The sequence below is a fragment of the Oncorhynchus nerka genome, linkage group LG28 (assembly GCF_034236695.1).
Source record: "Oncorhynchus nerka isolate Pitt River linkage group LG28, Oner_Uvic_2.0, whole genome shotgun sequence".
Taxonomy (NCBI): Eukaryota; Metazoa; Chordata; class Actinopteri; order Salmoniformes; family Salmonidae; genus Oncorhynchus; species Oncorhynchus nerka.
Genome location: NC_088423.1, coordinates 8439468 through 8511556, shown reverse-complemented (window position 1 = coordinate 8511556; position 72089 = coordinate 8439468).

Here is a 72089-nt window from a genome sequence, read left to right as displayed (position 1 = left end):
AAAACAGGAACATTCTACATTTGGCCAGAAATTCAAAAGGAAATTATCCTAACAGAGAAAAATGTCCTCCTGTGTGCTACCTATATGCCCCCACTAGAATCCCCATACTTTAATGAAGACAGCTTCTCCATCCTGGAGGGGGAAATCAATCATTTCCAGGCCCAGGGACATGTACTAGTCTGTGGCGACCTAAATGCCAGAACCGGACAAGAACCTGACACCCACAGCACACAGGGGGAAAAACACCTGCCTGGAGGTGACAGCATTCCCTCCCCCATATGCCCCCCTAGGCACAACTATGACAACATAACCAACAAAAACAGGTCACAACTGCAGCTCTGTCGCACGCTGGGTATGTACATAGTCAATGGTAGGCTTCGAGGGGACTCCTATGGTAGGTACACATATAGCTCATCTCTTGGCAGTAGTACTTTAGACTACCTTATCACTGACCTCAACCCAGAGTGTCTCAGAGTGTTCACAGTCAGTCCACTGACACCGCTATCAGACCACAGCAAAATCACAGTCTACTTAAACAGAGCAATACTCAATCATGAGGCCTCAAAGCCAAAGGAACTGAGTAACATTAAGAAATGCTATAGATGGAAGGAATGCAGTTTGGAAACCTACCAAAAAACAATTAGGCAACAACAAATTCAATCCCTTTTAGACAATTTCCTGGGTAAAACATTCCACTGTAATAGTGAATCAAATCTAAACATCTCAAATAGAAAACCGAAGAAAATTAACAACAATGACAAATAGTTTGATGAAGAATGCAAAAATCTAAGAAAGAAATTGAGAAAGAGAGTCTACATCTTCACTATGGTGAATCACTAAAACAATACAGAAATACACTACGGAAAAAGAAGGAACAGCATGTCAGAAATCAGCTCAATGTAATTGAAGAATCCATAGACTCTAACCACTTCTGGGAAAATTGGAAAACACTAAACAAACAACAACACGAAGAATTATCTATCCAAATTGGAGATGTATGGGTAAACCACTTCTCCAATCTTTTTGGCTCTATAACAAAGAATAAAGAGCAAAAACATATACATGATCAAATAAAGATCTTAGAATCAACAATTAAAGACTACCAGAACCCACTGGATTTTCCAATTACATTGAATGAGTTACAGGACAAAATAAAAACGCTCCAACCCAAAAAGGCCTGTGGTGTTGATGGTATCCTCAATGAAATGATAAAATATACAGACAACAAATTCCAATTGGCTATACTAAAACTCTTTAACATCATCCTTAGCTCTGGCATCTTCCCCAATATTTGAAACCAAGGACTGATCACCCCAATCCACAAAAGTGGAGACAAATTTGACCCCAGTAACTACCATGGAATATGCGTCGACCGTAACCTTGGGAAAATCCTCTGCATTATCATTAACAGCAGACTCGTACATTTCCTCAATGAAAACAATGTACTGAGCAAATGTCAAATTGGCTGTTTACCAAATTACCGTACAACAGACCATGTATTCACCCTGCACACCCTAATTGACAACCAAACAAACCAAAACAAAGGCAAAGTCTTCTCATGCTTTGTTGATTTCAAAAAAGCCTTCGACTCAATTTGGCATGAGGGTCTGCTTTACAAACTGATGGAAAGTGGTGTTGGGGGTAAAACATACGACATTATAAAATCCATGTACACAAACAACAAGTGTGCGGTTAAAATTGGCAAAACACACACACATTTCTTCACACAGGGTCGTGGGGTGAGACAGGGATGCAGCTTAAGCCCCACCCTCTTCAACATATATATCAACGAATTGGCGCGGGAACTAGAAAAGTCTGCAGCACCCGGCCTCACCCTACTAGAATCCGAAGTCAAATGTCTGCTGTTTGTTGATGATCTGGTGCTTCTGTCACCAACCAAGGAGGGACTACAGCAGCACCTAGATCTTATGCACAGATTCTGTCAGATTTGGGCCCTGACAGTACATCTCAGTAAGACCAAAATAATGGTGTTCCAAAAAAGGTCCAGTCACCAGGACCACAAATACAAATTCCATCTAGACACTGTTGCCCTAGAGCACACAAAAAACTATACATACCTCGGCCTAAACATCAGCGCCACAGGTAACTTCCACAAAGCTGTGAACAATCTGAGAGACAAGGCAAGAAGGGCATTCTATGCCATCAAAAGGAACATCAATTTCAACATACCAATTAGGATTTGGCTAAAAATACTTGAATCAGTCATAGAGCACATTGCCCTTTATGGTTGTGAGGTCTGGGGTCCGCTCACCAACCAAGACTTCACAAAATGGGACAAACACCAAATTGAGACTCTGCACACGGAATTCTGCAAAAATATCCTCTGTGTACAACGTAGAACACCAAATAATGCATGCAGAGCAGAATTAGGCCACTAATTATCAAAATCCAGAAAAGAGCCGTTAAATTCTATAACCACCTAAAAGGAAGCGATTCCCAAACCTTCCATAACAAAGCCATCACCTACAGAGAGATGAACCTGGAGAAGAGTCCCCTAAGCAAGCTGGTCCTGGGGCTCTGTTCACAAACACACCCTACAGAGCCCCAGGACAGCAGCACAATTAGACCCAACCAAATCATGAGAAAACAAAAAGATAATTACTTGACACATTGGAAAGAATTAACAAAAAAACAGAGCAAACTAGAATGCTATTTGGCCCTAAACAGAGAGTACACTGCGGCAGAATACCTGACCACTGTGACTGACCCAAAATTAAGGAAAGCTTTGACTATGTACACACTCAGTGCGCATAGCCTTGCTATTGAGAAAGGCCGCCGTAGGCAGACATGGCTCTCAAGAGAATACAGGCTATGTGCTCACTGCCCACAAAATGAGGTGGAAACTGAGCTGCACTTCCTAACCTCCTGCCCAATGTATGACCATATTAGAGAGACATATTTCCCTCAGATTACACAGATCCACAAAGAATTCGAAAACAAATCCAATTTTGATAAACTCCCATATCTACTGGGTGAAATTCCACAGTGTGCCATCACAGCAGCAAGATTTGTGACCTGTTGCCGCAAGAAAAGGGCAACCAGTGAAGAACAAACACCATTGTAAATACAACCAATATTTATGCTTATTTATTTTATCTTGTGTCCTTTAACCATTTGTACATTGTTAAAACACTGTATGTATATATATAATATGACATTTGTAATGTCTTTATTGTTTTGAAACTTCTGTATGTGTAATGTTTACTGTTAATTTGTATTGTTTATTTCACTTTTGGATATTATCTACCTCACTTGCTTTGGCAATGTTAACACATGTTTCCCATGCCAATAAAGCCCCTGAATTGAATTGAATTGACAGAGACAGAGAGAGAGAGAGAAAGAGAGAGACAGAGAGAGAGACAGAGACAGCAACAGAGACAGACAAAGAGAGAGACAAAGAGAGAGAGAGACAGAGAGAGAGAGAGCAAGACAGAAAGAGACAGAGAGCGAGAGAGAAAGAGACAGAGAGAGAGACAGAGAGACATAGAAAGAGACAGAGGGGATTTGGTGCACAGAGTAGTGTAACACACCCAGTAGTGTAACTACTTACCTTGACCAGTGTGGCTCAGGTAGGGGTGGTTCTCTAGACTGGGTGAGTGGGGGTCTGCCAGGTCCTCATTCCCTCCATCTGCAGACGAGGAGTGAGAAAAAGAGGAGAGAAAGAGGGAGAGAGAGAGAGAGAGAGAGAGAGAGAAAGAAAGAAAGAAAGAAAGAAAGAGAGTGAGTGAGTGAGTGAGTGAGTGAGTGAGTGAGTGAGTGAGTGAGTGAGTGAGTGAGTGAGTGAGTGAGTGAGTGAGTGAGTGAGTGAGTGAGTGAGTGAGTGAGTGAGTGAGTGAGTGAGCATGGGGATGCCAGGAAGAGGAAAGAGAGTGAGGATGCCAGGAAGAGGAGAAAGTGAGGATGCCAGAAATAGGAAAGACCGTGAGGATGCCAGGAAGAAGAAAGAGTGAGGATGCCAATAAGAGAAGAGAGAGTGAGGATGCCAAGAAGAGAAGAGCGAGTGAGGATGCCAAGAAGAGAAGAGCGAGTGAGGATGCCAAGAAGAGGAGAGAGAGTGAGGATGCCAGGACGAGGAGAGAGAGTTGGGATGCCAGGATGAGGAGAGAGTGAGGAAGCCAGGAAGAGGAGAGAGTGAGGATGCCAGGCAGAGGAGAGACTGAGGATGCCAGGAAGAAGAAAGAGTGAGGATGCCAAGAAGAGAAGAGAGAGTGAGGATGCCAGGAAGAGGAAAGAGAGTGAGGATGCCAGGAAGAGGAGAGAGTGAGGAAGCCAGGAAGAGGAGAGAGTGAGGATGCCAGGAAGAGGAGAGAGTGAGGATGCCAGGCAGAAGAAATAGTGAGGATGCCAAGAAGAGAAGAGAGAGTGAGGGTGCCAGGAAGAGGAAAGAGAGTGAGGATGCCAGGCAGAGGAGAGAGTGAGGATGCCAGGCAGAGGAGAGAGTGGGGATGCCAGGAAGAGGAGAGAGAGTGAGGATGCCAGGAAGAGGAGAGAGAGTGAAGATGCCAGGAAGAGGAGAGAGAGTGAAGATGCCAGGAAGAGGAGAGAGAGTGAGGATGCCAAGAAGAGGAGAGAGAGTGAGGATGCCAGGAAGAAGAAAGAGTGAGGATGCCAATAAGAGGAGAGAGTGAGCATGCCAGGAAGAGGAGAGAGTGATGATGCCAGGACGAGGAGAGAGTGAGGATGCCAGGGAGAGGAGAGAGTGAGGATGCCAGGATGAGAAGAGAGAGTGACGATGCCAGAAAGAGGAGAGAGAGTGAGGATGCCAGGAAGAGAAGAGAGATTGAGGATGCCAGGAAGAGGAAAGAGAGTGAGGATGCCAGGAAGAGGAGAGAGAGTGAGTGCGGGCATGCAGGTGGTGTTCCAGCAGGTAGGTGAACTCATCCTCCACCAACCAGGATTGGGACCTCAGGAGGCTACTGACAACACAGCCCCTCCACACCCCCTCCAGGGTCCCAGACAGTCCCGCACACTGGCAAAGTGGACCCAATTGTTCTTGTTCATCGTGGTCTGCTGGGATGTAAAGCAGAAACACCAGCCAGGCCCTTGTCCAGAGCCCAGGGCCAGCCCCTGAGAGGGCAGCCTACAGCAGAACTGTTACAATACTGAGAGGAGTGTTGGTCCACAGAGCTAGTCCCTCTGGATAAGTGTGAGATTTGTCAGCGTAGGACTGGTGGTACAGTGCAGTACAGTTTACTGACAGAGCTACAGACAGTCGGGTTAACTAATGATATGAGGATCAATACAGTGGGACCAGACAACTGAGAGATTGGCTCAGGGATGGCTTTTTGGGGACATATTAATCACAGTGGATGGAGCAGGGCTTGGTTAGGGGCTTGATGCAATGGCCAGCGCCCGCTTTGCCTCTCCACTACAGTCTGTTTGACAAGCCCCTCTCCAATGCACAGTAATCAACAGTAGAGCCATACAACTAAGCCTGCGGCCCAAACGGCACCTTATTTCCTATAAATTGCACTACTGTTGACCAGAGCCCATAGGGTAGTGCACTACTGTTGACCAGGGCCCATAGGGTAGTGCACTACTGTTGACCAGAGCCCTATGAGCTTGATCTGCGGCCAAAAGTAGTGCATTAAATAGGGAATAGGGTGGCATGTGGGAAGCAGCCTAAAACTACAAGGGGCTTAGTGGCATATCATGATTCATTCTGAAATCACACAACCCACTCAAATTAAGCCAACCCATTTATAAACAAGCTGTTGTTTGAAAGTTATCTAAGCCAATGGATTTCTCTGTCTGTAGTACTCAGCTTGCCACTAAAGTACAAAGCGGTGTGGGTCTTTACAGCAAAGGGTCGTGTAATCTGGCCATGGCGGATACGCCACGTTTCCATCAACGGGTCCTGTGTGTGTGTGTGTGTGTGTGTGTGTGTGTGTGTGTGTATATTCACCCAAACAAACACTTGTGTATATGTTCTGATCATCAACGCACAATTCACAGACTGGACATCAGTACACAATCTGCTGTTGTGCCCATATAAGGTAGATTGGGCTGCTGATGGAAAGATATAGCTTGTAGACAAACCAATAGAATTACACAGAGGGCCTGAGCGTTAGTGTGAGAACTGGGGCAGTAGTTCCTGACTGCCAACACCCCCCTCACCACTTTGACTAAGTTCTGTTCTCTTTGAACAACCCAATGAGAAACATCCTACACAGTGGAGCTGAAAGCATCACCATGAAATCACATCAAATCAGTAAAGTAAAATCTGTCACGCAACACGAATCCCTCAACCGACAGTGCAGACCAGAGGAGGCTGGTGGGAGGAGCTATAGGAGGACTGGCTCATTGTAAAAGCTGGAATGGAATAAATGGAGCTGTATCAAACAGATCAAACACAGATCAAACACATGGAAACCATATTCTACTCTATTCCATTTTATTCTATTCCAGACATTACAATGAGCCCATCCTCCTATAGTTCCTCCCACCAGCCTCCAATGGTGCAGATAAATGTCACACTATCTCACATAAGACAGTGGGCCTAGAGATTAAAGTTAGCCCAACCATCTCTCTGTGTCGCTAGTACAGTAGAGAGAGGTCATGTTGTACTGTATCACTGTGTGTCGCTAGTACAGTAGAGAGAGGTCATGTTGTAATGTATCACTGTGTGTCGCTAGTAGAGTAGAGAGAGGTCATGTTGTACTGTATCACTGTGTGTCGCTAGTACAGTAGAGAGAGGTCATGTTGTACTGTATCACTGTGTGTCGCTAGTACAGTAGAGAGAAGTCATGTTGTACTGTATCACTGTGTGTCGCTAGTACAGTAGAGAGAGGTCATGTTGTACTGTATCACTGTGTGTCGCTAGTACAGTAGACAGAGGTCATGTTGTACTGTATCACTGTGTGTCACTAGTACGGTAGACAGAGGTCATGTTGTACTGTATCACTGTATGTCGCTAGTACAGTAGATAGAGGTCAACGTTGTGTTGGGGGGGCTAAATCAAGGCTACAGGGGCAATAGAAGGGAATGACCCACAATACAGACTGCTGTGTGCGCGCGCGCGTGTGAGAGAGCGGCGGCAAGCGGGGCAGTTTGTCACCCGCTGTATTATCCAGCCTGACAGACCAAAGACTCTGTCAGCACTTACGTAATGTTACTTTGAGAATGGACCTGAGTGCTGAACCAGCTGGAATAGCTGCTCCCACCAGGAACAGAGAGACAGATTGAAACTTCTGTATGTGTAATGTTTACTGTTCATTTTTATTGTTTATTTCACTTTATACATTCACTTCATATATTATCTACCTCACTTGCTTTGGCAATGTTAACACATGTTTCCCATGCCAATAAAGCCCTTGAATTGAATTGAAATTGAGAGAGAGAGAGAGAGAGAGAGAGAGAGAGAGAGAGAGAGAGAGAGAGATGAAGGAAGGAAGGAAGGAAGGAAGGAAGGAAGGAAGGAAGGAAGGAAGGAAGGAAGGAAGGAAGGAAGGAAGGAAGGAAGGAAGGAAGGAAGGAAGGAAGGAAGGAAGGAAGGAAGGAAGGAAGGAAGGAAGGAAGGAAGGGCTGACAGAGACAGGTAAAGGGAAAGAGTGGAGCAGCAGTTTTACCAACTCAGATCTGTTACGTCATTAATGCAATTTAGACAAATCCTTGATGGAATCTCAGTTTAAGTACATGTTTCTTTAGCCTAAGTGCCCTGAGCAAACATTCAAATTAATGGCGTATTCCAATTTGCAAAGCAGCCGATGCCTCATGTTTTCAATTAAAGAGTTAAAGAAAAGGGCAGCGGTCTAAGGCGTGACTACAGACCCGGGTTTGATCCCAGGCTGTGTCACAGCCGGCCGTGACTGGGAGACCCATGAGGCGACGCACAATTGGCCAAGCATAGTCCGGTTTAGGGAAGGGTTTGGCCGGCCGGTATGTCCTTGTCCCATCACGGTAAAGCGACTCCTGTGGCGGGCCGGGCGCATTGCACGCTGATATGGTCACCAGGTGTACAGTGTTTCATCCGACACATTGGTGCGGCCGGCTTCCAGGTTAAGCGAGCATTGTGTTTAAGTATAACAGTGCAGCTTGGTTGGGTTGTTTTTCGGAGGACGCATGGCTCTCGACCTTCGCCTCTCCAGAGTCCGTAAGGGATTTGCAGCGATGGGACAAGACTGTAACTACCAACTGGATTTCACAAAACTGTGGAGAAAAAGGGGTAAAAGTACAAGAAGAAAAAAGAGTAAAAGAGAAGAGCGAAACAATGCAGACTACAATACGGTTTCCTTTGTTTCCATGTTGTCATATTCTGCTGAGCTTGCGGCTACAATAATGTAATGTCATTCATTTGAGCTTCTGCTTCCCTTCTCTCCCCCTGAGCCCTCCCAGGTCCTGCCTGTATTCCACTAGATATTCTACAGTAATGAACAGACAACACAGCACCAAGGGGAAACATACTTGGAAATCATTTAAATCATACACTTCGGGTGCTGCAGCATAGTAGAAACGGCATACTACACTATACACAGCCTGGTTAACAAAAGCAGTTCAAATACTACAAAATCATGAACAAAAACCTAAACCATTATCAAGGGCAAATCCACAGTAACTGAATTACGCCGAGACGATTTTTCACATTAAAGTCAAACTAAAAACATTGATTTAAAAGTTTAACCAACCATACAACTCTACGAACAATGACATTTCTCAACAATTTACATAGTAAATAAATAAAAAATGGAATTAACTGGAAAAAATGTGAAATCTCCCTCAGTTTTATTCTGCTACCGAACTCTGCCCTCCACAGTTCTTCCTGTAAACGTGTTTTTGTCAAATGTTCAGTGGACATTTTTAAAGTAGTCCTTCTACATATTGGTTTGTAAAATTTTGAAATCTGTGGTTCTACCATGGAAATGCCCTCAGACCATTCTGCTGATCCCAATAATGTCCTCCTTGTACACTCATCCTTCTCTCTGAGCATTAATTAATTCATCTATGAATGAATGTATGTAACTGTGAGACAGGGAGGCTGTGAGGCAGGGAGGCTGTGAGACAGGGAGGCTGTGAGACAGGGAGGCTGTGAGACAGGGAGGCTGCGGGGCAGGGAGGCTGTGAGACAGGGAGGCTGTGAGACAGGGTGGCTGTGGGGCAGGGTGGCTGTGAGGCAGGGAGGCTGTGAGACAGGGAGGCTGTGAGACAGGGAGGCTCTGAGACAGGGAGGCTGCGGGGCAGGGAGGCTGTGAGACAGGGAGGCTGTGAGACAGGGAGGCTGCGAGGCAGGGAGGCTTTGAGACCGGGAGGCTGTGAGACAGGGTAGCTGTGGGGCAGGGTGGCTGTGAGGCAGGGAGGCTGTGAGACAGGGAGGCTGTGAGACAGGGAGGTTGCGAGACAGGGTGGCTGTGAGACAGGGAGGCTGTGAGACAGGGAAGCTATGAGACAGGGAGGCTGTGAGACAGGGAGGCTGTACTGTACAATTATTCAGACAGCGCCAGGGCCAAAGCGATGAATGGTGACGCATGAGAGGGGCTGATCTGCGTCAAGCGCTGGCCGCCAGCTCTACCACACTACAGGGTCCTGGAAGGAGGTGTTAGTGGAACAGGAAGTACAGAGGGAGGGTGAGAGAGAAGAGGGAGAAAGGGATAAGAGAGCGTGAGAGAGGAGTAAAATAGGAGAGAGGAAAGAGGGAAGAGAGACGAGAAAGAGAGACATCCAGAAAAGAGCAGATAAATTCTACAACCACATAAAAGGAAGCGATTCCCAAACCTTTCATAACAAAGCCCTAACCTACAGAGAGATGAACCTGGAGAAGAGTCCCCTCAGCCAGCTGGCACTGGGGCTCTGTTCACAAACACAAACAGACCCCACAGAGCCCCATGACAGCAACACAATTAGACTCAACCAAATAATGAGAAAACTAAAGATAATTGCTGGCCACATTGGAAAGAATTAACAAAATAACAGAGCAAACTGGAATGCTATTTGGCCCTAAACAGAGAGTACACAGTGACTGACCCAAACTTAAGGAAAGCTTTGACTATGTACAGACTCAGTAAGCATTGCTATTGAGAGAGGCCGCCATTGGCTGACCTGGCTCTAAAGAGAAGACAGGCTATGTGCACCATATTAGAGACACATTATCCCTCAGATTACACAGAACCACAATCTTGATAAACTCCCATATCTATTGGATGAAATACCTCAGTGTGCCATCAAAGCAGCAATATTTATGACCTGTTGCCCAAGATAAGAGCAACCAGTGAAGAACAAACACCATTGTAAATTGAGTCTGTAATACCAACATGTTTCAGGCAGACCACCATAGTACCTGTGCCCAAGAACACAAAGATAACCTGCCCAAATAACTACAGAGCCGTAGCACTCATGTCCGTAGCCATGAAGTGCTTTAAAAGGCTGGCAATGGCTCATATTAACACCATTATCCCAGAAACCCTAGACCCACTCCAATTTGCATACCGCTCAAACAACTACACAGATGATGCAAACTCTATTGCACTCCACATTGTCCTTTCCCACCTGGACAAAAGGAACACCTATGTGAGAATGCTATTCATTGACTACAGATCAGCGTTCAACACCATAGTGTCGTCAAAGCTCATCACTAAGCTAAGGATCCTGGGACAAAACACCCCCCTCTGCAACTGGATCCTGGACTTCCTGACAGGCCGGCCCCAGGTGGTAAGGGTAGGTAACAACACAACTGCCACGCTGATCCTCAACACTGGAGCCCCTCAGGGGTGCGTACTCAGTCCCCTCCTGTACTGTACTCCCTGTTCACCCACGACTGCATGGTCAGGCATGACACCAACACCATCATTACGTTTTCAGACGACAGAACAGTGGCCTGATCACTGACAACGACGAGAAAGCCTATAGGGAGGAGGTCAGAGACCTGGCCGGGTGGTGCCAGAATAACAACCTATCCCTCAACATGATCAAGACAAAGGAGATGATTGTGGACTACAGGAAAAGGAGGACCGAGCATGCCCCCATTCTCATCGACAAGGCTATAGTGGAGCAGGCTGAGAGCTTAGAGTTCCTTGGTATCCACATCACCAACAAACTAGAATGGTCCAAACACACCAAGACAGTCGTGAAGAGGGCATGAAAGAGCCTATTCCCCCTCAGGAAACAAACAAATATTTGGCATGGGTCCGTAGATCCTCAAAAGGGTCTACAGCTCCACCATCGAGAGTATCCTGACTGGTTCGGCAACTTCTCAGCCTCTGACTGCAAATCAAATCAAAGTGTATTTGTCACGTGCACCGAATATAACAGGTGTAGAGCTTACATTGAAATGCTTACTTACAGACTCTAACCAGTAGCACAAAAAAGGTGTTAGGTGAACAATAGGTAAGTAAAGAAATAAAACAACAGTAAAAAGACAGGCTATATACAGTAGCGAGGCTATAAAAGTAGCGAGGCTACATACAGACACCGGTTAGTCAGGCTGATTGAGGTAGTATGTACATGTAGATATGGTTAAAGTGACTATGCATATACGATGAACAGAGAGTAGCAGTAGTGTAAAAGAGGGGTTGGCGGGTGGTGGATGGCGGGTCACAATGCAAATAGCCCGGTTAGCCAATGTGCAGGATCACTGGTTGGTCAGCCCAATTGAGGTAGTATGTACATGAATGTATAGTTAAAGTGACTATGTACAGGGCACTACAGCGGGTAGTGCGTAGAGGTCTACCGATTAATCGGAATGGCCGATTAATTAGGGCCGATTTCTAGTTCAGAACAATCAGAAATCTGTATTTTTGGACACCGATTTGGCCGATTTAAAAAATAATAATAATAAAATCTTTATTTAACTAGGCAAGTCAGTTAATTAAGAACACATTCTTATTTTCAATGACGGCCTAGGAACGGTGGGTTAACTGCCTCGTTCAGGGGAAGAACTACAAATTTTTACCTTGTCAGCTCGGGGGATTCAATCTTGCAACCTTACAGTTAACTAGTCCAACGCTAAAACCACCTGCCTCTCATTGCACTCCACGAGGAGCCTGCCTGTTACGCGAATGCAGTAGAAGCCAAGGTAAGTGGCTAGCTAGCATTAAACACATGGTTGATGATATTACTAGTTTATCTAGCGTGTCCTGCGTTGCATATAATCGATGCGGTGCGTATCGTTGCTCCAATGTGTACCTAACCATAAACATCAATGCCTTTCTTAAAATCAATACACAGAAGTATATATTGAAGTATATATTTTTAAACCTGCATATTTAGCTAAAAGAAATCCAGGTTAGTAGGTAATATTAACCTGGCGAAATTGTCACTTCTCTTGCGTTCATTGCACGCAGAGTCAGTGTAAATGCAACAGTTTGGGCCACCTAATTTGCCAGAATTTTACGTAATTATGACATAACATTGAAGGTTGTGCAATGTAACAGGAATATTTAGACTAATGGATGCCACCTGTTAGATAAAATACGGAACGGTTCCGTATTTCACTGAAAGAATAACCATCTTATTTTCGAGGTGATAGTTTCCGGATTCGACCATATTAATGACCTAAGGCTCGTATTTCTGTGTGTTATTATGTTATAACTAAGTCTATGATTTGATAGAGCAGTCTGACTGAGCGATGGTAGGCAGCAGCAGGCTCGTAAGCATTTATTCAAACAGCACTTTCGTGCATTTTGCCAGCAGCTCTTTGCAAGCACAGCGCTGTTTATGACTTCAGGTCTATCAACTCCCGAGATAATGGCTGGTGTAACCAATGTGAAATGGCTAGCTAGTTAGCGGGGTGCGCGCTAATAGCGTTTCAAACGTTACTCGCTCTGAGACTTGGAGTAGTTATTCCCCTTGCTCTGCATGGGCAACGCTGCTTCGAGGGTGGCTGTTGTCGATGTGTTCCTGGTTCGAGCCCAGGTAGGAGCGAGGAGAGGGACGGAAGCTATACTGTTACACTGGCAATACTAAAGTGCCTATAAGAACATCCAATAGTCAAAGGTTAATGAAATACAAATGGTATAAAGAGAAATAGTCCTATAATTCCTATAATAACCACAACCTAAAACGTCTTACCTGGGAATATTGAAGACTGTGTTAAAAGGAACCACCAGCTTTCATATGTTCTCATGTTCTGAGCAAGGAACTTAAACATTAGCTTTCTTACATGGCACATATTGCACTTTTACTTTCTTCTCCAACACTTTGTTTTTGCATTATTTAAACCAAATTGAACATGTTTCATTATTTATTTCAGGCTAAATTGATTTTATTGATGTATTATATTAAGTTAAAATAAGTGTTCATTCAGTATTGTTGTAATTGTCATTATTATAAATACATTTTTAAAAATTGTCCGATTAATCGGTATCAGCTTTTTTTGGTCCCCCAATAATCGGTATCGGCGTTGAAAAATCATAATTGGTCGACCTCTAGTATCAAATCAAATCAAATCAAATTGTATTTGTCACATACACATGGTTAGCAATGTTAATGCGAGTGTAGCGAAATGCTTGTGCTTCTAGTTCCGACAATGCAGTGATAACCAACAAGTAATCTAACTAACAATTCCAAAACTACTGTCTTATACACAGTGTAAGGGGATAAGGAATATGTACATAAGGATATATGAATGAGTGATGGTACAGAGCAGCATACAGTAGATGGTATCGAGTACAGTATATATATATGAGATGAGTATGTAGACAAAGTAAACAAAGTGGCATAGTTAAAGTGGCTAGTGACATAAGAATGCAGTCGATGATCTAGAGTACAGTATATACATATGCATATGAGATGAATAATGTAGGGTAAGTAACATTATATAAGGTAGCATTGTTTAAAGTGGCTAGTGATATATTTACATCATTTCCCATTATTAAAGTGGCTGGAGTTGGGTCAGTGTCAATGACAGTGTGTTGGCAGCAGCCACTCAATGTTAGTGGTGGCTGTTTAACAGTCTGATGGCCTTGAGATAGAAGCTGTTTTTCAGTCTCTCGGTCCCAGCTTTGATGCACCTGTACTGACCTCGCCTTCTGGATGATAGCGGGGTGAACAGGCAGTGGTTCGGGTGGTTGATGTCCTTGATGATCTTTATGGCCTTCCTGTAACATCGGGTGGTGTAGGTGTCCTGGAGGGCAGGTAGTTTGCCCCCGGTGATGCGTTGTGCAGACCTCACTACCCTCTGGAGAGCCTTACGGTTGAGGGCGGAGCAGTTGCCGTACCAGGCGGTGATACAGCCCGCCAGGATGCTCTCGATTGTGCATCTGTAGAAGTTTGTGAGTGCTTTTGGTGACAAGCCGAATTTCTTCAGCCTCCTGAGGTTGAAGAGGCGCTGCTGCGCCTTCTTCACGACGCTGTCAGTGTGAGTGGACCAATTCAGTTTGTCTGTGATGTGTATGCCGAGGAACTTAAAACTTGCTACCCTCTCCACTACTGATCCATCGATGTGGATAGGGGGGTGTTCCCTCTGCTGTTTCCTGAAGTCCACAATCATCTCCTTAGTTTTGTTGACGTTGAGTGTGAGGTTATTTTCCTGACACCACACTCCGAGGGCCCTCACCTCCTCCCTGTAGGCCGTCTCGTCGTTGTTGGTAATCAAGCCTACCACTGTTGTGTCGTCCGCAAACTTGATGATTGAGTTGGAGGCGTGCATGGCCACGCAGTCGTGGGTGAACAGGGAGTACAGGAGAGGGCTCAGAACGCACCCTTGTGGGGCCCCCGTGTTGAGGATCAGCAGGGAGGAGATGTTGTTGCCTACCCTCACCACCTGGGGGCGGCCCGTCAGGAAGTCCAGAACCCAGTTGCACAGGGCGGGGTCAAGACCCAGGGTCTCGAGCTTGATGACGAGCTTGGAGGGTACTATGGTGTTGAATGCCGAGCTGTAGTCGATGAACAGCATTCTCACATAGGTATTCCTCTTGTCCAGGTGGGTTAGGGCAGTGTGCAGTGTGGTTGAGATTGCATCGTCTGTGGACCTATTTGGGCGGTAAGCAAATTGGAGTGGGTCTAGGGTGTCAGGAAGGGTGGAGGTGATATGGTCCTTGACTAGTCTCTCAAAGCACTTCATGATGACGGAAGTGAGTGCTACGGGGCGGTAGTCGTTTAGCTCAGTTACCTTAGCTTTCTTGGGAACAGGAACAATGGTGGCCCTCTTGAAGCATGTGGGAACAGCAGACTGGTATAGGGATTGATTGAATATGTCCGTAAACACACCGGCCAGCTGGTCTGCGCATGCTCTGAGGGCGCGGCTGGGGATGCCGTCTGGGCCTGCAGCCTTGCGAGGGTTAACACGTTTAAATGTCTTACTCACCTCGGCTGCAGTGAAGGAGAGACCGCATGTTTTCGTTGCAGGCCGTGTCAGTGGCAATGTATTGTCCTCAAAGCGGGCAAAAAGTGATTTAGTCTGCCTGGGAGCAAGACATCCTGGTCCGTGACTGGGCTGGGTTTCTTCTTGTAGTCCGTGATTGACTGTAGACCCTGCCACATGCCTCTTGTGTCTGAGCCATTGAATTGAGATTCCACTTTGTCTCTGTACTGACGCTTAGCTTGTTTAATAGCCTTGCGGAGGGAATAGCTGCATTGTTTATATTCGGACATATTACCAGACACCTTGCCCTGATTAAAAGCAGTGGTTCGCGCTTTCAGTTTCACGAATGCTGCCATCAATCCACGGTTTCTGGTTTGGGAATGTTTTTATCGTTGCTATGGGAACGACATCTTCGACGCACGTTCTAATGAACTCGCACACCGAATCAGCGTATTCGTCAATATTTCCATCTGACGCAATACGAAACATGTCCCAGTCCACGTGATGGAAGCAGTCTTGGAGTGTGGAGTCAGCTTGGTCTGACCAGCGTTGGACAGACCTCAGCGTGGGAGCCTCTTGTTTTAGTTTCTGCCTGTAGGCAGGGATCAGCAAAATGGAGTCGTGGTCAGCTTTTCCGAAAGGGGGGCGGGGCAGGGCCTTATATGCGTCGCGGAAGAGTAACAATGATCCAAGGTTTTACCACCCCTGGTTGCGCAATCGATATGCTGGTAAAATTTAGGGAGTCTTGTTTTCAGATTAGCTTTGTTAAAATCCCCAGCTACAATGAATGCAGCCTCCGGATAAATGGTTTCCAGTTTGCAAAGAGTTAAATAAAGTTCGTTCAGAGCCATCGATGTGTCTGCTTGGGGGGGATATATACGGCTGTGATTATAATCGAGGAGAATTCTCTTGGAAGATAATGCGGTCTACATTTGATTGTGAGGAATTCTAAATCAGGTGAACAGAAGGATTTGAGTTCCTGTATGTTTCCTTCATCACACCATGTCTCGTTAGTCATGAGGCATACGCCCCCGCCACTCTTCTTACCAGAAAGATGTTTGTTTCTGTCCGCGCGATGCGTGGAGAAACCCGTTGGCTGCACCGCGTCGGATAGCGTCTTCCCAGTAAGCCATGTTTCTGTGAAGCAGAGAACGTTGCAGTCTCTGATGTCCCTCTGGAATGCTACCCTTGCTCGGATTTCGTCAACCTTGTTGTCAAGAGACTGGACATTGGCAAGAAGAATGCTGGGGAGTGGTGCGCGATGTGCCCTTTTTCGGAGTCTGACCAGAACACCGCCTCGTTTCCCTCTTTTTCGGAGTCGTTTCCTTGGGTCGCTGCATGCTGCATGCTGTATAGTAGTGCTTGCGGCCCAGTACATCACTGGAGCTCAGCTGCCTGCCATGCAGGACCTCGATACCAGGCGGTGTCAGATGAAGGCCCAAAAAATTGTTAAAGACTCCAGCCACCCCAGTCATAGACTGTTCTCTCTGCTACCACATGGCAAGTTGTAACGTAATGGAGCGCCAAGTCTAGGACCAAAAGGCTTCTCAACAGCTTTTACCCCCAAGCCATAAGACTCCTGAACAGCTAATCAAATGGCTACCCGGACTATGCATTGTGTCCCACTCCTCAACCCCTACCCCTTCCACCAACCCCTATTTTAAGCTGCTGCTACTCTATGTTTATCATCTATGCATAGTCACTTTAAATAATCCGACATGTACATATTACCTCAAATAGCCCGACTAACCGGTGCACCCGCACATTGACTCTGTAATGGTACCACCGGTATATAGCCTCACTACTGTTATTTTTACTGTTTTTTATTTCTTTACTTATCTATTGTTTGCCTAATAACTATGTTTTACTTAAAAACTGCACTGTTGGTTAAGGGCTTGTAAGTAAGCATTTCACTGTTGTGTTCGGGGCAAGTGACAAATAAACTTTGATTTGATTTGAAATACAACCAATATTCATGTTTATTTATTTTCGCTTTTGTACTGTACATAGCCAATAATATGATATTTAAAATGTTTATATTATTTTAAAACTTTTGTGAGCGGGGGCCTAACAGCAGTCTAAAGCACTGGATCGCAATGCTTGAGGCATCACTACAGACCCGGATTTGATCCGGGCTGTGACACAGCCGGCCACAACCGGGAGACCCATGAGGCGGCGCACAATTGGCCCAGATTCGTCCGGGTTAAGAGAGGGTTTGGCCAGCCGGGATGTCCTTGTCCCATCTCACTCTAGCGACTGCTGTGGCGAGCCGGGCGCATGCATGCTGACACGGTCGCCAGGTGTATGGTGTTTCATCTGACACATTGGAGTGGCTGGCTTCCGGGTTAAGTGTGTCAAGAAGCAGTGCGGTTTGGCAGGGTTCTGTTTCAGAGTATGCATGGCTCTCGACCTTCACCTCTCCCGAATCCGTACGGGAGTTGCAGTGATGGGACAAGACTGTAACTACCAATTGGATATCACAAAATTGGGGGTAAAAGTTAACTAAATAAAAAATGATTGTGAGCGTAATGTTTACCGTTCATTTCTACTGGTTTATTACCCCTGTTAATTTCAATTTTTTATTTCCGTTTTGTTTATTGTCTATTCCACTTGCTTCGGCAAGGTAAACATGTTTCCCATGCCAATAAAGCCCTTTGAAATGAATTTAGAGAGAGATGAGAGACGAGACAAAGATATAAATACTTTTTTTTAAAAGAGCAGTTAAATTCTACAACCACCTAAAAGTAAGAGATGCCCACACATTTCACCACAAAGCCCTCACCTACAGAGAGATTAACCTAGAGAAGTAATTGGGGTATGCCCCAGGCCAGCAACACAATTAGACTCAACCAAATTATGAGAAAACAAAAAGATAACTATTTGACACACTGGAAAGAATCAACCAAAAAACAGAGCAATCTGGAATGTGATCTGGCCCTTAACAGAGAGTAGACAGTGGAAGAATACCTGACCACTTAACTGAGAAAACTGGAATGATATTCGGCCCTAAACAGAGAGTACACAGTGGAAGAATACCTGACCACTGTGACTGACCCAAAATTAAGAAAAGCATTGACTCAGTGAGCATAGCCTTGCTATTGAGAAATGTCTATATTCTTTTAAAACTTTTGTGAGTTTACTGTTAATTTCTGATTGTTTATTTACGTTTTGTTTATTGTCTATTTCACTTGCTTTGGCAATGTAAACATGTTTCCCATGCCAATAAAGCCCTTTGAATAAAGAGAGAGGAGGGGGGAGAGGGGCATCCCTCCCACACTATGAACCTCTGAGGCAGTATTGAGTGGGTGGGTTTTGCCAGAGAGACACACAACCAATCATCAGCCTGAGGTATTAGAGTATTATATAATGCAAAGACACTCAAGTGACTGACTACTGGCTAGGCTTGGGCGGTATACCATATATACCCTATACCTGGGTATTTGGAAAAAGACACGGAATGGCTTTTCGATACCGTCAATACCTTCACATCTATTTATTATATGTTTTTCAATCAATTTAAATATTTCTAGCAACTTTACACAGACAGAGCATGTACACATGCTGCTCCAGAGCCAGTACTGTTCTTCCTTCAGACAAACATGCGTCGAAACTTTGCTCCTTTTCACAATATCTCATATTTGCTTGTAGATGTCACCAAAAAAACTCACCAAAAATGACATTCAGTTGCTCCCACCTTATACAATATGTATCACTTCATGAGCTGGGTTGCCCGTCTTTGCAATGACTTTGTTGTTTGTGCTCGTAAGACTATTTAACTAGCAGCCTTTGTTGAATTGTTTTTATTTAGTTAGCATTATGTTAATAGACACCCAATGGGCTGAGAGAGAGAGAGACAAGGTTCTATTGATCAGGCCCATGGAGAAACTGCCTTTTTTAGACCCCATACTCTACACATCAAGAAGTAGCACTAAACCAACTGAGCAGAACAGAGTAAAGACAACATCTCTCATCAAGAAGCAGAACCAAACCAACTGAGCAGAACAGTATGAAGACAACATCTCTCATCAAGAAGCAGAACCAAACCAACTGAGCAGAACAGAGTAAAGGCAACATCTCTCATCAAGAAGCAGAACCAAACCAACTGAGCAGAACAGAGTAAAGGCAACATCTCTCATCAAGAAGCAGCACTAAACCAACTGAGCAGAACAGTATAAAGACAACATCTCTCAACAAGAAGCAGAACCAAACCAACTGAGCAGAACAGAGTAAAGACAACATCTCTCATCAAGAAGCAGAACCAAACCAACTGAGCAGAACAGTATAAAGACAACATCTCTCATCAAGAAGCAGAACCAAACCAACTGAGCAGAACAGAGTAAAGACAACATCTCTCATCAAGAAGCAGAACCAAACCAACTGAGCAGAACAGTATAAAGACAACATCTCTCATCAAGAAGCAGAAACAAACCAACTGAGCAGAACAGAGTAAAGGCAACATCTCTCATCAAGAAGCAGAACCAAACCAACTGAGCAGAACAGAGTAAAGGCAACATCTCTCATCAAGACGCAGCACTAAACCAACTGAGCAGAACAGTATAAAGACAACATCTCTCAACAAGAAGCAGAACCAAACCAACTGAGCAGAACAGAGTAAAGGCAACATCTCTCATCAAGAAGCAGAACCAAACCAACTGAGCAGAACAGAGTAAAGGCAACATCTCTCATCAAGAAGCAGAACCAAACCAACTGAGCAGAACAGAGTAAAGGCAACATCTCTCATCAAGAAGCAGAACCAAACCAACTGAGCAGAACAGAGTAAAGACAACATCTCTCCAGTACCTGCATTCCCCCCGTTTCCATTTCTCTCTCTACCTCCATAATAATAATGATAGTGAATGTTATTTATAAAGTGCATTTCTGGCACTCAAGGCTAGCTACCATCACACAAATCACTACCATCACCCTCTTCTGCCTCTCTCTTCCCTCTGTCTCCCCCTGCCTCTCTCTTCCCTCTGTCTCCCTCTGCCTCTCTCTTCCCTCTGTCTCCCTCTGCCTCTCTCTTCCCTCTGTCTCCCCCTGCCTCTCTCTTCCCTCTGTCTCCCTCTGCCTCTCTCTTCCCTCTGTCTCCCTCTGCCTCTCTCTTCCCTCTGTCTCCCCCTGCCTCTCTCTTCCCTCTGTCTCCCCCTGCCTCTCTCTTCCCCCTGCCTCTATCTTCCCTCTGCCTCTCTCTTCCCTCTGTCTCCCTCAGCCTTGCTCTTCCCTCTGTCTCCCTCAGCCTCGCTCTTCCCTCTGTCTCCCTCAGCCTCGCTCTTCCCTCTTCCCTCTGTCTCCCTCTGCCTCGCTCTTCCTCCCCTGTTTCTCCAAGCACAGTGATAACGCACAGTCACCTCTGCCTCACTCTGACCTCCAGTGTACTGTAGGAGATGTGAGTCCCCTGCTATGGAGCCATATGTCTGACTCTACTGATCACTGCACCAACTATACCAGGGAAATACATGCCAAAAGGTCCCGACTCTGACAAACAAAGCATTTCTAGAGGAAGACTAAGAGCCTGTCCAAAATGACACATTATTCCCTTTACAGAGCCCTTTAAGCCCTGGTCAGAAGTAGTGCACTTAGGGAATAGGGTGTAATTTGGGATGCAGAGGACCATTTCAGTGTAGTGCAATCAATAATAAACCATGTGAGTCATCCATGGATGTCCACAGATGGCATTTGAAAGGACATGGTTTCTAAACAGGAGAATCAAGGATGAGCATTAGGGTAATGAGGGCAACAGTATGTTTCGTTACATCAAAGTGTCATAGCGATAAATAGCCATAACAACAACAGTACAATAATAGTACAAAGACCACACGAACAACATAGCTTTGGATTGGAGAAGAAAAAAAACGAAATCCGAGAGGAGAGACATCATTTGATGTCAGATATGAAAGGTGTCATTTGGGTGTTCTTTTATTTCAATCTGAGTGCAGAGTTTTCAAACAGCAGGGGGCAACCATTAGTCCAGAGAGAAGAGATACAGGAGAAGATAGAAATAGAGATGAGGGGGGACCTAACTCACGCTATTAAATTAATGAAAACAGGAACATTTTACATTTGGCTTGAAATTCAAAAGGAAATGATCTCAACAGAGACAAATGTCCTCCTGTGTGCTACCTATATCCCCCCACTAGAATCCCCATACCTTAATGAAGACAGTTTCTACATCCTGGAGGAGGAAATCAATCCTTTCCAGGCCCAGGGACATGTACTAGTCTGTGGCGACCTAAATGCCAGAACTGGACAAGAACCTGACACCCTCAGCACACAGGGGGACAAACACCTACCTGGAGGTGACAGCATTCCCTCCCCCATAGTCCCCCCTAGACACAACTACAACAGCATAATCAACAAAAACGGGTCACAACTGCTGCACCTCTGTTGCACCCTGGGTATGCACGTATCCAATGGTATGCGTTGACGGGACTCCTATATTAGGTATACCTATAACTCATCTCTTGGTAGTAGTACTGTACACTACTTTATCACTGACCTCACTTTATCACTGACCTCAGTCTCTCAGAGCATTCAGTCAGCCCACTGACAACCCTATCAGATCACAGCAAAATCACAGTCTACTTGAACAGAGCAAAACTCAATTGTGAGGCATCAAAGACAAAGGAACTGAATAATATTAAGAAATGCTATAGAAGGAAGGAAAGTAGTGTGGAAACCTACCAAAAACAATTACGCAACAAATTCAATCCCTTTTAGACAACTTCCTGGACAAAATGTTCCATTGTAACAGTGAAGGTATAAAACCTAAACAGTATATTTGACCTCTCAGCTTCCCTATCAAATCTAAAAAATTTCAAACCGAATTCCAAAGAAAATTAACAACAATGACAAATGGTTTAATGAAGAATGCAAAAACCTAAGAAACAAATTGAGAAAACTATCAAACCAAAAACATAGAGCCAGAAAACCTGAGCCTACGCCTTCACTATGGTGAATCACTAAAACAATACACTACAGATAAATAAGGAACAGCACATCAGAAAATCTGTCATGTTATGTCTTGTCCCTGTGCTTTCTCTTCTCTTCGTTTCCCCCTGCTGGTCGTATTAGGTTACTATCTCTCTCTCTCTCTATCGTTCCGTTCCTGCTCCCAGCTGTTCCCCATTCTCCTAACGACCTCGTTTACTCTCTCACACCTGTCTCCTCTTTTGCCCTCTGATTAAGTCTCTATTTCTCTCTCTGTTTCTGCTTCTGTCCTTGTCGGATTCTTGTTTGCTTTGCCCTTGTCCCGTCCTGTCGTAATCTGCCTCTTCATCAGATGCTGCGTGTGAGCAGGTGTCTCTGTCCTCTACGGCCCGCGCCTACCCAGAGGGACCTGCAGTCTGTTGCCGCTAGCCCTGCAATTCTCCTCTACTACTAGAAGGAGGACTCTCCCGCAAAGATAGAGGATTTATGTTTTCCCTGTTTGGACATCTCCTGTAAAGATTGAGGATTTATGTTTTCCCTGTTTGGACATTAAAAGAATCTGTTTCTGTTGAATCACTGTTGGGTCCTCACTCACCTGCATGACAAAATCAGTCTACTGTAATTGAAGAACCAATATACTCTAACCACTCCTGGGAAATTTGGAAAACACTAAACAAACAGAGTTATCCATCCAAATCGGAGATGTATGGGTAAACTACTTGTAACGACTGTCTGTTGAAGAAGGTGTGGACCAAAGGGCAGCGTGGTAAGTGTTCATTCTGTAACGACTGTCTGTTGAAGAAGGTGTGGACCAAAGCGCAGCGTGGTAAGTGTTCATTCTGTAACGATCGTCTGTTGAAGAAGGTTTGGACCAAAGGGCAGCGTGGTAAGTGTTCATACTGTAACGACTGTCTGTTGAAGAAGGTGTGGACCAAAGCGCAGCGTGGTAAGTGTTCATTCTGTACCAATCGTCTGTTGAAGAAGCTGTGGACCAAAGGGCAGCGTGGTAAGTGTTCATACTGTAACGACTGTCTGTTGAAGAAGGTGTGGACCAAAGGGCAGCGTCGTAAGTGTTCATACTGTAACGACTGTCTGTTGAAGAAGGTGTGGACCAAAGGGCAGCGTGGTAAGTGTTCATTCTGTAACGATCGTCTGTTGAAGAAGGTTTGGACCAAAGGGCAGCGTGGTAAGTGTTCATACTGTAACGACTGTCTGTTGAAGAAGGTGTGGACCAAAGCGCAGCGTGGTAAGTGTTCATTCTGTACCAATCGTCTGTTGAAGAAGCTGTGGACCAAAGGGCAGCGTGGTAAGTGTTCATTCTGTAACGACTGTCTGTTGAAGAAGGTGTGGACCAAAGCGCAACGTGGTAAGTGTTCATACTGTAACGACTGTCTGTTGAAGAAGGTGTGGACCAAAGCGCAGCGTGGTAAGTGTTCATTCTATAACGATCGTCTGTTGAAGAAGGTTTGGACCAAAGGGCAGCGTGGTAAGTGTTCATACTGTAACGACTGTCTGTTGAAGAAGGTGTGGACCAAAGCGCAGCGTGATAAGTGTTCATACTCTTATTTCAACTGAACACTGAATAACAAAAATAACACAGAGAATTAACGCAAACCGAAACAGTCCTGTCAGGTGCAGAAACACAAAACAGAAAATAACTACCCACCAAAACCCTGTGGTAAAAAGCTACCTAAGTATGGTTCCCAATGAGAGACAACGAAAGACAGCTGTCCCTGATTGAGAACCATACCCGGCCAAAACAAATAAATACAAAAAACACAGAAAAAGTAACATAGAATGCCCACCCAAATCACACCCTGACCAAACCAAAATAGAGACATAGGTCAGGGCGTGACACCACTACTCAAATCTTTTTGGCAGGATTACAATGAACAAACTGCAAAAACATATATATGATCAAATACAAATCTTGGAATCAACTATTAAAGACTACCAAAATCCACTGGATTCTCCAATTACATTGAAGGAACATTGAAAATACAAACCCCCCAACCCAAAAAAGGAATGTGGTGTTGATGGTATCCTCAATGAAATTACAAAATATACAAACCACAAAATGCCAATTGGCTATACTTAAAGAGTTTAACATCATCCTTAGCTCTGGCATCAAATTACCGTATGACAGACCACGTATTCACCTTGCACACCCAAATTGACAAACAAACAAAACAAAACAAAGGCAAAGTCTTCTCATGCTTTGTTGATTTGACTCAATTTGGAATGAGGGTCTGCTATACAAATTGATGGAAAGTGGTGTTGGGGTAAAACATACAAAATTATAAAATACATGTACACAAACAACAAGTGTGTGGTTAAATTGGCAAAAAAACATTTATTTCCACAGGGTCTTGGGGTGAGACAGGGATGCAGCTTAAGCCCAAACCCTCTTCAACATATGTATCAACGAATTGGCGGGTACAACGTAAAACACCAAATAATGCATGCAGAGCAGAATTAGGCTGATACCCGCTAATGATCAAAATCCAGAAAAGAGACGTTAACTTCTTGGATATAGGGGGCGCTATTTTAATTTTTGGATGAAAAACGTTCCTGTTTTAAACAACAACAACGAAAAGATGCTCGACTATGCATATAATTGACAGATTTGGAAAGAAAACACTCTGACGTTCCCAAAACTGCAAAGATCTTGTCTGTGAGAGCCACAGAACTGATGTTACAGGCGAAACCCAGATAAAAATCCAATCAGGAAGTGCCGCATTTTTTGAAACCGCCTCATGCCAATGACTCCATATATGGCTGTGAAGGAGCTAGGAGTCAGCTTACGTTTTCCACGTTTTCCCCAAGGTGTCTGCAGCATTGGTACGTCTTTTTAGGCATTTCCATTGGAGAATGGCTGTAAGAGACCATATAGGGCGAGTGGACGCATGGTGTCTCTCGGAGAAAACCTTGCGTAAAATACTGAGGTAGCCATTTTTCCAATCGTTTCTTATGAGAAACCAACTGCCTCCACGGATATATTATCGAATACATACAGTGCCTTGCGAAAGTATTCGGCCCCCTTGAACTTTGCGACCTTTTGTCACATTTTAGGCTTCAACATAAAGATATAAAACTGTATTTTTTGTGAAGAATCAACAACAAGTGGGACACAATCATGAAGTGGAATGACATTTATTGGATATTTTCAAACTTTTTGAACAAATCAAAAACTGAAAAATTGGGCGTGCAAAATTATTCAGCCCCTTTACTTTCAGTGCAGCAAACTCTCTCCAGAAGTTCAGTGAGGATCTCTGAATTATCCAATGTTGACCTAAATGACTAATGATGATAAATACAATCCACCTGTGTGTAATCAAGTCTCCGTATAAATGCACCTGCACTGTGATAGTCTCAGAGGTCCGTTAAAAGTGCAGAGAGCATCATGAAGAACAAGGAACACACCAGGGCAGGTCCGAGATACTGTTGTGAAGAAGTTTAAAGCCGGATTTGGATGCAAGCGATAATCTTGAAATGGAAGGAGTATCAGACCACTGCAAATCTACCAAGACCTGGCCGTCCCTCTAAACTTTCAGCTCATACAAGGAGAAGACTGATCAGAGATGCAGCCAAGAGGCCCATGATCACTCTGGATGAACTGCAGAGATCTACAGCTGAGGTGGGAGACTCTGTCCATAGGACAACAATCAGTCGTATATTGCACAAATCTGGCCTTTATGGAAGAGTGGCAAGAAGAAAGACATTTCTTAAAGATATCCATAAAAAGTGTCGTTTAAAATTTGCCACAAGACACCTGGGAGACACACCAAACATGTGGAAGAAGGTGCTCTGGTCAGATGAAACCAAAATTGTACTTTTTGGCAACAATGCAAAATGTTATGTTTGGCGTAAAAGCAACACAGCTCATCACCCTGAACACACCATCCCCACTGTCAAACATGGTGGTGGCAGCATCATGGTTTGGGCCTGCTTTTCTTCAGCAGGGACAGGGAAGATGGTTCAAATTGATGGGAAGATGGATGGAGCCAAATACAGGACCATTCTGGAAGAAAACCTGATGGAGTCTGCAAAAGACCTGAGACTGGGACGGAGATTTGTCTTCCAACAAGACAATGATCCAAAACATAAAGCAAAATCTACAATGGAATGGTTCAAAAATAAACATATCCAGGTGTTAGAATGGCCAAGTCAAAGTCCAGACCTGAATCCAATCGAGAATCTGTGGAAAGAACTGAAAACTGCTGTTCACAAATGCTCTCCATCCAACCTCACTGAGCTCGAGCTGTTTTGCAAGGACATTTCAGTCTCTCGATGTGCAAAACTGATAGAGACATACCCCAAGCGACTTTACAGCTGTAATCGCAGCAAAAGGTGGCGCTACAAAGTATTAACTTAAGGGGGCTGAATAATTTTGCACGCCCAATTTTTCAGTTTTTGATTTGTTAAAAAAGTTTGAAATATCCAATAAATGTCGTTCCACTTCATGATTGTGTCCCACTTGTTGTTGATTCTTCACAAAAAAATACAGTTTTATATCTTTATGTTTGAAGCCTGAAATGTGGCAAAAGGTCGCAAAGTTCAAGGGGGCCGAATACTTTCGCAAGGCACTGTATGTTAAAAACACCTTGAGGATGGATCCTAAACAACATTTGCCGTGTTTCTGTCGATATTATGGAGCAAATTTTGAAAAAAGTTTTGCGTTATAGTTTAAGTATTTTCGGTCGATTTCTCAGCCAAGCAGGGTGAACAGAAATATTATTTTTGGAAAAAAGGAACATTTACTATCTAACTGGGAGTCTCCTGAGTGAAAGCATCTGAAGTTCATCAAAGGTAAATAATTTAATTTGGTTGCTTTTCTTATTTTTGTGAAAATGTTGCCTGCTGCCAGCACAGCCTAGCATAGCATTATGCCATGCTAAACTTACACAAATGCTTGTCTAGCGTTGGCTGTAACGCATATTTTGAACATCTGAGATGACAGTGTTGTTAACAAAAGGCTAAGCTTGTGTTTGAATATATTTATTTCATTTCATTTGCGATTTTCATGAATAGGAAACGTTGTGTTATGGTAATGCGCTTGAGGCTATGATTGCGCTCCCGGATACGGGATTGTTCGTCGCTAGAGGTTAAATTCTACAACCACCTAAAAAGAAGTGATTCCCAAACCTTCCAAAATAAAGCCATAACCTACAGAGAGATGAACCTGGAGAAGAGTTCCGAAAGCAAGCTGGTCCTGGGGCTAAGTTCACAAACAAAAACAGACCCCACAGAGCCAAATCAAATCATGAGAAAACAAAAAGATAATTACTTGACACATTGGAAAGAATTAACCAAAACAAACAGAGCAAACTAGAATGCTATTTGACCTTAAAAAGAGAGTACACAGTGGTAGAATACCTGACCACTGTGACTGACCCAAACTTAAGGAAAGCTTTGACTATGTACAGACTCAGTGAGCATAGCCTTGCTATTGAGAAAGGCCGCGGTAGGCAGACATGGCTCTCAAGAGAAGACAGGCTATGTGCACACTGCCCACAAAATGAGGTGGAAACTGAGCTGCACTTCCAACCCTCCTGCCAAATATATGACCATATTAGAGACAGATATTCCCTCAGATCCACAAAAATGTGAAAACAAACCCAATGTTGATAAACTCCCATATCTACTGAGTGAAATACCACAGTGTGCCATCACAGCAGCAAGATTTGTGACCTGTTGCTACAAGAAAAGGGCAACCAGTGAATAACAATCACCATTGTAAAAACATATATTTATATTTACCTATATTTATGTTTATTTTCCCTTTTGTACTTTAACTATTTGCACATCGCTACAACACTGTATATAGACATAATGACATTTGTAATGTCTTTATTCTTGTTGGAACATCTGTGAGTGTAATGTTTACTGTTAATTTTTATTGTTTATTTAACTTTCGTATATTATCTACCTCACTTGCTTTGGCAATGTTAACACATGTTACCCATGCCAATAAAGCCCTTAAATTGTAATTGCATTGATAGAAAGGGAGAGAGGGGAAAAGGGCATTAGAGAGAGGGAGAGATAGAAAGGGAGATGAAGAGGGGGAAATGGATTGAGAGAGAGAGAGAGGGGGAAAGGGCATTGGAGAGAGGGAGAGAGGGAGAGAGGGAGAGATCGAAAGGTAGATGAAGAGGGGGAAATGGATTGAGAGAGAGAGAGTAATATGACATTTGAAATGTCTTTATTCTTTTAGAACTTTTGTGAGTGTAATGTTTACTTAGAGAAGAAGGAGAAAGAAAGAGAGAGGGAGGGAGAGAGAGAGACAAAGAGAGAGAATGAGAGAGAGCTAGGGGAGACAGTCCGTGCTGTTCCCTCTCATTCCTCACACTCTCGTATACTTATCCTCTTGTTAGCCCAGACAAATCACTCACTCTGTCTTAACAACACTGGTGATATATGCCTCGCACACACAACCACATCAACTCCATTGCAGACAGAGGAGAGAACTGTGAACAAGCAGGCTTGAATAATGAAACATGATCAAATATAAATGAACTCGTGAACACAGTATGTGACTGCCAGCTTGTAAACAACTGCCAAAACAATCCCTCTACCCAGTCATTTAAGAATAGATATATTGTTCAACTGCCAAAACAATCCCTCTACCCAGTCATTTAAGAATATATATATTGTTCAACTGCCAAAACAATCCCTCTACCCAGTCATTTAAGATATATATTTTACAACTGCCAAAACAATCCCTCTACCAGGTCATTTAAGATATATATTTTACAACTGCCAAAACAATCCCTCTACCAGGTCATTTAAGATATATATTTTACAACTGCCAAAACAATCCCTCTACCCAGTCATTTAAGATATATATTTTACAACTGCCAAAACAATCCCTCTACCAGGTCATTTAAGATATATATTTTACAACTGCCAAAACAATCCCTCTACCAGGTCATTTAAGATATATATTTTACAACTGCCAAAACAATCCCTCTACCAGGTCATTTAAGATATATATTTTACAACTGCCAAAACAATCCCTCTACCCAGTCATTTAAGATATATATTTTACAACTGACAAAACAATCCCTCTACCCAGTCATTTAAGATATATATTTTACAACTGCCAAAACAATCCCTCTACCCAGTGTGACAACCCTCCCACTCTGTCTGCCGAATTCTTTCTCTTTGCTCTTGTTTTCCTTAATAGGATGTCGGTGGGCAGAGCCTGGAGGGTCGTCAGCGACACTGTTAGAGTTTGGGTGTGGCATTTTGTTTTGGCACTGGTCAACACCATGCATCTCCACATTTATGTATGCAAACACTCACTTACACTACTGATTACACGTACTATTGTCAATTGTATTTAGTTTACTTTATATAATAAATATATTTTGTTAGTCCTTGTCTCCCTTTTGTTATGAACTTTGAGCCGGTTCGTGACAAGTGGGGGCTCGTCTGGATCATAAGGTTGGTTCCTAGACATTTTGGTGTATAGCACTTTGATGCGTTATGAAGGACTAATACTAGTGTCATTTGGCTTACTAGTATGTGTGCTGTGTTTGGGAGAAAATGTGGAGTTCATGTTTAACTCTGTAGGTGCTTTGTTTGCATCTTTTGTTACAGCTTGTTTGAGTTGTAATGTTTGGTGCCCAGTACTGGTTGCCTTTGTTTGGTTGGTAAACTTGCCACTGGGGTGGATAGTTGGTTGTGTGCTGCGTTGGAGAAAGTACATTGGTTAGTTTCCAGGCCCCTGCCCAGACTGGAAACTCTTGCTCTACTCGCGGTTGGGACATCGGTGAGTACAATCAGCTGTGTATATTCGTGGGATATTTGGGTAGGGTAGTGACACTAACTACCTGGAGTTATAACCTTTTCCCCTCTGTTAGGTTTAGCAACATGTTTCACTTTGGAATACGTTGGGCATGGTTATTTTGGTATTTTTGGTGTCTGTGGACTGAGCAGTTGTCTCGGGGGCACAACTGTGGCTTGGGGGAATCTGCCAGCGTGCTGCTGGGTGGTTTATTTCCTTGCCAGCGGGCTACAGTGCGTAATTACCCACCGCACATCTGCATGAAGACTAGGGATGAGTTACTGTAGGTTTTGGGGAAGCTCCATAGATAGATATATATATATCTCATATACCTCACTGTGGTGCCCAGTGTGATTATCATTTCTCTGGTTGTGGACTGGTGTGCTCAGCAGAGGGGAAGAGTGAGATTTTTTTAATTTTCTTGTGACTATGGTGTCTTATGTAGATGAGTTCATTCGCTTTCCATCAGAGGAACTGTTAGAATTATGTAATAAAGAACAGCTGTTGAAGATTGCTGAACACTACAAGGTTGGAATTAGTGATAAATGTCTAAAAATTATATTAGGTTGATATTGAAGGCCAATCTGATGGGGTGGTATTCTTGAAGTTATCAGTGGGGCAGCCTCTGCTGAGGACTCGCCGTCTCCCCGTAACATTACAATGACCGCTCCATCAGTTAGTCTTCTTTTTGAACAGCAGAAGGAACTGCTTCTGTTACAGCTAGAGCATGATCGTGAGAAGCTAGAGCATGACCGTGAGAAGCTAGAGCATGATCGTGAGAAGCTAGAGCATGATCGTGAGAAGCTAGAGCAGGATCGTGACAAGCTAGAGCATGATCGTGAGAAGCCAGAGCATGATCCTGAGAAGCTAGAGCATGATCGTGAGAAGCTAGAGCATGATCGTGTAAAGTATGGAATTGGAATTTAAACAGTATTTGGAGCGTGCTGATTGGTTAAAATATGAAAAAGAATTGGCATTTAAACAGGATATAGAGCGTGCTAAAATCGAGCTGCAACAAGAGCGTCTAGAGCTGGTTACGGAAGGAAAGCTCTCAGGGGAGAGTTTGCTTTGGGAAGGTGACCCAGATTTACCTAGGGGTCGTTCATCTTTTGGTCGTGCCACGGACACATTTGATATTGTTGGGATCTTGCGGTTGTTGCCTCAGTTTAATGAAAAGGACCCTGAGACATTATTTTTGTTGTTTGAGCGTATTGCTGACGCTAGGAGTTGGCCTGATTGTGACGGCACTTTAATGTTGCAGTGTGTGCTGACTGGTATAGAGCAGGAAGCATATTCATCTCTTAGTGTAGCTGACAGTGTCAGTTAATGTAAGGTTAAAATGGCTGTGATCCAGATTTACGAATTGGTTCCTGAGGCTTACCGCCAACGAGTTCAAACTTTAAAAAGGGATAATAAACAGACTCATGTTGAGTTTGAGCGAGAAATATCTTCAGTTTGATCGCTGGTGTTTCGCCTCTGCAGTTATGACTTTCCAAAGGCTGTGTGGTCGGATTATGTTAGAGCAAGTTAAGGACACAATCCCTGACCATGTAGCCACGTACATTAATGAACAAAAAGTGAAGACTGTTGCTGAAGCTGGGGTTTTGGCAGACGAGTATGTTTTGACTCAAGTGTCTTTGCAGAGCCCCGTATTCAGAGAGATTTGGGCCTCGCTCACCGAGATACTTTGGTTCACGGGCAGAGTTTCATTCAACTAGGAGCCTGACTCCCATGGTAAAGCTGACTTTGGTCAAGAGTGTCACTACTGTCAAGGTTCAGGTCATTGGAGAAACAAATGTCCGGTTCTCAGGGCTAGGGGTAAATTCAGTACATGTGCTTACATTAAATCTAAGCCTATGGCGTTAGCTGCGCCTGTTCCACATCAGTTCACTCCTGACATGTTGTCTCATGCCCAGGGGCATGTAAAAGTTCATATTGACGCAGACTATTTACCTTTCATTACAGAGGGTTTGTCTATGTTAGGAAGTAAGAACCTAGTGCCTGCGACTATCCTGAGACGCACAAGTGCCTCTGAATCGTCTGTGTTGGAATCTGTTACCCTTCTCTGCTGAGACTGATTAGGGGAATAGGTTTGAACACTCTGTCAGTGCCATTGCATTAACTGATGTTGTATTGTGGACTGGTGAAAGGTGAGGTTGTTATGGGGGTGCGTCCTTCGTTGCCTATTGAGAGTATTGACATTATCCTTGGGAATAATTTGGCTGGTGAGCGTGTATGGCCTGTCATGTTTCCATCTCTAGTGGTTTCCACTAAGCTGTCATTTGTAGGTTTTCCTGACGAGAGTGCGCAGAGTTTCCCAGAGGTGTTCTCTGCGTGTACAGTGACGAGTTCTATGAGCCATGGTGACCTGGTCACTGCACCGTCTAATGAGAATACCACAAAGTCTGTCACTGCTTTCCCTGCTATCCCGTTATCTGTATCCCACTCCAATCTAAGTTCATCAACTTGTCACACCTGTCAATTAACTGGTAAACCTAATCAAGCCGGTATCACTGTTTCCTATTCCTGTACTCGGCCAACCTTCGGAGTATCTGATTTATTGACTGTGTTAATCCTCTGCCTCTAAAAAGGGTAGTAGTTACCTGTTCACTAATGTGTCAGACCACTAGGTTTCCTGATGCCTATCCTCTACGGTTTATCACAACAAAAACTGAGTAAAGGATTTTAACATACTTTCTCACTGTTTGGAAACCCTAAGGTCATTCGGAGTGATCAATTATCCAATTTCACCTCCAATCTGTTTGGTCAGGTTCTCCAACAGCTCCACAAGTTGTCTAGCGCCTATCACGAGTGAAGTCAAGGAGCACTGGAACATTTCCATCAAACACTTAATTCTTTGTTGAGAGCTTATTGTACTGAGATGGATTGGGAGGCGGGGTTGCCTTGGTTACTGTTAGGAGGTTTTACAGGAGAGCATGGGTTTCACTCCAAATGACCTTGTCTCCCGAGCCCCCTCAGTCCCTTTTATCGTATGTGTGATTTCCGGCGACGTCTGTACGCCCCTGGTGAAATAGCTTCTCTTTAGCTTCTCTTTAGCCATCTTCACAGGAGAGGATGAAGTGCAGACTTGATCGGCGAACTGAGTCTTGTCACTTTAGTCCAGGTGACCAGGTTCTTGCTCTGCTGCCAACTGTTGGTTCTCCTTTTCAAGCCACGTTTTAAGGTCCATATATGGTGGTGGGCAGTACACTGAGCAAAACTATCTAGTTGCCACTCCAGAACAGAGAAAAGCACACCTACTGTGCCATGTAAATATGTTAAAACCCTATTATGCACGTTCCTCTGAGACTGAACAGTGGGAGTCTACAGAGGACGGTAAACCTGTTCTTTTGGCCGATACCGTTATTTCTCTGGGTTCTTGTCATGCTAGGTCTGTGCATGAGGAGGAAGATGTTCCTGGTCCCGACGATTGCATACTGCAGGGTAGATTAAAAAATTCAGAGACACTGGATGCCTTCTCGCTCATCTACCTGTTGATGGGCGGAAAGAGATGGTTGGTCTGATTCGGAGATTTCCAGGTTTGTTTTCTGATACACCTACAAACTTAATAGAAAATTATATTGACATTGGCGATGCTGACCCTATTCGTCAGTGGTTTTATAGTTTCTTCAGAGAAACTGCATTGTCTGGATGCTGAGGTCAGGTACATGCTGGAGAGTAAGATAGAGCCTTCTTTCTCCAGTTGGGCTTCTCCCTGTATCTTGGTCAGTAAACCGGATGGAACAAACAGATTTTGTATGGACTACCGTAAGGTAAACAGTGCCACTAAGCCACTATTAATTTCCTCTTCCTCGGATGGAGGACTGCATTGATCAAGTCAGCACAGCTAAGTTTGTGAGCAAATTTGACCTGACCTCTAGTGACTCCCCATCCCGCGTGCGGGAGCATAATCATCGACTGACACTAATTAGCGTAACGCAACGGACATAAATATTCCTAGAAAATATTCCTATTCATGAAAATCACAAGTTAAATATATTGAGATACAGCTTAGCCTTTTGTTAATCACCCTGTCATCTCAGATTTTCAAAATATGCTTTACAGCCAAGCTAGAGAAGCATTTGTGTAAGTTTATCGATAGCCTAGCATATCATTTTGTCCAGCTAGCAAGCAGGTAACTTGGTCACGGAAATCAGAAAAGCAATCAAATTAAATCGTTTACCTTTGATGAGCTTCAGGTGTTTTCACTCACGAGACTCCCAGTTAGATAGCCAATGTTCCTTTTTGCCAAAAATATTATTTTTGTAGGAGAAATAACGTTTGGCTGAGAAATCGCCCGGAAATTGCAGTCATGAAAACTCCGAAAAAATATTCCAAATTAGCTCCATAATATCAACAGAAACATGGCAAACGTTGTTTATAATCAATCCTCAAGTTGTTTTTCAAATATCTATTCGATAATATATCCACCGGGACAATCCACCGCTGCCCCTGGACTCTGATCACTTGGCTACATAGCTGATGCACGCTGGACTGTCCATTAATCACGGTACTCCATTCTGCTTGTTTGTTTTATCTGTCGGCCCGTTGCCTAGTCAATGCCATTTTACCTGCTGTTGTTATGCTAGCTGATTAGCTGTTGTCTCACCCACTGTTTTAGCTAGCTTTCCGAATTCAACACCTGTGATTACTGTATGCCTCGCTGTATGTCTCTCTCAAATGTCAATATGCCTTGTATACTGTTGCTCAGGTTAGTTATCATTGTTTTAGTTCACAATGGAGCCCCTAGTCCCACTCCTCATACCCCTGATACCTCCTTTGTCCCACCTCCCACATATGCGGTGACCTCACCCATTACAACCAGCATGTCCAGAGATAAAACCTCTCTCATCATCACCCAGTGCCTGGGCTTACCTCCGCCATACCCGCACCCCACCATACCCCTGTCTGCGCATTATGCCCTGAATATATTCTACCATGCCCAGAAACCTGCTCCTCTTATTCTCTGTCCCCAACGCTCTAGGCGACCAGTTTTGATAGCCTTTAGCCGCACCCTCATACTACTCCTTCTCTGTTCCGCGGGTGATGTGGAGGTAAACCCAGGCCCTGCATGTCCCCAGGCACCCTCATTTGTTGACTTCTGTGATCGAAAAAGCCTTGGTTTCATGCATGTCAACATCAGAAGCCTCCTCCCTAAGTTTGTTTTACTCACTGCTTTAGCACACTCTGCTAACCCTGATGTCCTTGCCGTGTCTGAATCCTGGCTCAGGAAGGCCACCAAAAATTCAGAGATTTCCATACCCAACTATAACATCTTCCGTCAAGATAGAACTTCCAAAGGGGGAGGAGTTGCAGTCTACTGCAGAGATAGCCTGCAAAGTAATGTCATACTTTCCAGGTCCATACCCAAACAGTTCGAACTACTAATTCTGAAAATTACTCTCTCCAGAAATAAGTCTCTCACTGTTGCCGCCTGCTACCGACCCCCCTCAGCTCCCAGCTGTGCCCTGGACACCATTTGTGAACTGATTGCCCCCCATCTAGCTTCAGAGTTTATTCTGTTAGGTGACCTAAACTGGGATATGCTTAACACCCCGTCAGTCCTACAATCTAAGCTAGATGCCCTCAATCTCACACAAATCATCAAGGAACCCACCAGGTACAACCCTAACTCTGTAAGCAAGGGCACCCTCATAGACGTCATCCTGACCAACTGGCCCTCCAAATACACCTCCGCTGTCTTCAACCAGGATCTCAGCGACCACTGCCTCATTGCCTGTATCCGCTACGGTGCCGCAGTCAAACGACCACCCCTCATCACGGTCAAACGCTCCCTAAAACACTTCTGTGAGCAGGCCTTTCTAATCGACCTGGCCCGGGTATCCTGGAAGGACATTGACCTCATCCCGTCAGTTGAGGATGCCTGGTCATTCTTTAACAGTAACTTCCTCACCATTTTAGATAAGCATGCTCCGTTCAAAAAATGCAGAACTAAGAACAGATACAGCCCTTGGTTCACTCCAGACCTGACTGCCCTCGACCAGCACAATAACATCCTGTGGCGGACTACAATAGCATCGAACAGTCCCCGCGATATGCAACTGTTCAGGGAAGTCAGGAACCAATACACGCAGTCAGTCAGGAAAGCTAAGGCCAGCTTCTTCAGGCAGAAGTTTGCATCCTGTAGCTCCAACTCCAAAAAGTTCTGGGACACTGTGAAGTCCATGGAGAACAAGAGCACCTCCTCCCAGCTGCCCACTGCACTGAGGCTAGGGAACACGGTCACCACCGACAAATCCATGATTATCGAAAACTTCAACAAGCATTTCTCAACGGCTGGCCATGCCTTCCGCCTGGCTACTCCTACCTCGGCCAACAGCTCCGGCCCCCGCAGCTCCTCGCCCAAGCCTCTCCAGGTTCTCCTTTACCCAAATCCAGATAGCAGATGTTCTGAAAGAGCTGCAAAACCTGGACCCGTATAAATCAGCTGGGCTTGACAATCTGGACCCTCTATTTCTGAAACTATCCGCCGCCATTGTCGCAACCCCTATTACCAGCCTGTTCAACCTCTCTTTCATATCGTCTGAGATCCCCAAGGATTGAAAGCTGCCGCAGTCATCCCCCTCTTCAAAGGGGAGACACCCTGGACCCAAACTGTTACAGACCTATATCCATTCTGCCCTGCCTATCTAAGGTCTTCGAAAGCCAAGTCAACAAACAGGTCACTGACCATCTCGAATCCCACCGTACCTTCTCCGCTATGCAATCTGGTTTCCGAGCCGGTCACGGGTGCACCTCAGCCACACTCAAGGTACTAAATGACATCATAACAGCCATCGATAAAAGACAGTACTGTGCAGCCGTCTTCATCGACCTTGCCAAGGCTTTCGACTCTGTCAATCACCATATTCTTATCGGCAGACTCAGTAGCCTCGGTTTTTCGGATGACTGCCTTGCCTGGTTCACCAATTACTTTGCAGACAGAGTTCAGTGTGTCAAATCGGAGGGCATGCTGTCCGGTCCTCTGGCAGTCTCTATGGGGGTGCCACAGGGTTCAATTCTCGGGCCGACTCTTTTCTCTGTATATATCAATGATGTTGCTCTTGCTGCGGGTGATTCCCTGATCCACCTCTACGCAGACGACACCATTCTATATACTTTCGGCCCGTCATTGGACACTGTGCTATCTAACCTCCAAACGAGCTTCAATGCCATACAACACTCCTTCCGTGGCCTCCAACTGCTCTTAAACGCTAGTAAAACCAAATGCATGCTTTTCAACCAATCGCTGCCTGCACCCGCATGCCCGACTAGCATCACCACACTGGATGGTTCCGACCTTGAATATGTGGACACCTATAAGTACCTAGGTGTCTGGCTAGACTGCAAACTCTCCTTCCAGACCCATATCAAACATCTCCAATCGAAAATCAAATCAAGAGTCGGCTTTCTATTCCGCAACAAAGCCTCCTTCACTCACGCTGCCAAGCTTACCCTAGTAAAACTGACTATCCTACCGATCCTCGACTTCGGCGATGTCATCTACAAAATTGCTTCCAACACTCTACTCAGCAAACTGGATGCAGTTTATCACAGTGCCATCCGTTTTGTCACTAAAGCACCTTATACTACCCACCACTGCGACTTGTATGCTCTAGTCGGCTGGCCCTCGCTACATATTCGTCGCCAGACCCACTGGCTCCAGGTCATCTACAAGGCCATGCTAGGTAAAGCTCCGCCTTATCTCAGTTCACTGGTCACGATGGCAACACCCATCCGTAGCACGCGCTCCAGCAGGTGTATCTCACTGATCATCCCTAAAGCCAACACCTCATTCGGCCGCCTTTCGTTCCAGTACTCTGCTGCCTGTGACTGGAACGAATTGCAAAAATCGCTGAAGTTGGAGACTTTTATCTCCCTCACCAACTTTAAACATCTGCTATCTGAGCAGCTAACCGATCGCTGCAGCTGTACATAATCTATTGGTAAACATCCCACCCATTTTCACCTACCTCATCCCCACAGTTTTTATTTATTTACTTTTCTGCTCTTTTGCACACCAATATCTCTACCTGTACATGATCATCTGATCATTTATCACTCCAGTGTTAATCTTCAATATTGTAATTATTCGCCTACCTCATGCCTTTTGCACACATTGTAAATAGACTCCCCTTTTTTTCTAATGAGAGAATCACTCTGGGAGCCATCAGGTGACCAGTTGCGCAATGTAGCCGCTTACGGGTATTCTTCAACATAAATGCATAAAACTACGTCACAATGCATGCAATAAAATGAATAAAACATCTTATTAATAAATGTTACCTAAAGAATTCTGATTCTGCCACGACATGAGTATAACATAACTGTTAACAAGGTGTTGTAGACACCTTGGGGAATACGGAGAAAAAGTAATCTGGTTGATAGCCCATTCACTGCTCAATAGCGACACACACGAACGCAGAGCTTTCAAAAGATGAGTCACTTCTGGATTGGATTTTTCTCATGCTTTCGCCTGCAATATCAGTTATGTTATACTCATGTCGTGGCAGAATCAGAATTCTTTAGGTAACATTTATTAATAAGATGTTTTATTCATTTTATTGCATGCTTATGTGAGATATTTGTCATTAGAATGTCTATTTTTGGATAATACTGTTTGCAGTTATCCCTTTCCTGCTAGGGCTAAGTTACATTGGGCCCCAGAGTGGGGTCTGGTTAGTCTTATCTGTGAATGTGCCATGTGTAAATGTATCTTTTGAACCATGTGAAGGGATGATTGAGGGGGAACCAATTATCTCTTGGCTCCACAATGTCTGTGTGCCAGTCACGGTCTCTCTGTGATTTTGTCCAGGAGGGGGTGTATTTGATATATGCTAGTGGATGAGGTTTTGTTTTTGGTCCTGAGTGGTACCAAGACCGAGGTAAGAACATAGTTGAGGAGACAAAGCTGAACGATAATTTATAACCAATGCTGTCTGGCTATGTGTGTCTTTGCTATAACGGATCTCAGTTGCAATGTGTAAGCACTCTCAGAGAATTCATTTATAGACACTGAATTAATCTGAGAGTCACAGGGTTGTGATGGAGCTCATATAATTAAAGATGGACTTTATGATAACTCTGACTTGCGTGTGGTTTAGTAATGATTTAGTAAATACAGGAAATTTCCACTACACACAGACAATATTTTTACAGTTTTGGAAACTTTAGAGTTTCCTATCCTAAGCTGTCAATTATATGCATATTCTAGCATCTTGTCCTGACAAAATATCCCTATACTACGGGAACGTTATTTTTCCAAAAATGAAAATACTGCCCCCTAGTCACAAAAGGTTAAAGGACTATTGGTTAAAGGTTAAAGGACTAAGGACTATTGACGAGTAGGGCACATGAAATCTCTGCCTTTATTACACCCTTTGGTCTGTACTCGTATTCGGTTATGAGTTTCGGCCTGCGTAATGCACCTGCCACTTTTTAACGATTTATGAACAGGGTTGTCTCCTGTCTGGCCAGGTGCGCTGTTCATCTGGATGATGTAGTGATATATGCAGCTACTTGGGAGCAACATCTGTTCCGTATTCAAGCCTTGTTCGACCGCCTAGCTGACCGTGAGACGAACTGCAATCTGGTTAAATGTGAGTTTGCACAGGCGACCGTTACATACCTTGGAAAGGTGGTTGGGCAGGGTGAAGTGCGTGCTGTTAGGGCTAAAGTGTTAGCCCTGTCTGTTCCCTTCTGGTCTCGTTTTCTTTCCTCTTAAAGGTTGCTTCCCGTCCGCAAAGGTTGCTGAGGTCTGGGGAGGACAAGGTTGGCTGGGGCAAAGGGATGCAAAGGCTGGATAAATTTGTCCTGTGACTGGTATGGTGTTCCAGGGTCTTTGTTGGTCCCGGTTTTATGGGGGGGACCATCCCACGCTGTCTGCCGAAGTCTCTCTTTGCTCTTGTTTTCCTTAATAGTATGTCAGTGGGGCGGAGCCGGGAGGGTCGTCAGCGAAATGGGACACACCTGGGCTTGGGTATGTCCCAGGATAAATTCACCTCTTCCCTTTCTCCTCTCAGCCTCTCCCTTTCCCTGTCTCCTCTCAGCCTCTCTACCTCGCCCTTTCCCTGTCTCCTCTCAGCCTCTCTACCTCGCCCTTTCCCTGTCTCCTCTCAGCCTCTCTACCTCTTCCTGTCTCCTCTCAGCCTTTCTACCTCTTCCTGTCTCCTCTCAGCCTCTCTACCTCTTCCTGTCTCCTCTCAGCCTCTCTACCTCTTCCTGTCTCCTCTCAGCCTCTCTACCTCTCCCTGTCTCCTCTCAGCCTCTCTACCTCGCCCTTTCCCTGTCTCCTCTCAGCCTCTCTACCTCGCCCTTTCCCTGTCTCCTCTCAGCCTCTCTACCTCGCCCTTTCCCTGTCTCCTCTCAGCCTCTCTACCTCGCCCTTTCCCTGTCTCCTCTCAGCCTCTCTACCTCGCCCTTTCTCCTCTCAGCCTCTCTACCTCGCCCTTTCCCTGTCTCCTCTCAGCCTCTCTACCTCGCCCTTTCCCTGTCTCCTCTCAGCCTCTCTACCTCGCCCTTTCCCTGTCTCCTCTCAGCCTCTCTACCTCGCCCTTTCCCTGTCTCCTCTCAGCCTCTCTACCTCGCCCTTTCCCTGTCTCCTTTCAGCCTCTCTACCTCTTCCTGTCTCCTCTCAGCCTTTCCCTGTCCCTTTCTCCTCTCGACCTCTCCTCTCTCTCCCTGTGCCCGTCTCTCAGCCTTTCTACCTCTCCTCGCTCTCCCTGTGCCCATCTCTGTTTCTCTACCTCTCCTAGTCCCTTTCCCTGTCTCCTCTCCTCTGTTTCTCTACCTCTCCTTGTCCCAGTCTCCTCTCAGCCTCTCTACCTCTCCTCTAGCTCCCTGTCACTGCCTCCTCTCCCAGCCTCTCTCTCTCCAAAAATATTCCAGGGTGAGCTGAGTGGGTGGGTGAGAGATGGAGGGTGGGATATGGCAATGGGGAGAGAGAGAGAGAATGTGGAATGAAATGGTGGGTGAGAGATGGCCATGGTAACACTAGATGCTGGAGGAGCAGTGTGGGTGCTGCTCAATGATGTATCTCCCAAAGATAGAATCACAATGATAGAATTCTAGAACAAGGAAGGATACAAGCATTCATTATGCATGTACAACCTGTGTTATTATGACGAAAAGCAGCGGTCAAACATTACACAAGAACAGAGCTGAGAGGACCCACCAGACACACACACCTGCTAAGAAGTGTATAGTGTTGTGAAGCAGAACCTGATTGGTGTGATGGCCCCATACCTGGGCCAAGGTGACACACATCAAGAGGAACAACCACAGAGCCACAGACATCTGCTGCTAACACAGGTCCAAAACCCTGGAAAAAACAGGCTACTTGATACACTGTTTTCATTAAGATACATGTATATAAACAATGAGACTTGTTAATAAAACAGTCCATTCCCTCCCCTTTTCTCCACCCAGCCCTTCATTCCAGACTCTCAAGAGTTCCCTGTATCCAGCTCACCTTTGTCAGTCCAACGTCTCGGCTTCCCAGGCAATTAAATAATCCTGCACCATAGTAAGAAAGGTCCAAAATAAAGGAAATTGAGAGGAACAGGGAGGGGGAAGGAATGCTGAAGAGCTTGCTAGAGAAAAGAGAGGGGTGAAAGAGAGAGGTAAAGCATGGCCCAGACAGAGAGAGAGCTCGCCACAGCGTGAGCAGACAGCAAGGAAGGAAAGCACCAGGAGTGCGCACAAACACAAACACATCGGCAGACAGGCATTCTCTCCTTCCCCCTCTTCTCTTGCTAGCAGCAGTAACTCGCTCTCCCTCTCACTGTCTCAGTCAGGGTAGAACTCCTTAACCCTTTCAGTTCCAATATCCTTGTTCTTGGTCTAATGTTTATATTAGTACATTTTGGGATATAACAAAAAATAACAGAAATTCATCATTTCAAAATACAGGGACAACCAAGTGATATACACTATGGTGCTGTAACTAATAATCAATATTAACAAATCTATTCTGAAAGAAAGGTGATAAATGTATTTGCACTGCATACTGAATGTTGAGTCAGCCAGTGTTTCGTTTCATATGAACAACCAACCTCTCCTCACTGAGTCAGCCAGTGTTTCATATGAGCAACCAACCTCTCCTCACTGAGTCAGCCAGTGTTTCATATGACCAACCAACCTCTCCTCACTGAGTCAGCCAGTGTTTCATATGACCAACCAACCTCTCCTCACTGAGTCAGCCAGTGTTTCATATGACCAACCAACCTCTCCTCACTGAGTTAGCCAGTGTTTCATATGATCAACCAACCTCTCCTCACTGAGTCAGCCAGTGTTTCATATGAGCAACCAACCTCTCCTCACTGAGTCAGCCAGTGTTTCATATGAGCAACCAACCTCTCCTCACTGAGTCAGCCAGTGTTTCATATGAGCAACCAACCTCTCCTCACTGAGTCAGCCAGTGTTTCATATGAGCAACCAACCTCTCCTCACTGAGTCAGCCAGTGTTTCATATGAGCAACCAACCTCTCCTCACTGAGTCAGCCAGTGTTTCATATGACCAACCAACCTCTCCACACTGAGTCATATGATATAAACATTTTCCTGGGAGAGATCTCACTAGCTGCTCATCCCTTGTCACGTTGCACTTTCTCTATGTAACCTTTATTTAGCTAGGCAAGTCAGTTAAGAACAAAATATGTTTTACAATGACGGCCTACCAGAGAACAGTGGGTTAACTTCCTTGTTCAGGGGTAGAACAGATTGTTTACCTTGTTAGCTCGGGGATTCGATCCAGCAACCTTTTGGTTACTGTCCCGAACCCTCTAACCACTAGGCTACCTGCAACACTCTACCAGTCAAAAGTTTGGACACACCTACTCAATCAATAATTTCTTTATTTTTTCTATTTTCTATATTGTAGAATAATAGTGAAGACATCAAAAATATGAAATAACACATATGGAATCATGTAGTAACCAAAAAGGTATTAAAGCAATCAAAGTATATTTGAGATTCTTCAAAGTAGCCACCCATTGTCTTGATAACAGCTTTGACTGGAAGGCTTTTTCTACAGTCTTGAAGGAGTTCGAACATATACTGAGCACTTGTTGGCTGCTTTTCCTTCACTCTGAGATCTAACTCAACCGAAACCATCTCAATTAGGTTGAGGTCGGGGGATTGTGGAGGCCAGGTCATCTGATGCAGCTTTCCATCACTCTCCTTAGTCAAATAGCAATTACACAGCCTGGAGGTGTGTTGTGTCATTGTCCTGTTGAAAAACAAATGATAGTCCCATTAAGCGCAAACCAGATGGGATGGCGTATCGCTGCAGAATGCTGTGGTAGCCATGCTGGTTAAGTGTGCCTTGAATTCTAAATAAATCAATGACGGTGTCACCAGCAAAGCACCATCACACCTCCTCCTCCCTGCTTCACAGTGGGAACCACACATGCAGAGATCATCCATTCACCTACTCTGCGTCTCTCAAAGACATGGCGATTGGAACCAAAAATGGCAAATTTGGACTCATCAGACCAAAGGACAGATTTTCACCGGTCTAATGTCCATTGCTTGCATCGTGGCCCAAGCAAGTCTCTTCCTATTATTGGCGTTCTTTATTAGTGGTTTCTTTGCAGCAATTTGATCATCAACAGCAGACTCCAACATTTCCTCAGTGAAAACAAAGTCCTGAGCAAATGTCATATGGACTTTCTACCAAATGAATGTACGACAGACCATGTATACAACCTGGACAGCCTTATTAACAAACAAACTGACCAAAACAAAAGTCTTCTCATGTTGATTTCGCAAAAGATTGTGTCTAAATTTGGCATATGAGTCTGCTATACAAATTGATGGAAAGCGGTGTTGGGTGTAAAACATACAACAATATGAAATCAATGTATACAAACAACAAGTGTGCAGTTAAAATGTATTGCCTGAGGGCCATGGGATGAGACGGATGCAGCCCCACACTCTTCAAAATGAATAACAACAAATTGGCAAGGGCACTAGAAGTCGGCAGCACCTTGCCTCAACCTACTGGACTCGGAAATCTAATACCTACAGTTTTCAGATGATCTAGTGCTTCTGTCCACCAACAAAGGAGGCCCTACAGCAACACCTAGAAATTCTGCACAGATTCTGTCAGACCTGGGCAGACAGTGAATCTCAGTAAGACAAAAATAATGGTGTTCCAAAACGGTGCAGCAACCAAGACAACAAATCCGAGTACGCGCAATACAGTCAGGGGTATGCCAAATAAAAATGTGATTCACATTTAAAAGTATATATACAGTTGAAGTCGGAAGATTACATAAGATTAAATAGTTTTTCAACCACTCCACAAATATCTTGTTAACTTCTCTAGGGTAGGAATTTGGAATTTAGGATGAAAAGCATGCCCAAATTAAGATAGGATATGCATTTATTTGGATAGAAAACACTCTAAAGTCTCCAAAACTGTTCAAATAATGTCTGAGTATAACAGAACTGATTTGGCAAGCGAAAACCTGAGAAAAATCGATTCAGGAAGTAGGATTTTTTTAACTTAAGTTTTATATTCAATGACATTATAGTATCCATTGACTTGGGACTCAAGTTGCAGTTCCTATGCCTTCCACTAGATGTCAACAGTCTTTAGAAATGGTTTCAGGCTTGTATTCTGAAAAATGAGGGAGTAAGAGCAGTCTGAATGAGTGGACCCTGCCGTGTCACAGAGCTTTTTCATGCGCGCGACCGAGAGAGTGCCTTTCTTGTTTACCTTTTATATTGACAACGTTATTGTCCGGTTGAAATATGATCGATTATTTAGGCTAAAAACAACCTGAGGATAAACATTGTTTGACATGTTTCTGTGAACTTTACAGATACAATTTGGATTTTTTTGTCTGCCTGTTGTGACTGCATTTGAGCCTGTGGATTACTGAAGAAAACGCGAGAACAAAACTGAGGTTTTCGGATATAAAGAGAGACTTTATCGAACAAAAGGAACATTTATTGAATAAATTAATGTCTTTTGAGTGCAAACATATGAAGATCATCAAAGGTAAGTGATTCATTGTATCTCTATTTCTGACTTAAGTAACTCTTCTACTTGGCTGGTTACTGTTTATAATGATTTGACTGCTGGGCTATGTTCTCAAATAATCGTAAGGTATGCTTTTGCCGTAAAGGATTTTTAAAATCTGACACAGTGGTTGGATTCACAAGAAGTTAATCTTTAAACCTATGTAAAATAGTTGTATCTTTTCTGAATTTAATGGAGTATTTCTGTATTTGAATTTGGCGCTCTGCAATCTCACTGGATGTTGGCCAGGTGGGATGCTAGCGTCCCACATACCCTAGAGAGGTTAACAAACTATAGTTTTGGCAAGTCGGTTAGGACATCTACTTTGTGCATGACACAAGTAATTTTTCCAACAATTGCTTACAGACAGATTATTTCACTTATAATTCACTGTATCACAATTCCAGTGGGTCAGAAGTTTACATACACTAGGTTGACTGTGGCTTTAAACAGCTTGGAAAATTCCAGAAAATGATGTAATGGCTTTAGAACCTTCTGATAGGCTAATAGACATAATTTGAGTCAATTGGAGTTATACATGTGGATGTATTTCAAGGCCTACCTTCAAACTCAGTGCCTATTTGCTTGACAATATTTGAAAATCAAACTAAATCAGAAAATAAATTGTAGACCTCCACAAGTCTGGTTCATCCTTGGGAGCAATTTCCAAACGCCTGAAGGTACCATGTTCATCTGTACAAACAACAGTACGCAAGTATAAACACCATGGGACCACGCAGCCATCATACTGCTCAGGAAGGAGACGTGTTCTGTCTCCTAGAGATGAATGTACTTTGGTGCAAAAAGTGAAAATCAATCCCAGAACAACAGCAAAGGACCTTGTGAAGATGATGGAGGAAACAGGTACAAAATAATCCACAGTACGCGTCTCACAGTAAAACGAGTCCTATACCAACAAACTGAAAGGCCGCTCAGCAAGGAAGAAGCCAGTGCTCCAAAACCGCTATAAAAATAGCCAGACTACGGTTTGCAACTGCTCATGGGGACAAAGATCGTACTTTTTGTGGAAATGCCCTCTGGTCTGATGAAACAAAAATAGTTTGGCCATAATGACCATCGATATGTTTGGAGGAAAAAGGGGAGGCTTGCAAGACGAAGAACAACATCCAACCGTGAAGCACGGGACTGGCAGCATCATGTTGTAGGGGTGCTTTGCTGCAGGAGGGACTGGTGCACTTCACAAAATAGATGAGGCTGGAGAATTATGTGGATATATTGAAGCAACATCTCACGTTAAAGCTTGGTCGCAAATGGACAATGACCCCAAGCATACTTCCAAAGTTGTGGCAAAATTGCTTAAGGACAACAAAGTCAAGGTATTGGAGTGGCCATCACAAAGCCCTGACTTCAATCCTATAGAAAATTTGTGGGAAGAACTGAAAAAGCGTGTGCGAGCAAGGAGGCCTACAAACCTGACAGAGTTTCATCAGCTCTGTGGGGAGAAATGGTCCAAAATTCACCCAACTTATTGTGGGAAGCTTGTAGAAGGCTACCCAAAACATTTGACCCAAGTTACACATATTTCAAGGCAAATACTAATTGAGTGTATGTAAACTTCTGACCCACTGGGAATGTGATGATAGAAATAACATATGAAATACACCGTTCTCTCTACTATTATTCTGACATTTCACATTCTTAAAATAAAGTGGTGATCCTAACTGACGTAAGACAGGGAATTTTTACTAGGATTAAATGTCAGGAATTGTGAAACACTTTTAAAGTGAGTTTAAATGTATTTGGCTAAGGTGTATGTAAACTTCTGACTTCAACTGTATATATATCTATATATTTTGTTTTTGTTTTGTACATTTTATTCTTCACATTTACAAAAAGTCCATTTATATTTTCCAACGGGGCTATACATTTGAGTGAAGTTTTTTTCTTGCCTGAGTATCCTTGTTTTACTGCCAAAAATCAAATTAAACCATCTGGTGTTCAACGAAATAACAACACAATGTCAAATACAGGTAGCCTAGTCAAATAATTAATATCCACATTAACTGTTAATCTCTTGCAGGAATTCCACTAACAGTCTGTATGTAGCCAAACGTAGCTGTTGGTCATGTTGGTATCTGTACTGATGTTGTACTGATGTACTGAAGTTTTTTTCCTTGGTCATGCCAGAGGTGTATGTTTTGTGCAGCATAATGCAGAAACAAACCATTGATGCAGCAGGAATCGCCGGAGCAATCAACAACTTCAAGTTGAACATTCAAAAACATTTGTGAGCAAACTATTGCACTGGCCAAAGGACACGTTGATGCCACTGAACCAAGGCAGAGAACTTAACACTGCACCAGTGATGAAGGAGGCATGCAACAAAATTGCTGCTCATGTGCAAGAAAGGTTTTCTGAAAGTAATTGCAGCAAAGTTGGTGGACAGCTCACTTTTCGCCCAGTATATACATTCCTTTCCGACCACAGAACTCGTGTGCTACCAACCTATGGCCTGTGGGCAACCAGGAGAAGCTGAAAATGGAGGTGTCCACTCTCTACCGGCATCCTGAGCTGGACACAGGAAAGACAGCACTTTCTTTATTGAAATCACTCTACGAGAAAAACCTGCAGGAGGCCTTGTCTGAGACGGTCTTTCTTCTCAATATCATCATCACCACTCCGATGCCAACCACCGAGTCAGAGAGAAACTTTTCCACCCCAAAAAGGGTAAAACCTTCACATGCAACTACATTGGCCAGAAAAGGTTAAATAAATACTTTGAATGGTAGGCTAACCGCTGTCTCTCTCTCAAGAAGAGAAAAGTTAAGGCCTCAACATCTTGCTGATTTATCTGAACTAACATCTATCTGAAATTCTGTCACTGTCCATTTCGAAATTGCTGAACGAAGAGGCCAACCACATCGCAGCTCATTTGCTTGCACTTGCTTTTACTTAGAGCTAAGTGTTAATTATATAAGAACAGACAAAAGTCAAACTCATATCAACATTCACTATTATTGAAGGAGAATGCGGTTCTCATCCAGTTACACAAATCAACATGAAGTCAATAGAAACCATATTGGAGAAAGTCAGCCATAATCTCCATTCTCGGGACAGCTTTATGTAGACCCTAAAAGTATGTGGGCACTGTTTGTCACAGCTATAGTGCATTTAATATATTATTTACAGTTGTGAGGTGTCTTCGCTGGCATGCATATAAAAAAATGTTTGCTTCCCTAATCAATGACCTAAGAGACAAGGCAAAAAAAGGGCCTTCTATGCCATCAACAGAAACATCAAACTTGACAGGATCTGGCTAAAAATACAAACAAATCTTCAGTCAGTTCCAGAACCCATATAATTCACTAAATGGGACAAACACCCAATTGAGACTCTGCATGCAGAATTCTGCAAAAATATACTTTGTGTACAATGTAAATCCCCAAACAATGCATGGAGAGCAGAATTAGGACTATAGTTATAAAAATCCAGAAAATAAATAAATAAATGAAAATAGAAAACATTTGTATTTTTATTCTACATCTACCTTAATAAAAGGAAGTGATGCCCACACATTCCACCACAGGCCAGCAGCACTATTAGACCCAAGCACATGATGTTAGTGGATGTTTTGGCCACAGGGGCTTTACTTGGCTCATCGCGCTCTAGGAACTCCTTGTGGCGGGCCGGGTGCCTGCGGGCCGGGTGCCTGAGGGCCGGGTGCCTGCGGGCCGGGTGCCTGAGGGCCGGGTGCCTGCGGGCCGGGTGCCTGCGGGCTGACCCCAGTCGCCAGCTGAACGCTGTTTCCTCCCACACATTGGTGCGGCTGGCTTCCAGGTTAAGCTGGAGGGTATTAAGGAGCGCGGTTAGGTGGGTTTTGTTTCGGAGGACCCATGACCCTAGCCCATTGGGGAGTTGCAGCGATGAGTCAAGATCGAAAATTGGTGAGAAAAAGGAGGAAAAAGTGGAAGTGTCTTCAACACACAAGGAGTAGATAGGAAAGTGCTGCCACTGACACTGAGGTCATATCTCAACATCCTCTCTGATGACATCTCTGAGTTGTCTCGGACCTTCAGCGGACAATCCGTTTTCAGCTCCTTTGTTGACATGGTTGCCCAGTGGTGAGGTCAGATGAGGACATCACTAGGCACCTGTTTCCCCACCTGAGTGAGACGGAGTCGATTGTTTTGGACCTTCGGAGGGCAGCAGCTTCACCTGTGCTTTGTCACCTTGGGCGAGGTCATGAGGTCATCGGCGACCAATGATGAGGTTACGTGGTGGAGCCTACCTTGCTGTCACTGACTGCTCTTTCCTGATTGCTAGGTTTACCTTTGGGCCACCGACACACATATAGATGGTGCATGGTGAGCTTAAAACAGAAATAGAACTCCAGAATAGGAGAAAGAATTGTGTTGTTAATATTGAGAAGAATTGTGTTGTTAATATTGAGCTACTGAAAAGAGCTGTAAAAAAAACACAACATACGGCATCATACACATAGCTAATCTCCTTCTCTCTCTTGATGACAACAGAACAACCCTGTGCATCTTGGACCATCAACAAGACTAGCTTCAGTATGACAGGGGTGTAGCGGTTCACTGCCTCTGTGACTGTACAGACCCTACACACTACTGAATGTAGATTCCCTATATAGTGCACTGGGCCTGGTCAAAATGTGTGCACTACCAGTGTTGGGGAGTAGTGAACTACATGTAGTTCAACTGGTTACTAAACTACATTTTGCAGTAGCTTGGTGGTATATTAACTAAATTAAAATCAAGTTGGTGTTTTCAGTAGTTCATTAATTTTAGCCATGTAGCGGTGTAGCCAACTACTGGAACTACACACTACCGTTTTACCATGTAGCGGTGTAGCCAACTACTGGAACTACACACTACTGTTTTACCATGTAGCGGTGTAGCTAACTACTCAAACTACACACTACTGTTTTACCATGTAGTGGTGTAGCCAACTACTGGAACTACACACTATTGTTTTACCATGTAGCGGTGTAGCTAACTACTGGAACTACACACTACTGTTTTACCATTTTACCATGTAGCGGTGTAGCCAACTGCTGGAACTACACACTACTGTTTTACCATGTAGCGGTGTAGTCAACTACTGCAACTACACACTACCATTTTACCATGTAGCGGTGTAGCTAACTACTTCAGTAGTAGCTAACTAGTTCCAGTAGTTAGCTACACCACTACTGCACACTACTGTTCTACCGTGTAGCTAACTAATGGAACTACACACTATTCTTTTTTGAAAAGTCAAATCAAATATGGGTGAAGCAGATAATCATTTTTGTTTCTTTTTCAGCATCAGACCTTCCCAATTCTCACTTGAATTTTTTAAAATTTATGAATAAACTTAGAAAAAAGGGTTCCAGAAGGGTTATTTGGCTAACCCCATAGGATAACTCTTTTTGGCTCCAGGTAGAACTTTTTGGTGTTCCATGTAGAACCCTCTGTGAAAATGGAACTCAAGAGTTCTACCTGGGACCAAAAGAGGTTCTTCAAATGAGTCTGCTGAAGAACCCTTATAGGTTCTAGATAGCACTGTTTTGCTCTAGTGTAGGATAAATTAAACATTCTGTTAACATCTGACTAGTCTGTTCTGTTCTTGCAATGTACCATCTATGACATTTCAGATTTACATTTGATATTTTTTCACGAAATAGCTTGGATGTTGTGAACAACTTTTTAAAAGTAACTTTAGTTAAGTAAACTATATATTTTTAAGGGTAGCTTTAGTGTAGCTTAACTTCTTCCAGTGTGAAGTAATTGGTAGCTTAGTAAACTATATTTTCAGAGTAGTAGCTTCCCCAACACCGTGTACTACATGGGGAATAGGTTGATTTTGGACTGACAGGAAGCTTACAACATCCTGTCTCTGTCTCTTCACCTAGGCTGAAGGAGTTTTAATTTTATTTTTAATTTTACCTTTATTTTACTAGGCAAGTCAGTTAACCTGTTGCTTCTACCCGGGACGCTTGCGTCCCAACTAGAGCTCTGGAAATGCAAATGCGCTACGCTAAATGCTAATAGTATTAGTTAAAACTCAAAAGTTCATTAAAATACACATGCAGGGTATCGAATTAAAGCTACACTCGTTGTGAATCCAGGCAACAAGTCAGATTTTTAAAATGCTTTTCGGCGAAAGCATGAGAAGCTATTATCTGATAGCATGCAACACCCCAAAAGACCCACAGGGGACGTAAACAAAATAATTAGCATTTCGGCGTTACACAAACCGCACAATAAAATAGAAAACATTCATTACCTTTCACCATCTTCTTTGTTGGCACTCCTAGATGTCCCATAAACACTATTTGGGTCTTTATTTCGATTAAATCGGTCCATATAAAGCCTAGATATCGTTATATGTAGACTGTGTGATAAACGAAAAAAACATCGTTTCAAAACGTAACGTCATTTTTTAAAATTCAAAAAGTCGACGATAAACTTTCACAAAACACTTCGAAATACGTTTGTAATGCAACTTTAGGTATTAGTAAACGTTAATAAGCGATAAAATTCATCAGGAGGCGATGTAAAGATTATTAGCTGTCCGTCTGGAAAAATGTCCGGCTAGAAACTCAACGAAAATATCCGGTCCTAGACCGGATTAGATACGGTGTCCTGTATGTGTTTGACCAAGAAAAAACTCGAAGGGAAATGACAAGACTCTAGACACCCTGTGGAAGCTGTAGGTACTGCAACCTCAGTCAATTAATTGTGGTTCACGTTTATCAATGGGTTCAAGTAGCGCATGGATATATTTTCCCCATTTTCATTGATCAGTTTTTCCTGTGCTTTTCGATGTAAATGCCGTTCTGGTAAAGCCACAGCAGTGATTTAACCAGTTTTTTAAACGTCTGAGTGTTTTCTATCCACACAAACTAAGCAAATGCATATACTATATTCCTGGCATGAGTAGCAGGGCGCTGAAATGTTGCGCGATTTTTAACAGAATGTTCAAAAAAGTAGAGGGTCGACTGAAGAGGTTAAGAACAAATTCTTATTTTCAATGACGGCCTAGGAACAGTGGGTTAACTGCCTGTTCAGGGGCAGAACGACAGATTTGTACCGGAAGTGAGTGGAAGTGAGTGGGTACGGAGTACGGAAGTGAGTGCTACGGGGCGGTAGTCGTTTAGCTCAGTTACCTTAGCTTTCTTGGGAACAGGAACAATGGTGGACCTCTTGAAGCATGTGGGAACAGCAGACTGGGATAAGGATTGATTGAAAATGTCCGTAAACACACCAGCCAGCTGGTCTGTGCATGCTCTGAGGGCGCGGCTGGGGATGTCGTCTGGGCCTGCAGCCTTGCGAGGGTTAACACGTTTAAATGTTTTACTCACATTGGCTGCAGTGAAGGAAAGTCAGCATGTTTTGGTTGCAGGCCGTGTCAGTGGCACTGTATTGTCCTCAAAGCGGGCAAAAAAGTTATTTAGTCTGCCTGGGAGCAAGACATCCTGGTCCGTGACGGGGCTGGTTTTCTTTTTGTAATCCGTGATTGACTGTAGACCCTGCCACATACCTCGTGTGTCTGAGCCATTGAATTGAGATTCTACTTTGTCCCTATATACTGTTTGTATTCGGTCATGTTTCCGGTCACCTTGCCTGGTTAAAAGCAGTGGTTCGCACTTTCAGTTTCACGCAAATGCTGCCATCAATCCACGGTTTCAGGTTTGGGAACATTTTAAATCGTTGCTATCGTTCTAATGAACTCGCTCACCGAATCAGCGTATTCGTCAATGTTGTTGTTGGACACAGTACGGAACATATCCAAGTCCACGTGATGGAAGCAGTCTTGGAGTGTGGAATCAGATTGGTCGGACCAGCGTTGAACAGACCTGAGCGCGGGAGCTTCTTGTTTTAGCATGTTTTAGCTGTCTGTAGGCAGGGAGCAACAAAATGGATTCGTGGTCAGCTTTTCCGAAAGGAGGGTGGGGGAGGGCCTTATATGCGTTACGGAAGTTAGAATAGCAATGATCCAAGGTTTTACCAGCCCTGGTTGCGCAATCGAAATGCTGATACAATTTAGGGAGTCTTGTTTTCAGATTAGCCTTGTTAAAATCCCCAGCTACAATGAATGCAGCCTCAGTGTATGTGGTTTCCAGTTTGCAAAGAGTCAAATAAAGTTTGTTCAGAGCCATCGATGTGTCTGCTTGGGGGGGAATATATACGGCTGTGATTATAATCGAAGAGAATTCCCTTGGTAGATAATGCGGTCGACATTTGATTGTGAGGAATTCTAAATCAGGTGAACAGAAGGACTTGAGTTCCTGTATGTTGTTGTGACCACACTACGTCTCGTTAACCATAAGGCACACGCCCCGCCCCTCTGCTTACCAGAAAGATGTTTGTTTCTGTCGGCGCTATGCGTGAAGAAACCAGCTGGCAGCACCGATTCCGTTAAGCGTCTCTCGAGTGAGCCATGTTTCTGTGAAGCAAAGAACGTTACAGTCTCTGATGTCCCTCTGGAATGTTACCCTTGCTCGGATTTCATCAACCTTGTTGTCAAGAGACTGGACATTGGCGAGAAGTATGCTTGGGAGTGGTGTGCGATGTGCCCGTCTCCGGAGCCTGACCAGAAGACCGCCTCGTTTCCCTCTTTTACGACGTCTTTGTTTTGGGTCTTGCGTACTATTTGCGTACTATTATTTGAACAGATGAACATGGTACCTTCAGGCGTTTGGACATTTCTCCCAAGGATGAACTAGACTTGTGGAGGTCTACAATTTTTATCCTGAGGTCTTGGCTGATTTCTTTTGTTTTTCCCATGATGTAAAGCAAAGAGGCACTGAGTTTGAAGGTAGGCCTTGAAATACTTCCACAGGTACACCTCCAATTGACTCAAATGACTCAAATGATATCAATTACAACATGTCATTTCCAGAGATGTCAATTAATACGTCATTTCCGGTCACAACTTGAAGACTTGGTTACGTGCTGCTGTGCATTTTGTTGCTAACCTTACTTATCTACCTAACAACTTTACAGTTTTTACTTTTTAATTACCATTTATATTTTTTGTTTTTCCCTCGCTCAACTTTTTTTCATTCAACTTTTTCACTCCGGACGCTTTATCTGGACGTGGATCCTCAGGACCTCCAACAGCCGAAGCTAAGTAGTAACATTAACATGATGCCTTCTAATGCAATCGCTGCATTCATAATTGTTACGTTCCCCAGTTTATGTATTGTAGTTTGTATATTTGCATGTGTTTATTTCAGGAAATGGCTTCCTGAAATCCCTCAAGCAGCTGATTGGTCGACTCCATGGCTAATTGGAGAGCTGACCCCGCCCCCTCGTCAAGACTCAGCTGTCTCCAATTACCCATTCCTTCTGACGCTATATAAAAGCCAGTGTTCTGTTCAGGAGGGAGATCTTTTTGTAGAGAGATTTTCTGGGAGGTCATTGCAGAGAGATTTTGATAGAGGTTGATTTTGCTGGGAGTTCATTGCTGAGAGTTGGTATGTTTTGTGAGTTTGTTGCTCAGATAGAGCTTATTTGATGTCCTTTGTTTCTTAGTTTGTTTGTGAAATTGTTTAATATTCTGTTTCATTTGTTCCCAGGGGGAAGGGGAAGGCACCTAGGGAGTGCTTTGGCAAGAGGCCCGCGGGCATACATATACCCGTAGCATATTCGCTGTCTAGGCACACTAGGTAAGACCTGGGCGGACCACCCCCTGTATTTTGGTTAGGGCACCAGGTGGTGCTAAATTAGGTAAGTAGTGGGTAGGCAGGTAAGATAGGAGAGGGGGGGCTTTGAGATTTACTTTCTTTGCTTTGGTTCCGTCCAGCCCCTTTTCCCCATATTACCGTGTAAAGGAATAAAGTCCTTGTAAACGGTACCACATTCTGCTTGTTGTCATTCTTACTCGCACCTACAGTCCATACCTTTTTTCACTTCACGGAGAGTTAATTGTAGCAGGGTGTTGCGTTCCCTCTTCATAGAGGCGTGCGTAACAATAATATACAGGAGAATGATCGCCTTACGGCGAGGATAGCTGTGCTCCAAGCCCAGCTTCAGACGCAATTGTTAGGCAAGGGTAATTTCAGTGTAGGAAAGGATGAAACAGTGTCTTTGCCACCAGTAAGTACAGATAGTAATATAAATTCCCTTGCACAGTCCCTGCAGCCGGGCAACTTTCTTATGGCTTCTGGAAGGAAATCTTGTTGTAATGCTCAACCGATGTTGCTCATTCAGCCGACAAACTTTCAACCGGTTCTCCCCATTAAGCAGCGAGTTGGAGTCAGAGGCTGAGCCTTCTCTGGTCTCTACTCCTCCCGTTACGGTGTCTGAGACGCCGAAGCCTCCCACTATTAGCTCTGACAAATTGAAACCCATAGTCATTGGCAACTCTATTACCCGCAGTATTAGACTTTAAACGAACCAGCGATCATACACTGTTTACCAGGGGGCCGGGCTACCGACGTTCAGGCTAATCTGAAAACTGTGCTGGCTAAAGCTAAAACTGGCAAGTGTAGAGAGTATAGTGATATTGTTATCCACGTCGGCACCAACGATGTTAGGATGAAACAGTCAGAGGTCACCAAGCACAACATAGCTTCAGCGTGTAAATCCGATAGAAAGATGTGTTGGCATCGAGTAATTGTCTCTGGCCCCCTCCCAGTTAGGGGAGTGATGAGCTCCACAGCAGTCTCACAACTCAATCGCTGGTTGAAAACTGTTTTCTTCCCCTCCCAAAAGATAGAATTTGTAGATAATTGGACCTCTTTCTGGGACTCACCCACAAACAGGACCAAGCCTGACCTGCTGAGGAGTGATGGACTCCATCCTAGCTGGAGGGGTGCTCTCATCTTATCTACGAACATAGACAGGGCTCTAACTCCTCTAGCTCCACAATGAGATAGGGTGCAGGCCAGGCAGCAGGCTGTTAGCCAGCCAGCTTAGTGGAGTCTGCCACTAGCACAGTCAGTGTAGTCAGCTCAGCTATCCCCATTGAGACTGTATCTGTGCCTCAGCCTAGGTTGGGCAAAACTAAAAATGGCGGTGTTCGCCTTAGCAATCTCACTGGAATAAAGACCTCCTCCATTCCTGCCATTATTGAAAGAGATGGTGATACCTCACATCTTAAAATAGGGCTACTTAATGTTAGATCCCTCACTTCCAAGGCAGTTATGGTCAATGAACTAATCACTGATCATTATCTTGATGTGATTGGCCTGACTGAAACATGGCCTAAGCCTGATGAATTTACTGTGTTAAATGAGGCCTCACCTCTGACTATATCCCCCGCACATCCCGCAAAGGTCAGAGGTGTTGCTAACATTTATGATAGCAAATTTCAATTTGCAAAAAAAAGTCATAATCTATGCAACCTACTCGATCCCTTTTTATAGCTACTGTTTACAGGCCTCCTGGGCCATATACAGTGTCATGACGTGGCCCTTTCTGGGTATAGAGTGTGGCATCCCCCTCTCCCTACCTCCTACACCCAGGTTCTGTTATCTCAAGCAGTAAATTCCTGGAGGAGACTCTCTCCTCCTGGCCATGCAGTATAGAGCGAGTTTCACAGTAGAACAAAGGAACTTATTGTACATCACAGAACTTGAGAACTGAACAATATCCATGTTTTGGAGAATGTGTAAATGGTCGGTGAAGAAGCCAGCTACGACCCGGTCCGTTTTGTTTCATGTTTGTGACCTCATGAAAGACAATACAGCCACATTACCATAACTCTGTTTATACAGGTGCCTCCATTATGAGTTTGTGTCTAATTATTGTAAAAAATGAATGTGTAAAGATGAAACTATTTGTGAAATGATGTAATTGTGAGAGAATTGTATTCCCTTTCAAATTTAACTCAGTCATTGGTCCGTCCCCATGAGCACAGACAAGATCTGGCTCATGGGACAACCCTTTTCTACTGTTACAAATAAAAAACCCACCTGAAGAAATCCTTTTCAGACCATGCGTACCTCGGTCAGCTGAGGAGGACTATCGGACCACCATTGTTTTACGTTTGCAATCGCCACAAATAATCTGCTCAGTCCCCAACCAAGGATCCTCAAAAGTCGTGCTATAAATTCTCTGACAACCCAAAGATTGCTAGATATCCTTCCAGACTCCCTCCGCCTACCCAAGGACGTCAGAGTACAAAAATCAGTTAACCACCTAACCGAGGAACTCAATTTAACCTTGCGCAATACCCAAGATGCAGTCACATTCTCTCAGAGCAGTTGGGTTGACATCGTTGAGTGTGTAAAGTTATAACCACAAAGTAGGATTAAAATCAGTGATGTGAAGTGAGATGGCCCTTAAAACACATTATCATATACACACAGTAAAACTGTATCTTTCTGAGAATGTAACAATGTCTAGGCCATGTGGTGGAATAGATTATTCCAATTTACATCAGCAGCAGCTGCTGGAACGCTCCAAAGCGTTAAGTTAGTCATATGATGTAGGCAATAGGGTGTGAGTGACTGGAAATGTGTGATATACACAATATCTAGGCCTTTCTGTTCAACATTTCAGCTGTAATTCATATGCAGGGCCTGACAAGATTCATTTAATCGCAGAAAATCGTCAAGTGGCGGGCAGAGTGAAAGCCCTTAGGCGGCACATTCCTCTGTGATAAAGACCCTCTCAGCATCCCAAATGGCACCCTATTTCCTACATAGTGCACTAATTTTGACCCAAGCACTATGGGCCCTGGTCAAAAGTAGTGCATTAAATCGGGAATAGGTGCCATTTGGGACGTAAGGAAACAGAAAGTGTTTCTGTACTGACACAGCTTTCTCTCCTTCTGAGCATTTAACAGTTAAAACACATAAGTGAGTGAATACAGTGAGATATAGTGTACTATAGGAACCAAGAGCACTGGGTGGTTGTTAAGCATGAGAACTTTTGATTGTATGGCAGGTGTTGATTGAATATGAAAGTAAAGTGTCTTCAAACAAGAGTCAACTCTGTTCAAAACGTATTCAGTTGTCTGAAACGTGAATAGATCATTATTGCCAACAAGATGTACCTACAGTGCATTCAGAATGTATTCAGACCCCATTTTGTAAACGTTACAGCCCTTATTCTAAAATTGATTTGAAAAAAAAAATGTCCTCATCAACCCACACACCCCATAATGACAAAGCAAAAACAGGTTGTTATAAATTTTTGCAAATGTATTTAAAATAAAAAACTGCTAAATCAAATTTACATAAGTATTCAGACCCTATACTCAGTACTTTGTTGAAGCACCTTTGGCAGTGATTACAGCCTCGAGCCTTCTTGGGTATGATGCTACAAGCTTGGCTGGGCGATATGGCCAAAATCTTATATCCCAATATAGGTAATTTCATATCCCGGCAACGATACATATCACGATATGGCATAATTCCTGTAAATTTAATTACTAAATAGTTGATATAAAATGACCAAATGTAAAGGCCTATTTCGTATTACATTTTTAATTATACTCAACAAATAAAAGGAGGTGCTTACTCACGTTTGATTATTTCTAGAACCTTTGCGTACATTTTTAAATGATCATGTAACAAAATATAAAGCATTAATGTATAAATCTAAAAAGGTAAATAGAAAACACTGCACCTATAGTTGCAAACAAAATTAAAATAGGCCTAATATATATATATATATATATATATACACACACATGCATGACCCCAATATATATACACTGCTCAAAAAAATAAAGGGAACACTAAAATAACACATCCTAGATCTGAATGAATGAAATATTCTTATTAAATACTTTTTTCTTTACCTAGTTGAATGTACTGACAACAAAATCACACAACAATTATCAATGGAAATCAAATTTATCAACACATGGAGGTCTGGATTTGGAGTCACACTCAAAATTAAAGTGGAAAACCACACTACAGGCTGATCCAACTTTGATGTAATGCCCTTAAAACAAGTCAAAATGAGGCTCAGTAGTGTGTGTGGCCTCCACGTGCCTATATGACCTCCCTACAACGCCTGGGCATGCTCCTAATGAGGTGGCGGATGGTCTCCTGAGGGATCTCCTCCCAGACCTGGACTAAAGCATCCGCCAACTCCTGGACAGTCTGTGGTGTAACGTGGCGTTGGTGAATGGAGCGAGACATGATGTCCCAGATGTGCTCAATTGGATTCAGGTCTGGGGAACGGGCGGGCCAGTCCATAGCATCAATGCCTTCCTCTTACAGGAACTGCTGACACACTCCAGCCACATGAGGTCTAGCATTGTCTTGCATTAGGAGGAACCCAGGGCCAACCGCACCAGCATATGGTCTCACAAGGGGTCTGAGGATCTCATCTCGGTACCTAATGGCAGTCAGGCTACATCTGGCGGGCACATGGAGGGTTGTGCGGCACCCCAAAGAAATAGCACCCACACCATGACTGACCCACCTCCAAACCGGTCATGCTGGAGGATGTTGCAGGCAGCAGAACGTTCTCCATGGCATCTCCAGACTCTGTCACGTCTGTCACATGTGCTCAGTGTGAACCTGCTTTCATCTGTGAAGAGCACAGGGCGCCAGTGGCGAATTTGCCAATCTTGGTGTTCTCTGGCAAATGCCAAACATCCTGCACGGTGTTGGAATGTAAGCACAACCCCCACCTGTGGACGTCGGGCCCTCATACCACCCTTATGGAGTCTGTTTCTGACCGTTTGAGCAGACACATGCACATTTGTGGCCTGCTGAAGGTCATTTTGCAGGGCTCTGGCAGTGCTCCTCCTGCTCCTCCTTGCACGAAGGCGGAGGTAGCGGTCCTGCTGCTGGATTGTTGCCCTCCTACGGCCTTCTCCACGTCTCCTGGTGTACTGGCCTGTCTCCTGGTAGCGCCTCCATGCTCTGGACACTACGCTGACAGACACAGCAAACCTTCTTGCCACAGCTCGCATTGATGTGCCATCCTGGATGAGCTGTACTACCTGAGCCACTTGTGTGGATTGTAGACTCCGTCTCATGCTACCACTAGAGTGAAAGCACCGCCAGCATTCAAAAGTGACCAAAACATCAGCCAGGAAGCATAGGAACTGAGAAGTGGTCTGTGGTCACCACCTGCAGAACCACTCCTTTATTGGGGGTGTCTTGCTAATTGCCTATAATTTCCACCTGTTGTCTATTCCATTTGCACAACAGCAGGTGACATTTATCGTCAATCAGTGTTGCTTCCTAAGTGGACAGTTTGATTTCATAGAAGTGTGATTTGGACTTGGGGGCATGCATGTTTTGCATGTTATGTTGGCATTAATATGTGTCACATCAATTTGGTACCTTGGGTCGAGTGTTAGCACCAACTCACGAAACCCCTGTTCCTTGACTATGTAAATTGGGACCATGTCTTTGTAGATGTAAGTTGCAACGGCAGCTGTTATCGCCTTCAATCTTCGTGAATTTTTGACACATGGTGTGCCATGTGCAAAAGCATCTTGCTACTTCTGAGTCGGGGGTTTGTTTTGAGCACTCAATTGTACTTGGCCCCAGTGATGTACTGGGCCGAACGCACTACCCTTTGTAGTGCCTTGCGGTCAGAGGCCGAGCAGTTGCCACACCAGACAGTGATGCAACCAGACAGTGGTGCAGCTGTTGAAACTTTTGAGGATCTGAAGACCCAAAATCTTTTCAGTCTCCTGAGGGAGAATAGGTTTTGTCGTGGCTTATTCACGACTGTCTTGGTGTGTTTGGACCATGATAGTTTGTTGTTGATGCATACAACAAGGAACTTGAAGCTCTCAAACTGCTCCCCTACAGCCCCGTCAATGAGAATGAGGCGTGCTCGGTCCTCCTTTTCTGTAGACCACAATGATCTACTTTGTCTTGATCACGTTGAGGGAGAAGTTGTTGTCCTGGTACCACACAGCCAGGTCTCTGACCTCCTCCCTATCTCGTTGCTGCTGGTGATCAGGCCTACCACTGTTGTGTCGTTGGCAAACTTAATGATGGTGTTGGGGTCATGCCTGGCCATGCAGTCATGAGCGAACAAGGAGTACAGGAGGGGACTGAGCACGCACCACTGAGGGGCCCCTGTGTTTAGGATCAGTGTGGTGGATGTGTTGTTACCTACCCTTACCACCTGTGGGCCCGTCAGGAAGTCCAGGATCCAGTTGCAGAGGGAGGTGTTTAGTCCCAAGGTCCTTTGTTACGGATACAGTTATCCTGTGTGTGTATGTATCCTGTGTGTGTGTTTCTTTTCTCTCCTTCTCCCCTCACAGGTGAAAATCATCACTCCCCAATCAGTCAACAATCAATCATCAATCAGAAGACACACCTCCTCCTACTTCCTATCCTATCACAGTTCCTTCCCCATGGTTTAAAAACCCCATCATTTGTTTGTTCTAGAGCTCAATCTCTCTGTAAATGCCATGTCTGTAGGTCTCTGTGTTTCACTCTCGCTTTGTGTCGTAACCTCTCTTTTGTTTAAGCACCTCATAGCACTTTGTCATCACCTGTGAGTATTGTTTTTGGTTATGGTGTTTGTTTGTTGCTGGTGGGGATACACTACCCGTAGGTGAACTTTGTTAAATACACTAGTTAGAACTGGGCGGACCACCCACTGTATTTTTGGTTAGTTAGTTAGCTGTTGTTAAAGTAGGCTAGTCTAGCTTAGGGGTGTTTTGGATGCTTATTGTTTCTTTCCTTGGGTCCAGCTCAGCCTCTTTTCCTGCTCCCCCCATTACCGTGTGTTTATAAATAAACCTAGAGTTTGACGGTAGATTTCTGTTGTCGTGGTTATTTCGTTCACACTTTGTTTACTTACTTTACTTTACTTTGTCACAATAATAATTTGCATGAGTTATGTTACGGGTCTCATTACCATCCCCCCTAGACTGTCGGGCCAAAAGGGATTCGTAACATAAGTGGGGGCTCGTCCGGGATCTGTCATAACTGACACCCATGCCACTCATGTAGATTGTTGTAGTGGTATAGTTCAGTGTTGAGCGTCATAGCTGAAGTAGCATTAGTGTTTGCTATTTTCTTTGGCACTTGTGAAGTAGTGTAACATGACTACTTTTGATTTGAGATCCTTTTTGGATAACCCTTCGTGGGAGGTTTTTGACAAATGTCGTAGAGTTGATTTAATGACCTTGGCTGACCATTATTCAGTATCGATTCCGCAGAGTTTAGTTAAGGCGGAGGTTAAACGGCTAGTATTAAATGTATTGTTGGAAGAGCAGGTGCTTGTGTTACCGCTGCCTGAGTCTACTACCCCTGTAGGGGATGTTGCTGCTCCTGTAAGCCCATTGGTGTCTGATAATAAGGGAGAGGCTAAAACACCAGCCACATTGTCCCGTTTTGATCCACTCTCCCCACTGTCAAATGGTGATGCCAGGAGGGATGTCCGTTTAGCACAGTTCCAACTGGAGGTGGAAGAGCGAGCCCAAATTAGGCAAGAGACTCTCCAGTTGGAGATATGTAAAATAGAGGCAGAAAAAGAAAGAGAACAACGGCATTTGGAGATGTGTAAAATTGAGGCAGACAGAGAACAAAGGCAGTTGGAGTTCAAAATGCGCCAGATGGAACTGGAGGCAGAGACAGCGAGGCTAGCCTCCGGTCCTACTGTGCCTGTTTGTGAGCCGTCCTCACCTACTGTGTCCTCAAACACGTTTGACATCAGTAGGCAGATTGCCTTAGTACCTTTGTTCAGAGAGTCAGAGGTTGACTCCTATTTTTGTGTATTTGAGCGTATAGCCGTAGCATTGAAATGGCCTGAAGAGGTATGGTGCCTATTACTTCAGTGTAAATTAACTGGTAAAGCCCAAGAGGTTTTGTCAGCGTTACCTCTGGAGGACAGTTTGAATTATGAAGTGGTCAAAGCTACTGTTCTTCGTGCCTATGAGCTTGTGCCTGAGGCATACCGACAGAGATTTAGGTCTCATAGAAAGTCTTCTAGTAAGACTTATGTGGAATTTGCTAGAGACAAGGGAAATCTGTTTGATAAATGGCATGCTGCTAGTAAGGTAACTGATTTCAACTCTCTCCGGGAGTTAATCTTGTTGGAAGAGTTTAAAAATTGCTTACCCGAACGCATTGTAGTTTACCTAAATGAACAGAAAGTATCCTCCCTGGCAGAAGCGTCTGTGTTGGCAGACGAGTTTGTGTTGACGCACAAGAGTGTGTTTTCGGCTCAAACTGAGAGTAGAGTCACTGAGTTTCCTACCTTTAGCCCTAGTCGGCCAGCAGTAGTATATCAAGCACGCCAAAAGAATGAGCGTCCCTGTTTCTATTGTCATAAAGTAGGACATATGATTAATTATTGCTTCCTGCTTAAACGCAAACAAGGGATGCCTCTTCGTGCCAAGCCACCAACAGGTGTTGCTCTAATTCGTACGGTTGTGAGGTCTGCAACAAAACAGGTGCCTCAGGGTAACTGTAGTTTGAAAGTCTCAATCTCCGACCGCAGTTATGAACCATTCATTTTCGAGGGGTTTGTGTCCCTAACGAATGACGAAGCGTCTCAGCGACCGGTTAAAATCCTTAGAGATACTGGTGCGGCGCAGTCGTTTATATTGTCTGATGTGTTGCCCTTATCTGACGATACATATTGTGGTTCCAGTGTGTTAGTGCAGGGTATTGAAATGGGTTTTGTCCCAGTGCCATTGCACTTTGTGAAAGTACACTCTGAGTTAATCAGTGGAATATTCAGAGTGGGGGTACGTCCTATGTTGCCAGTGAAAGGTGTGACCTTTATAATGGGTAACGATATTGCCGGAGGAAAGGTAGTACCCGTATTGGAAGTATTGGATAAAAGTGACCACTCTCTCTCTAATGAGCTGGCACAGAGTTATCCACATGTGTTCCCCGCTTGTGCTGTCACTCGTGCTCAGGCACGACAAGAGGGTGACGAGATAGATTTGTCGAACACTGTTCTGTTCAAAGAGGTTGATCAAAAAGATGGATTGTGTGATACCTCTGAGAAGCTGATCACCTCTGACAAACAGCCCAGGAAAGAAGCAAAGAACGTTGAACTTATTGCTGATGCAATACAGTTAAAAGTCACTCGTGAGCAGCTGATTGCTAACCAAAAGGTTGACAACAAGCTTGCTAAATGTTTTTCTAGTGTTGTCTCATTGGAAGATGTGAAGAAGAAGAACGTGGCTTACTTCATTGATGGTAATCTCCTCATGCGTAAATGGAAATCCCATGTTGACGCGGATGGAGATTGGAATGCTGTTTACCAAATAGTGATTCCTACAGCCTTTCGACAAAATGTGTTATCCCTTGCTCATGATCACCAGTGGTTTGGTCATTTAGGAATCACAAAAACTTATGATCGGATCCTTCGACATTTCTTTTGGCCGGGTTTAAAACAAGATGTGGCTCAGTTCTGTCGGACATGCCACACATGTCAGATAACAGGAAAACCAAATCAGGTTATTCCTCCCGCTCCTCTTTGTCCCATACCTGTCATAGGTGAACCATTCGAGCATGTGGTGGTTGATTGTGTCGGACCGTTACCGAAGACAAAATCGGGTAACCAGTTTTTGTTAACGATAATGTGTATGGCTACAAGATACCCCGAGGCCATTCCTCTGAGAAGGATTACAGCTCCGGTAGTGAGTAAAGCCTTAATAAAATTCTTCACGACATTCGGGTTACCTAGGGTGGTACAAAGCGATCAAGGTACCAATTTCCTATCCAAGCTCTTCAGGCAGGTGTTAAAATCCTTGTCAAATACGCACCGTGTGTCAAGCGCCTATCACCCAGAGTCCCAGGGTGCACTTGAAAGATGGCATCAGACACTGAAGTCTATGCTACGTAAATATTGTTTGGAATCTGAGAAAGATTGGGATGAGGGAGTTCCTCTAGTTTTGTTTGCTGCTCGTGAAACTGTGCAGGAGTCCCTAGGTTTCAGCCCGGCTGAACTGGTGTTTGGTCACACAGTGAGAGGACCAATGAAAGTCCTTAAAGAACAGTTCTTGTCCCAAGAGTTGTGTACCAGAGATGAGAATGTGTTGGACTACGTTAGTCGCTTTCGTGAGCGCCTACACCAAGCTTGTGCTCTCGCAAAGGAAGCTCTGTCTTCCTCACAGAGGAGCATGAAAAGACACTATGATAAAGAGGCTGTTTCTCGTCCACTACAGCCAGGTGACCAAGTACTGGTGTTATTACCTGTTCCAGGATCTTCACTGTCAGCTCGTTTCTCGGGTCCTTATTTAATTGAAAAGAAAATAAGTGGGACAGAGTGGATGCTTTGTCTCGTGTGTGAAAATGATTTCTGTATGTTTTGCAAGGTTGTTGCTTTGTTGTGAGTATTCTTTGAAATACTGTAGTCGCAACCCCTAGGGTTGCTCTTTTAAGGGTGGGAGTGTTACGGATACAGTTATCCTGTGTGTGTATGTATCCTGTGTGTGTGTTTCTTTTCTCTCCTTCTCCCCTCACAGGTGAAAATCATCACTCCCCAATCAGTCAACAATCAATCATCAATCAGAAGACACACCTCCTCCTACTTCCTATCCTATCACAGTTCCTTCCCCATGGTTTAAAACCCCCATCATTTGTTTGTTCTAGAGCTCAATCTCTCTGTAAATGCCATGTCTGTAGGTCTCTGTGTTTCACTCTCGCTTTGTGTCTTAACCTCTCTTTTGTTTAAGCACCTCATAGCACTTTGTCATCACCTGTGAGTATTGTTTTTGGTTATGGTATTTGTTTGTTGCTGGTGGGAAAAGGGGGAAACCAAGACAAGTCGCCCATGGGCATACACTACCCGTAGGTGAACTTTGTTAAATACACTAGTTAGAACTGGGCGGACCACCCACTGTATTTTTGGTTAGTTAGTTAGCTGTTGTTAAAGTAGGCTAGTCTAGCTTAGGGGTGTTTTGGATGCTTATTGTTTCTTTCCTTGGGTCCAGCTCAGCCCCTTTTCCTGCTCCCCCCATTACCGTGTGTTTATAAATAAACCTAGAGTTTGACGGTAGATTTCTGTTGTCGTGGTTATTTCGTTCACACTTTTACTTTGTCACAATAATAATTTGCATGAGTTATGTTACGGGTCTCATTACCATCCCCCCTAGACTGTCGGGCCAAAAGGGATTCGTAACATCCTTAGATTAGTGATCAAAGGGCCCTATGGTGTTGAACACTGAGCTGTAGTCAATGAATAGCATTCTCACATAGGTGTTCCTTTTGTCCAGGTGGGAAAGGGCAGTGTGGAGTGCAATAGAGATTGCATCATCTGTGGATATGTTAGGGCGGTACGAAAATTGGAGTAGGTCTAGGGTTTCTGGGATAATGGTGTTGATGTGTTGATGTGAACCATGACCAGCCTTTCAAAGCACTTCACTGCTACAGATGTGAGTGCTACGGGTCGGAAGTCATTTAGACAGGTTACCTTAGTGTTCTTGGGCACAGGGACTATGGTGGTCTGCTTGAAACATGTTTGTATTACAGACTCAGACAGGGAGAGGTTGAAAATGTCAGTGAAGAAACTTGCCAGTTGGTCAGAGCATGCTCGGAGTACATGACCTGGAAATCCATCTGGCCTCACAGCCTTGTGACCTGTTTAAAGGTCTTACTCACATCGGCTGCGGGGAGCATGATCACACAGTCATCCAGAACAGCTGATGCTATCATGCATGTTTCAGTGTTACTTGCCTCGAAGCGATCATAGAAGTGACTTAGCTCGTCTGGTAGGCTCATGTTACTGGGCAGCTCTCGGCTGTGCTTCCCTTTGTAGTCTGTAATAGTTTGCAAGCCCTGCCACATCCGACGAGCGTCGGAGCCGTTGTAGTACGATTCGATCTTAGTCCTTGACGCTTTGCCTGTTTGATGGTTCATCGGAGGGCATATGACATTTCTTATAAGCTTAATTTATTGTAAGTTAGAGTCCCGCTCCTTGAAAGAGGCAGCTCTACCCTTTAGCTCAGTGCAGATGTTGCCTGTAATCCATGGCTTCTGGTTGCGGTATGTACGTACAGTCACTGTTGGGATGACGTTATTGATGCACTTGTTGATGAAGCCAGTGACTGATGTGGTGTACTCCTCAATGCCATTGGAAGGATCCCGGAACATATTCCAGTCTGTGCTAGCAAAACAGTCCTGTAGCTTAGCATCTGCTTTATCTAACTACTTTTTTATTGACCGAATCACTGGTGCTTCCTGCTTAATTTTAGCTTGTAAGCAGGAATCAGGAGGATGGAATTATGGTCAGATTTGCCAAATGGAGGGTGAAGGAGAGCTTTGTACACGTCTCTGTGTGTGGAGTAAAGGTGGTCTAGAGTTTTTTTCTCCCTCTGGTTGCACATTTAAAATGCCGGTGGAAATTTGGTAAAACGGATTTAAGTTTCCCTGCATTAAAGTCCCCGGCTACTAGGAGCGCCGCCACTGGATGAGCGTTTTCCTTTTCTTATGGCTCATTGAGTGCAGTCTTAGTGACAGCATCGGTCTGTGGTGGTATGTAGACAGCTACGAAAAATACAGATGAAAACCCCCTAGGAAGATAGAGTATTTCATGATAAGCTATAGACCACACTACCTCAGGCGAGCAAAACCTCGAGATTTTCTTAAATATTGTGAACCAGCTGTTGTTTACGGACATACATAGACCCTCCTGCCGATACAGTGTAAAACCCTATGATGTTCATGTCGTCGTTTGGCCACAACTCGGTGAAACATAAGATATTACAGCTTTTAATGTCCCGTTGGAAGTTTAATCTTGCTCGTAGGTCATCGATTTTATTTTCCAATAATTACTTTTGCCAATACAACGGATGGCAGTGGGGTTTTACTCGCTCACCTATGAATTCTCAGTTGGCAGACCGACCTCCAACCCTTTTTTCTCTGTCTTCTCTTCACTCAAATGACAGCAATTTGGGCCTGTTCCCGGGAAAGTAGTACATCCTTCACGTCGGAGTCGTTGGACTCATGAAAGGAAAAAGCTACTACCAGTTGATGGTGAGTAATCGCTGTTCGGATGTCCAGAAGTTATTTTTGGTCATAAGAGATGGTAGCAGCAACATTATGTACAGAATAAGTAAAGAAATAAGTTACAAACAATGCTAAAAAACAAACAAAATAACACAGTTGGTTAGGAGCACGTAAAACATCAGCCTCTCCGGCGCCATTCTACAACAACATGCATCATGTCCAAACTCTGTACTTTGCTCCGTTCATCTTTCCCTTGATCTTGACTAATCTCCCAGTCCCTGAAAAACATCCCCACGGCATGATGCTGCCACCACCATGCTTCACCGTAGGGATGGTGCCAGGTTTCCTCCAGATGTGACGCTTGGCATTCAGGACAAAGCGTTTAATCTTGGTTTCATCACACCAAAGAATCTTGTTTCACATGGTCTGGGAGTTATTTAGGTGCCTTTTGGCAAACTCCAATCGGGCTGTCATGTGCCTTTTACTGAGGAGTGGCTTCTGTCTGGCTCTCTACCACAAAGGTCTGAATGGTGGTGCTGCAGAGATGGTTGTCCTTCTGGAAGGTTCTCCCATCTACACAGAGGAACTCTGGAGCTCTGTCAGAGTGACCATCGGGTTCTTGGTCACCTCACTGACCAAGGCCCTTCTCCCCTGGTTGCTCAGTTTGGTCGGGCGGCCAGCTCTAGGAAGAGTCTTGGTGGTTCTAAACTTCTTCAATGTAAGAATGATGTAGGCCACTGTGTTCTTGGGGACCTTCAATGCTGCAAAAAATTGTTGGTACCCATCCCCATATCTGTGCCTCGACACAATCCTGTCTCGGAGCTCTACGGACAATTCCTTCGACCTCATGACTTCATTTTTGCTTTGTCATGCACTGTCAATTGCGGGACCTTATATAGACAGGTGTGTGCCTTTCCAAATCATGTCCAAACAATTGAATTTACCGAAGGTGGACTCCAATCAAGTTGTAGAAACATCTCAAGGCCGATCAATTGAAACTGGATGTACATGAGCTCAATTTTGAGTCTCATAGCAAAGGGTCTGAATACTTATGTAAATAAGGTATTTCTGTTGTCTACTTTTAATACATTTGCAAACATTTCCAAAAACATGTTTTCGCTTTGTCATTATGTGGTATTGTGTGTAGATTGATGTAGAATTGTTTTTATTAATTCATTCTGGAATAAGGCTGTTACGTAATCAAATGTAGAAAAGGGAAGGGTCTGAATACTTTCCAAATGCACTGTATAAATGAGTCTGATATCAGGTGCGTTTTGTGCACTACTACTGAAACCCAATGTAAGGCTATTGGTGTCTGACACAGTGTGACCCTGATGACAGGCATGTTGTTAATCATTGTTTACAGAGATCACAGGTTAAAGGTCAGGGGTCAGACTCACCGCTGCTGCCGTTGCGGTTCTTGCGGTTGGCCTTGCTGCCCGTCAGCAGCATCTTCAAGCTGTTCCTAAACATGGTTACAGCAGCAGCAGATCGCCACGGCTACCACACAGAAACCTGAAGGAAACAAACAGAGAAAATAGAAGTCATGAAAAGGATTTCTCCAAGTCCTAGTCCCTGTACTCTTGTCCTTGGTTCTGAGAGCTATAGACAGGGAGGTAGCTAAAGGCTTCTCTGTTCTCTATCTTCCTGTTATAATGACTCATCTTCTGTCAATAGAAAAATGGTAATCGTACACTGCACTGCCAAGTGATTCCCTTCCTTAAGTCAGCTGTCTGTCTGTCTGGGTGAGAGAGCGAGAGAGAGAGAGAGAGAGAGAGACTGAAACAACAGGAGTCTAGCTACCTGAATGCCTGGTGATGATGTTACCAAGGGCAGGGGTTAGGAGTGGGAGAACAACAGCTAGGTACATCACTGGGAGTGTACAGTACTGTACGTAGGAGGAGAGCTCAGGGGAGCTGACACTGAGGATATGTAGCATAGCAGGTATTGACCAAAAAAATCAGCATTATACACAATAGCAGGGAGAGGCCAGTATATCAGAATTATACACAATAGCAGGGAGAGGCCAGTATATCAGAATTATACACAATAGCTGGTGATAAGATCAAAATATAAAATCTTAAATCCCCCAAGTCTTTCTCTCTCTCTCAATCCCTTGTTCAACCTAGAATGACTCAGCAGCCCAGCAGCACACAGCCAGGCTCTGGGTGGGGGAGGAGAGAGAGAGAGATTGTACTCCTTATGGACTCAAATGGGAAATAAATACAAGAAAATAAAAGATTTCCCAAACAAAGTGTAGCACAAGTAGTTATCTCCACCCTGCTACCACGAAAAGACTTCCACACTGCTACCATACAACGGGTGAACGCAAGTATTTCCCGTGCCTCAAAACCAAATGTTTAACTGGCCCACCACACCACGCTGGACTTGAACAGCCTTTACGACCAGGTCCACCTATACAAGGCAGCAGTGCCCACCTTCGGTAAGACCCTAAAGGACATCGCCCTCAACCGCAGCCCCAACACCTCACACAAGAGCAACAGATCAATAGACACCTCACCCAGACCAGTGAGACACTCTCCCAGACCTGTGGAACACAAAGCCTTCACTACCTTATCCTTGAATATCCAAGGCCTGAGGTAATCTGCCTTTGGTCTAAAGAGCAGGAACCTGGACTTAATCAAAGAAATACAGACATTGTCATCCTACATGAAAAATGGTATAGAGGAGATTAACCCACTGGTTGCCCTCTAGGTTACAGAGAGCTGTCCCATCCACCAAACTACCAGGTGTGAAAAAGGGAGGGGACTCAGAGGGTAAGCTAATTTGGTACAGAGCAGACCTAACTCACTCTATTAAATATAATCAAAACAGGAACACTTTACATTTGGTTTGAAATTCAAAAGGAAATGATCTCAACAGGGACAAATGTCCTCCTGTGTGCTACCTATTCCCCCCACTAGAATCCACATACCTTAATGAAGACAGTTTCTACATCCTGGAGGGGGAAATCAATCCTTTCCAGGCCCAGGGACATGTACTAGTCTGTGGCGACCAAAATGCCAGAACTGGACAAGAACCTGACACCCTCAGCACACATGGGGACAAACCCCTACCTGGGGGTGACAGCATTCCCTCCCCATATGCCCCCATAGGCACAACTACGCCAACAATCACCAAAAACAGGTCAAAACTCCTGCAGCTCTGTCGCACGCTGGGTATGTACATAGTCAATGTTAGGCTTCGAGGGGACTCCTATGTTAGGTAAACTTATAGCTCATCTCTTGGCAGTAGTTCTGTAGACTACTTTATCATTAACCTCAACCCAGAGTCTCTTAGAGTGTTCAGAGTCAGTCCACTGACACCCCTATCAGATCACAGCAAAATAACTTCTACATGAACAGAGCAATACTCAACCTTGAGGCATCAAAGCCAAATGAACTAAACAATATTAAGAAACGCTATAGATGGAAGGAAAGTAGTTTGGAAACCTACCAAAAAACAATTAGGCAACAACAAATTCAATCCCCTTTAGACAACTTCCTGGACAAAATAGTCCACAGTAATAGTGGAGGTGCAAACTTGGCAGTAGAAAACCTAAACAGTATATTTGACCTCTCAGCTTCCCTATCAAATCTAAACATTTCAAACCGAATTCCAGAGAAAATTAACAACAATGACAAATGGTTTAATGAAGAATGCAAAAACCTAAGAAAGAAATTGAGAAACCTATCCAACCAAAAACATAGAGAGCCAGAAAACCTGAGCCTACGCCTTCACTATGGTGAATCACTAAAACTATACACTACAGAAAACCTGAGCCTACGCCTTCACTATGGTGAATCACTAAAACAATACACTGCAGAAAACCTGAGCCTACGCCTTCACTATGGTGAGTCACTAAAACAATACACTGCAGAAAACCTGAGCCTACGCCTTCACTATGGTGAGTCACTAAAACAATACACTGCAGAAAACCTGAGCCTATGCCTTCACTATGGTGAGTCACTAAAACAATACACTGCAGAAAACCTGAGTCTATGCCTTCACTATGGTGAGTCACTAAAACAATACACTACAGAAAACCTGAGTCTATGCCTTCACTATGGTGAGTCACTAAAACAATACACTGCAGAAAACCTGAGCCTATGCCTTCACTATGGTGAGTCACTAAAACAATACACTGCAGAAAACCTGAGCCTACGCCTTCACTATGGTGAGTCACTAAAACAATACACTACAGAAAACCTGAGCCTACGCCTTCACTATGGTGAGTCACTAAAACAATACACTACAGAAAACCTGAACCTAC